General features: G+C 47.2%; 1 protein-coding gene across 1 annotated transcript; it reads left to right on the top strand.

Annotated features, from left to right (window-relative positions):
* Positions 1–12776: 12776 nt before the first annotated feature.
* Positions 12777–48235, top strand: LOC140418089 (uncharacterized). The gene is made up of 3 exons (XM_072501511.1): positions 12777–12882; positions 26218–26818; positions 46975–48235. The coding sequence occupies exons 2-3, from the start codon at positions 26339–26341 to the stop codon at positions 47776–47778; spliced, it is 1284 nt and encodes a 427-aa protein (XP_072357612.1). The 5' UTR covers positions 12777–12882; positions 26218–26338; the 3' UTR covers positions 47779–48235.
* The last annotated feature ends 14994 nt before the right edge of the window (positions 48236–63229 follow it).

Genomic DNA, 63229 nt, shown 5'->3' with positions numbered 1-63229 from the left:
GCAATGCGCCCCAGAAACAGCAGAGAATCCAGCAGACAGGCATCCTAAATAAGAATAGGGCAAAGCCAACTCAGTGTTAGCGCCCGTTCTGATAATGCAGATATGAATGGCACCGACTAACGGTAATCGAACTCCCCAACTTGGGTCTGCGACACCCTTTGGGACAAGTCCAGAAGACCGGTAGTGGCAGGCACAATGCGGGGACACCCTGTAAAATTTCTTTGGGACACAGGAGGGTCCCGCACCATGCTAAACTCCTCCACAATGTTTCAGCGAGACACATGGCCCACCACAGACACCATTCCTCTCAGGTTTTGCAGGGCATTTACAGCAGGGACACATCACAGCCCCAGTAGAGATTCAGATAGGGAACATTAAGACTAAGCACCCCGTAGTTCTAGTTGACCTACCCCAGACAGGCGAACACATTTTAGGTATTGATTTTATGAGCTCCCACAATCTATCATTCGATCCAGTAAACAAATGTGTGTGGAGAATGGCAAAGGCAGCACGACCCCCCGCCACGCTCACAGTTGGAGACGATGAAAATAGAATTAGCACGGTAGGAGACTTCTGTTTCGACCCTCGAGCCATTAGTCAGAATAAAGAAGTTAGGGAAGTCCTGCAGCGACACAAAGCAGCATTTGCACAGCACAAGCACAACTGTGGCAAGATCGCTGGCTAGGTGAACATTACAGGTCCCGACCCCAGACCCCAAAAGCAGTACGGTTTTCCCCAAGAAGCAGAGGGAGAAATCTCAAAAGTTATTCAGAGTCTGCTTGACCAAGGCACATGTAGCCTCAACAAACAATGCCCCAATTTGGCCCGTCAGGAAACCTGATGGATCATGGCGACTGACCATTGATTATCAGGAACTAAACAAAGTAACCCCAGTAGCAGCCCCCACCGTAGCCACGTGTCCCGAGACAATGCTCAAACAGGGACTCCAGTCAAAAGTTTTTTTCGGTTTTGGACATTAGCATTGGCTTTTGGTCCATTCCATTGGATAAAGCGTGCCAATATAAATTTGCTTTCACCTTCCAGGGACAGCAATATACATGGACGTGCCTTCCACAAGGCTTCCACAATTCCCCCTCCATTTTCCACCGACAGCTGGCAAATGGTTTAGCAAAATTTTCCCGACCCGATTGTCTGGTCCAATTTGTAGATGATTTGCTTTTACAGACGGACACAAAGGGAGAGCACATTTTGCTTCTCGCCGAACTATTAGGACTCCTTCAACAAATTGGCTGTAAAGTGAACCCCAAAAAGGCCCAGATTTTACAGGAAAAAGTGATTTACTTAGGAACAGTGATCACACATGGCAAACGCGAGATTGAGCAGAATCGAATCGACTCGATCGTCAAATTACCCCTGCCCCATAATGTCACAGCCCTCCAGTCATTCCTAGGACTGGTTGGCTACTGTAGAAACCACATTGACGGTTTTATCTAAACTTCTCAAGAAGCAGGCACCTTGGGAATGGGTTCCACAGCACAGGGATGCCGTGGATGCATTAAAACGAGCCCTCAGCACAGCCCCCGCATTACCGGTCCCAGATCCACTCTCCCCGTACGCAATTGAAGTTGCAACCACCGACCGAACACTTTCGGCCATTCTCCTCCAAACGCCATGGTCGATTAGGCCCTGTGGCATACGCCTCACGAGTATTAGATCCAGTTGAGCAAGGATTTTCTGCCTGCGAAAAGCACCTGCTCGCAGTTTTCTGGGCAGTACAATACTTCGCCTACATTACAGGACTCAACTTCATCACCATTTTAACTGAGCACACCCCAACACAACTCCTACTTGATGTAGACTTAAGGATGGCACAGTCAGCCAGATTTGCGCAGCCCATTGGACCCTTCTCTTACAGGGATGGGACATTACAGTAAAGAGCACAAAGACACACACTTTCCTCGCCGATAATTTACACTATGCAGGTACCCCACGTGAGTGTGAAATAATAACCACAAAACACAATACAGGACCCTTTGTACCAAAGTCAGCTCCCCCGAAACCAGGTACTACACCCCAGAGACGACACCCCACAGACACAGGCGCACACCTTAGAATCTATGTGGATGGCTCCTCCACAGTGTTAAACGGAAAAAGGATTACCGGTTGTGGTATTTATGTAGGGGACGCGCCCTAGAAGAAATATCGTTGAAATTGCCAGGACATTTGGGCTCACAGGCAGCAGAACTAGCAGCTGTAGCTTATATTGTAGAGCACCCCAACTCATTCCCGACCGCAGCCGACATATATTCTGACAGTTTATATGTCTGCAACAGTTTGACCGAATTCCTCCACCTGTGAGAATCTAGAGGATTTGTTTCCGCAGACGGAAAACCCCTACCCTCAGCCCCATTACTCCGGCATATCCTAAAGACAGCCAAAGATAGGAAATATGGCATTATTAAAGTCCGTAGCCACCGTCGGTCTCCCCCCCCCCCCGTAGCGTTAAGGCAGACGCCCTAGCAAAGGCAGGTTCCAAACACGGTCACTTTTGGAACCCCCCCGAAAGCGGCCCAGTACACGCGGTTCAGGTCTCACCGACCAACATTCAAGATTTAGCAAAGGCCCAAAAAGAAGACGTACAACTCAGGGAAGTTTTAAAAGGCAACTTCCCAGCCCCCTATGATAAATACAAAAACGTGTTGACAACACATGACGGTGTTATTTTAAAAGATGGAATTTATGTAATCCCCAGCCAAGACAGGAATCAAATTATTTGCCAATTCCATGACAACCATGGACATCAAGGCATTGAAGCAACACTCGCCCACCTCAGACCTCTCTGCTGATGGCCTGATTTAAAAACGAATGTGATAGAACCCTCAAGAGTATTGAAAGTCAAAGAGATCTAGGAGTACAGGTCCACAGGTCATTGAAAGGGGCAACACAGGTGGAGAAGGTAGTCAAGAAGGCATACGGCATGCTTGCCTTCATTGGCCGGGGCATTGAGTATAAGAATTGGCAAGTCATGTTGCAGCTGTATAGAACCTTAGTTAGGCCACACTTGGAGTATAGTGTTCAATTCTGGTCGCCACACTACCAGAAGGATGTGGAGGCTTTAGAGAGGGTGCAGAAGAGATTTACCAGAATGTTGCCTGGTATGGAGGGCATAAGCTATGAGGAGCGATTGAATAAACTCGGTTTGTTCTCACTGGAACAAAGGAGGTTGAGGGGAGACCTGATAGAGGTCTACAAAATTATGAGGGGCATAGACAGAGTGGATAGTCAGAGGCTTTTCCCCAGGGTAGAGGGGTCAATTACTAGGGGGCATAGGTTTAAGGTGAGAGGGGCAAGGTTTAGAGTAGATGTACGAGGCAAGTTTTTTACGCAGAGGGTAGTGGGTGCCTGGAACTCTCTACCGGAGGAGGTAGTGGAAGCAGGGACGATAGGGACATTTAAGGGGCATCTTGACAAATATATGAATAGGATGGGAATAGAAGGATACCGACCCAGGAAGTGTAGAAGATTGTAGTTTAGTCGGGCAGCATGGTCGGCACGGGCTTGGAGGGCCGAAGGGCCTGTTCCTGTGCTGTACATTTCTTTGTTCTTTGTTTCTTTGACACACTACATTGAGAACTGCTTAATCTGTGCCCAGAACAATCCGGACAGATATGCAAGGAAAGGTCAGCTTAGCCACACCCGCCCCATTAATGGCCCCTGGACGAATTTGCAAATTGATTATATAGAATTTACAGTGCAGAAGGAGGCTATTCAGCCCATCGAGCCGGCTCTTGGAAAGAGCACTCCACCTTATTCCCATAACCCAGTAACCCCACCCAACACTAAGGGCAATTTTGGACACTAAGGGCAATTTATCATGGCCAATGCACCTAACCTGCACATCTTTGGACTGTGGGAGGAAACCGGAGCACCCGGAGGAAACCCACGCACACACAGGGAGGATGTGCAGACTCCGCACAGACAATGACCCAAGCCGGAATCGAACTTGGGACCTTGGAGCTGTGAAGCAATTGTGCTATCCACAATGCTACCGTGCTGCCCTAAAGGACCCCTGCCCCCCTGCAGGAATGGTTTTAAATATGTGTTGGTGGTCATCGACGCCTTCACAAAATGGGTGGAAGCCTTTCCATCCAGAACAAACACAGCTAAAACGACAGCCAAAATCCTCACTCAGCACATCTTTACAAGATGGTGACTTCCACGCAGCATAGAGTCTGACCAAGGCTCCCATTTTACAGGACGAGTGATGAAAAAGGTCCTTACAATTTTCGGAATCAAACAAAAATTCCAAATTGCATACCACCCCCAATCAAGCGGCATAGTAGAAGGAATGAACAGGACTTTAAAAGTGAACCTCAGAAAAATGGTGCAAAACACAACAGCACCTGGGACACAGTTCTCCCCTTTGTACTGATGTTCATAAGAAACACGGTATCCACGTCAACAGGATACACCCCCCACACCCTCATGACCGGACACCCCATGAAAGGGACTGGATTTGGCCAGCCCCGCAGTCACCACCCTCACCCATGAGAAAGCAGTTCAACAGATTTCAGAGAATGTGAAAGCAGCCCAGCTTGCAGCAGCTGTTAGACTTGGGACACGCAAGAAACAAAGCAAAGTTTGCTTTGATAAAACAGTACACGCCACAGAGTTTGTAGTAGGGCAGCAAGTCATGCTATCCCTATACAACCCCAGTGCATTCCTTTCCCCCAAATTTGCCGGACCGTACTCCATCTCTGATAAAGTCAGCCCCTCTGTATATAAAATCACATATCCTAGTGGCAAGTCTGCGTGGTTCCACGTAATCCAGCTTAAGGTTTATGGCTCGCAGAACAACCATTCACACCACATCTCACTTGCAGCAGAAGATGAACATGCCCCGCCCACGAACGACCTCTTCCTATCCTCTCCCAACCAGTCCAGCCCATCCTCAGACACGACTACAACTCCATCCCCAGAGGCACGGCTCCACCTCTCCCTTCCTCCAACCAGCAGCGACAGCGATAGCGACAGCCCCAGCACACCACGCTACGATTACACCCCTGCACCAGGCCCCACTCCCAGCGACTCCGAACAAGATTCCAGCGACCCCTTTGAGATCACGTACATTAAAGCCCCTGATCTGGACCCACCGCCCGCCGATTACAGATTGCCCCCTGGCAGCTCCAAACTCGACACAAAACACTGGCACCGAGACAATTCGTTCAGGCTCATCCGGAACGATGGGATGGACCCCAATTTGCCCCAAGCAGCTTTGGCACAACTACTCCAGTCACGAGTATGGCAACCGGGAGAAGATGATGACTTAGAGTCTGACTCCCACCAAACGAGCCCATTTGCGACTCTGTTCGCTATAGAGCAATGAGGTGTCCAGATGATGGTAAAAAGGAACCAATGGAGAGTTACGGTGTCCTTTCTGATGGAACCTGCAAGATTTTTGTCATGTTTGTGTGTTACGTTAAATGTTTGTTATTGTGAATGTTGAATGTTCATTGAAAGTTTTCATGGCCCCACGACACATCTTGATGCAGTCACAACGACCCTTTTGATGCCAAATGACTGTTAGAGGAACAGGTTTGTCCGCAGACAACCAATCATAGCTACTCTTCTGCTTTGAAGGTAGAAGATAGCCACAAAAGGCAACCCCCACGCCGACCACAAATTCTTACCATTCTTGCCAGGTAACTCAGGCAGTGGAGAAACGGCACTGGTCCCCGCCCTGCCTGAGGACCCCCATCTGGTCAGCTACGCTCGGGTAGAGCACATACGGCACTGGTCACCGTCCTACCCAGGGATTCCACCCATTCTTACCCGCCGTGGCCCATACGCACCCCATTTGGGGCAGCACGGTAGCCTTGTGGATAGCACAATTGCTTCACAGCTCCAGGGTCCCAGGTTCGATTCCAGCTTGGGTCACTGTCTGTGCGGAGTCTGCACATCCTCCCCATGTGTGCGTGGGTTTCCTCCCACAGTCCAAAGATGTGCAGGTTAGGTGGATTGGCCATGATAAATTGCCCTTAGTGTCCAAAATTGCCCTTAGTGTTGGGTGGGGTTACTGGGTTATGGGGATAGGGTGGCGGTGTTGACCTTGGGTAGGGTGCTCTTTCCAAGAGCCGGTGCAGACTCGATGGGCCGAATGGCCTCCTTCTGCACTGTAAATTCTATGATAATCTATGATTTTGAACTTTAATTCAAGACTCTTTTGTTTGTTTTATGGCGACCCTTAGGTTGCTTTCCATATGCTATTTACATCCTCAAACACTGGGATAGTACATTCACCGCATTGATCGCACAGGCTGCGAGACTGCTCGCGCTGTGTCAGTATTTTTTTCTCAGATGTCTTGTCCCAAATATGTGGTTTAAAAAAAAAATGAGGGAGTCACAGATGGTGGCCAATTTAATTGGCATTAAAAGGACAGACAGACAGACATACGAGATCTTAAGCAAGATAATAACAAATATTATGCTTGTATCCACAGAAATCTGGAACCACAGAAGCCTCAAGAAAATAGAAGAAAGAAAAAAAACATGAAGACAAGCATCATGGTCTACATTTGGATATTTGCGGGATCCCTACAGTTGCGCGCGGACGCGCCCCCCCTGACCCCGACCACACAGGCCGTGACTGTTTCCCATCCCTGCCATACACTGTACCCAGAGATAGCAACTGAGACACCAACCTGGTGAGACAAATTCATTACCTGGTATTCCCTGTTCTACGTTGTAGCAGCACTATTAGGACTTGCAATACCCTGCAGTGTCGCTCAGACACTAAGACTTAGGAAATGGCAGAGGAAAGCCTCCCGCACTCCGGTATACACATTCAGTTCCCCTATTTTCGGACTTCAACAAACCCCCCACTCCCTTTAAGTGAATTAAAGTGCATCAACCGTTTTTTTTTGTGTTTATTTGTTCTAATAAAAATGTAAAACTCTGTGCTTGACTGCCAAGCCACAGAAACATGTGTTGCTGCTACTGTATAGTTTAAAATGTTGTACATGCTTTTCATTGATTAAGGATAGTTCCGTTAAGGACAGTTAGAGGTTCTGTGTTTTTATTTTGTAATGCATGCCTGAATGTCATAGCGCCCCATAGAATTTTATAATGTTGTGTGTACATAAAGTAATTTAGGTAAAAGTTCCAATCCATAGGACAGAGTAGTGTAGAGCCTGTCCTTGCTTATGGGTGCCCGACTTAGGAGGAGAACAAAGAAGATGCAGTAATATGATCCTTCACGCTTCGCATTGAGGATCACAAGGAGGGAGTGTAGCCATCTGGGATGGCCACTTCCAGAATACAAAATGGACGTTCGCAAAGACTGTAGGGAACTGTGGACAATGTTAGGAAAGCAAGCAGGCACGCAGCCTGTATGCATATTGGAAAGACAGCTCCCAGACAGAGCTGAAACTATAGGTCAATTAACATATTGATGGCCCATCTCCGGGAACAATGGAAAGACACTCAAGCAACCGATACTGCTCCAGACATCCCGGCGCCAGTTCCCCAAACCGAAAGCGCAAACAAAGCCAGGCCAACGGCCACCAAAGACACGCCCAGCCATCAGGGCACCCACCCCTTTATTGGTCAAGATCAATACCAGTGATCAAGAAGCTGCCCAATTAATTAGGGCCAGGTTTAAGGCCCGCCTAAAAGCGCGCGAAGCCCCTCCGGGTATAAGAAGAAACCCCCAAGAGAGAATCGCTCAAAGCGGAGAGACCAGTCCAACAGCTGCACCAGAAGCAGGTAAGTCCAAGGTCAACGCTCACTACCAGACGGACGACCTGAGCTGTTCTCCTGTATACCTTCGAACCCAACAGCCTCAGATCCGAACAACGGCCACTGTTCCTCTGAGTGGGCACCCAAAGCTAAGTATAGGCGTTCGCGTTAGAGATAGTTTAGTTTGTAGTACTTTGTGCATGAGTAGATATTACTGTGTGTGTAAATAAATAGTATTGACTTTGAACTAACTAACTGGTATAAGGTGTTAGTGAGGCCACACCTGGAGTATTGTGTTCAATTTTGGTCTCCTTACCTGAGAAAGGACGTAGTGGCGCTGGAGGGTGTGCAGAGGAGATTCACTAGGTTAATCCCAGAGCTGAACGGGTTGCATTTTGAGGAGAGGTTGAGTAGACTGGGACTGCACTTGTTGGAATTTAGAAGGATGAGGGGGGATCTTATAGAAACATATAAAATTATGAAGGGAATAGATAGGATAGATGTGGGCAGATGTTTCCACTGGTGGGTGAAAGCAGAACGAGGGGGCATAGCCTCAAAATAAGGGGAAGTAGACTTAGGACTGAGATTAGAAGGAACTTCTTCACCCAAAAGGTTGTGAATCTCTGGAATTCCTTGCCCAGTGAAACAGTTGAGGCTCCTTCATGAAATGTTTTTAAGATAAAGATAGATAGTTTTTTGAAGAATAAAGGGATTGAGGGTTATGGTGTTTGGGCCGGAAAGTGGAGCTGAGTCCACAAAAGATCAGCCATGATCTCATTGAATGGCGGAGCAGGCTCGAGGGGCCAGATGGCCTACTCTTGCTCCTAGTTCTTATGTTCTTATGGTGTATTGGCTCTTTGATCAGTATTCGGGTTTGAACCTTGTGGCGGTACCGAAATATACCTGGCGACTCTAAAGCAACCATAACTAGGATTAAGGAAGGCAACCATATTGACCGCCATATTCATACCTAAAGAAACAGAGCAACAATCTCCGCCTCCTGGGAGGAGCCAGCAGGCAGGGGCCTAACCGTAATACCCATATATACAATATAATACAACAGTGGTGACTACCACGTTAAGAAAATGACTCAAAGCAAATTCTATGTCGCATTTCTTAATGATTCTGTCCCTGCCACCCCTCCAACTCCCCTGGCCCTCCAGATCCCAGGGTCGATTGGTGCTTGAAGCAAACACAGACAGTTGGTGAACATGAGCTTACCTGGAAAGCAGGAACAGAGAGCGTAGGAGAGAAGGTATTGAGAAGAGATGGGGTTTACAGATGACAGGGTAAAGAAACACTAGGATCTTATCTTCCTGATTCCCCCAGATAATGCTTACTGGAATGTGCACACTGCAAAGTATTCACAGTCACAATCTCCTGCCAGTCTTACATTGTTAAGCTTTGGAGTTGTTCACATTTTCACACTGGCTTCCAGTGAGACTAAAGCAGAGCCGTGATAAGCATATGTTCAGCAGATGTACCACAAGACGGTTCATAACAGGCCGATGCTAACTGTGTTCTATGAATGTATTGAACTATAATGAAGGACTGACATTAATGTGTCATTCAGCTAATTTCATTTGCAAATCTCCTGCGAGAAACACTGGAGTTTGGAAAAATGAGAAGGAATCTCATTGAAACGTACAACATTCTGCCAGGGCTGGATGCAGGCATGTTGTTTCCTCTGGCTGAGGGGAGCGGGGGGAGAGCTAAAGCAAGGGGTCTCAGTCTCCGGAAATGGGGGAAGGTCATTTAGGACTGAGATGAAAAATGTGTTCGCTCGGAGGGTGATAATATCCTTCCTCACTAATTTTTAATAATCTTTATTGTCTCAAGTAGGCTAACATTGCAATGAAGCTACTATGGCATTGGTTTCCTCAATGCGGTTTTGTGAAGGGTAGGTCGTGCCTCACAAACCTTATTGAGTTCTTTGAGAAGGTGACCAAACAGGTGGATGAGGGTAAAGCAGTTGATGTGGTGTATATGGATTTCAGTAAAGCGTTTGATAAGGTTCCCCACGGTAGGCTACTTCAGAAAATACGTAAGCATGGGATTCAGGGAGATTTAGCAGTTTGGATCAGAAATTGGCTAGCTGGAAGAAGACAAAGGGTGGTGGTTGATGGGAAGTGTTCAGACTGGAGTCCAGTTCTTGTGGTGCACCACAAGGATCTGTTTTGGGGTCACTGCTGTTTGTCATTTTTATAAATGACCTGGAGCGGGGCGTAGAAGGATGGGTGAGTAAATTTGATGATGACACTAAAGTCGGTGGAGTTGTGGACAGTGCGAAAGGATGTTACAAGTTACAGAGGGACATAGATAAGCTGCAGCGCTGGGCTGAGAGGTGGCAAATGGAGTTTAATGCAGAAAAGTGTGAGGTGATGCATTTTGGAAGGAATAACAGGAAGACAGAGTACTGGGCTAATGGTAAGATTCTTGGCAGTGTGGATGAGCAGAGAGATCTCGGTGTCCATGTACATAGATCCCTGAAAGTTGCCACTCAGGTTGAGAGGGTTGTTAAGAAGGCGTACGGTGTGTTAGCTTTTATTGGTAGAGGGATTGAGTTTCGGAGCCATGAGGTCATGTTGCAGCTGTACAAAACTCTGGTGCGGCCGCATTTGGAGTATTGCGTGCAATTCTGGTTGCCGCATTATAGGAAGGACGTGGAAGCATTGGAAAGGGTGCAGAGGAGATTTACCAGAATGTTGCCTGGTATGGAGAGAAGATCGTATGAGGAAAGGCTGAGGGATTTGAGGCTGTTTTCGTTAGAGAGAAGAAGGTTAAGAGGTGACTTAATTGAGGCATGCAAGATGATCAGAGGATTGGATAGGGTGGACAGTGAGAGCCTTTTTCCTCAGATGGTGATGTCTAGCACGAGGGGACATAGCTTTAAATTGAGGGGAGATAGATATAGGACTGATGTCAGAGGTAGGTTCTTTACTCAGAGAGTAGTAAGGGCGTGGAATGCCCTGCCTGCAACAGTAGTGGACTCACCAACACTAAGGGCATTCAAATGGTCATTGGATAGACATATGGACGATAAGGGAATAGTGTAGATGGGCTTTAGAGTGGTTTCACAGGTCGGTGCAACATCGAGGGCCGAAGGGCCTGTACTGCGCTGTAATGTTCTATGTTCTATGTTTAACCAGCAATGCAACCCCACTGCCTTTTCATTTTTGTCTGTTCTTCCTAAACACTGAGTATCTCTGGATGTTCAATTCCCATCCACTTTATTGTGAATGCTCCGTGCAATAAGGCACAAAGACTTCAGGCTTGGCTTTTTCACATTCCTTGTCCTATTCCCACTATTTTTCACTGTGGCTGTGTTTGATTTTGGTACTTGTTTTCTCTGCCTTTCACATTTCTTATTCCCCTTTGTGTCTTTTGTTCTTTTCCGTATTTCCCCTCTCTGACTCCATGCATTGGTTCCCATCCCCCCTACCTAAACCCTCCGCAACCACTCTAGCAAATACTCAGTCTAGGACATCAGTCCCAGTCGTACCCAGAAGTATTCCGTTCTGTTTGCACTGGTCAAACCTTCCCAGAATTGGTCCCAATGTCCCAACAACCCTCTCCCTCATACCATCTCTGCAGCCATGTATTAATCTGATATATCGTGCTCTTTCTACTCTGACTAGTATGTGACACTGGTAATAATCCTGAGATCACTCCCTGTGAGGTCCTACTTATCAACTTACTTCCGAACTCCCTATTTCTGCTTTTAGGAACTCATCCCATTTTAGATCTATTTTTTGTACCAATGTGTACCATGACCACCGGCTGTTCACCCTCCCCCTTCAGAGTTTCCTGTAGCCACTCTGAGATACCCTTGATCTGAGAACCAGGGAGGCAACATACCAACCTGGAGTCCTGTTTGTGACCACCGAAATGCCTATCTATTCCCCTTACAATTCAATACCCTATAACAGTGCTCCCTCTCGTGGTGGATGTTTTGGATCTTTTCCCCAATTAACAGCGGAGCTGAGTGATGGTATAAGGTGTTGGTGAGGTGGAAGTAGAGAGTATCCCACCGGTTTATGGATTTGTGGACCAGAAGTGGTCGAAAAAGGAGGGTACATTCGCTGAAAGCTGGTTTGGAGCCTGCGACACAGGGGAAGATGGTGGAGGGTCAGGGTCTGCGTTTGCCGGCCCAGTGGTCGACGGAGCAGCTTGTGGCCTTTCTGCATAAGAAGTTTGCCCAGCGGAGAAAGAGGTACTTAGAGGACCTGGCCAGGGTGATGGATCCTATATATGTCACACTACATTCGCCCCCCTACCATCTAGCCTGGCCTTGCAAAATCCTACCAACTGTCCTGGTTTGAAACAATTCACACCTCCTTAAACTGATTATTCCTCTCTCCTGCTGCACCGTCTGGACCTGGAAAGACTTAATTACCTGCAAAGACTCACATTCAAATATCATCTTGCATCATTGATTTTATCTGTATATGTGCTTGTGGAACCCACCTCTCCACTCATCTGATGAAAGAGCTGTGCTCTGAAAGCTTGTGATTCCAAACAAACCTGTTGTTATTTAACCTGGTATTGTAAGACTTCGTACTTTGCCCACCCCAGTACAATGCCGGCATCTCGACATTCTGAATACCAATTAGTGGAAACAGCATATTCTTGTTTACCCTGTCAAAATTGTTCATAATTTTTAAAGGTGAAGAATTAGCTTTTAAAGAATGAGACAATAACTCTCCACCTGTTCAATATGAAATTAAACTCACTGTTAATTCCTCCTCAAATACAATTTGAAACATTTCCAGGCAGGATTGAAGAGGGGGCTTTCTGATGTAAAGGTGATAATCAGTGCACTAGGAAAATGAATGTGAATCCCCCCACTCCGCACCGAGAGGAACTGACCATCCATCTCTAGCTCCAATTCCCAAACAGAGAATGCTGCCAATAATCAGCAAGTCAGGCTCACTTTGTGGCAGCTCTTGTCGTTTGAACCCGTCACAATGCCGGGGTGATTGACGGTCGCTTTGGACCATTAGAAAGAGAGGGACGGGACGGGAGGACCAAGCGGGCGCGGCTGGTCCTCCAAGCAATCGGAGTGAATGAGGGGCGTAGTGGAGCATGCGCAGTGTGATTAATGGCGATTGAGAGAGGCTTCTTTGTTGAATCTGGAATCGGTAAATAGAGAAAAAAAAAAGCGGAGCGGAGGGGGTAATGCAGGTGGGTGGGAAGGCTTCTGTAAACATGTTGTCACGTTCGCGCGAACTCTGAAATAAATAAATTCCAAGTCCTCCGTTTCAATTGAGCAGGGCCACAGGTTTTTCTCAACGACAGATCCGAGGTTACGGCCGCCATGTTTCCAGCGGGCAAACTGCGGCCGGGCCGAACTCTTTGTCTCCTCATTGCTCGCTATCCAAAGGCCTAAACACTTTTCAGGTGAGGCAGCGCTTCAGGCGTACCTCCTTCAATCTGGTCTGTTGCAGTTGCTGCTCCCAATGTGGTCTCCTCTCCATTGGAGAGATTAAACGCACACTGGCTGATCGCTTTACAGAGCACCGTTGCTCTGTCCGCAAGCAGGACCCCAGACCTATCGTCTGCTATTTCAACTCGGTCCTGCTCTCATATCTGACCTTGGCATGTTACAATGTTCCAGTGAAGCCCAGCACAAACTGGAGGAACAGCACCTCACCTTCTGATTAGGCATGTTATTGCCTTTCTGACTTATCATTGAGTTCAACAACATCTGACTGTGAACTCTCCACCCCAATTTTAATTCTATCTATTTCTTCCAACGATCTGTTTCCCCCTCCTCATTGTCACTCCATCTCACTTGGGCCATCTGTTCCCTATTCCTAGTTGCCCATTGACAAGCTGCTTACCGTTGTTCTGCCATGAACACATACTAATCTCTTTTTAAAAATATTTTATTGTAGATATTTTCAAATATATGCCGAACAGAAACAGACAAAAAGCAACAAATAACCATGCACTGTTGAAATTAAATGAAAACCGCTTATTGTCACAAGTAGGCTTCAAATGAAGTTACTGTGAAAAGCTCCTAGTTCCGTTGCTTGTTTGGGGAGGCTGGTATGGGAATTGAACCATGCTGCTGGCCCGCCTTGGTCTGCTTTCAAAGCCAGCGATTTAGCCCTGTGCTAAATCGGCTGCCCCTATTCCTGGGTATAACTCCCTCCTTTCACACCCAGCCCCCCCCCCCCACAAATGCCACCCCACTGACTGCTACTGTCCCTTAAAGATGTCAATGAACAGTCTCCACCTTGTGGAGAACAAGATCAATCCAATAAAGGAATGGACATAAACATTTTAGATATCCCAAACTCCAATCAATTATATTGAATTCAAATTATCTCATTCTTACATGTGTGAATTTGTATCTGGATTAAAATTCCCATATGTTGATCAAAAATATCCTGGAATCATAGAATTTACAGTGCAGAAGGAGACCATTCGGCCCATCTAGTCTGCACTGGCTCTTGGAAAGAGCACCCTACAGGCCCTTCGGCCCTCGATGTTGTGCCGAGCATTGTCCGAAACCAAGATCAAGCTATCCCACTCCCTGTCATTCTGGCGTGCTCCATGTGCCTATCCAAGGTCAACACCTCCACCCTATCCCCATAACCCAGCAACTCCACCCAACACTAAGGGCAATTTTGGACACTAAGGGCAATTTATCATGGCTAATCCACCTAACCTGCGCATCTTTGGACTGAGAGGAAACCCACGCACACACGGGTGGAAGTGCAGACTCCGCACAGACAGTGACCCAAGCCGGAATCGAACCTGGGACCTTGGAGCTGTGAAGCAATTGTGCTATCCACAATGCTATCGTGCTGCCCATAGGCGTCATGGTGGGGCAGTGGTTAGCAGTGCTGCCTCATGGTGCCAATCCCAGCCCTGGGTCACTGTCTGTGTGAAGTTTGCACATTCTCCCTGTGTTTGTGCGGGTCTCACCCCACATCCCAAAGATGTGCATGGTAAGTGGATTGGCCACGCTTATTTGCCCCTTAATTGGAAAAAAAATAATTGGGTACTGTAATTTTTATTAAATGTATCCCAGAATCATGCCTCTGGCCAGAAAAACATGACTCCAGTTTTTGTCAACTGTTTGACTTAAATCCCTTAAACAATGATCTCAAAGATTACAATTTCAGGCAGAAAACATCAATGCTCGAATCAGACACACAAAAGATGTTCAAAGACTAACAGTGAAACATATCAAGTGCTTGAAAACAATGATAAGCAAAACGAATTACGTAAACGTCCTTGAGGTTCTGTTGTCAACTTTCAGAGTGTCTGTAATTAAAAACTCCAGACAAAGTTAATTCCCCAGAAAGATAAAACTTAACGATAATATGACTCTACGGACCTCCACATAAACAAGTGAAACACAGCTGATAAAACTCAAACAGTTAATCCCCAGCTTTCTCTCACAGCAACAGGTGCTTAAAGGGACAAAACACTTGCAAGTTCACACTCATGGTTAAAATAATAAATAAGATCCGCCATTATAGAACAGCACAGAACAGGCCCTTCGGCCCTCGATGTTGTGCCGAGCATTGTCCGAAACCAAGATCAAGCTATCCCACTCCCTGTCATTCTGGCGTGCTCCATGTGCCTATCCAATAACCGCTTGAAAGTTCCTGAAGTGTCCGACTCCATTATCACAGCAGGCAGTCCATTCCACACCCTAACCACTCTCTCAGTAAAGAACCTACCTCGTACATCCCTCCTATATCTCCCACACTGAACCTTATAGTTACGCCCCCTTGTAACAGCTACATCCACCCGAGGAAATAGTCTCTGAACGTCCACTCTATCCCCCTCATCATCTTATAAACCTCTATTAAGTCGCCTCTCATCCTCCTCCGCTCCAAAGAGAAAAGCCCTAGCTCCCTGAACCTTTCCTCAAAAGACCTATCCTGCAAACCAGGCAGCATCCTGGTAAATCACCTTTGCACCCTTTCCAATGCTTCCACATCCTTCCTATAGTGCGGTGACCAGAACTGCACACAATACTCGAAATGTGGCCTCACCAGGGTTATGTATAGTTGCAGCATAACCCCGCAGCTCTTAAACTCAAGCCCTCTGTTAATAAACGGTAACACACTATAAGCCTTCTTCAAGGCTCTACCCACTTGAGTGGCAACCTTCAGAGATCTGTGGACATGAACCCCAAGATCTCTCTGTTCCTCCATTCCTCAGAACCCTGCCGTTGACCCTGTAATCCGCATTCAAATTTTTTCTCCTAAAATGAATCACCTAGTGGGCAGCACGGTAGCATTGTGGATAGCACAATTGCTTCACAGCTCCAGGGTTGCAGGTTCGATTCCAGCTTGAGTCACTGTCTGTGCGGAGTCTGCACGTCCTCCCCGTGTCTGCGTGGGTTTCCTCCGGGTGCTCCGGTTTCCTCCCACAGTCCAAAGATGTGCAGGTTAGGTGGATTGGCCATGATAAATTGCCCTTAGTGTCCAAAATTGCCCTTAGTGTTGGGTGGGGTTACTGGGTTATGGGGATAGGGTGGAGGTGTTGACCTTGGGTCGGGTGCTCTCTCCAGGAGCCGGTGTGGACTCGATGGGCCGAATGGCCTCCTTCTGCACTGTAAATTCTATGATAATCTATGACCTCGCACTTATAATGACTAGAGCGAGGGTAGGTCCGATCAAGGACAGTAGCGGGAGATTGTGTATTGAGTCTGAAGAGATAGGAGAGGTCTTGAATGAGTATTTTTCTTCTGTATTTACAAATGAGAGGGGCGATATTGTTGGAGAGGACTGTGTGAAACGATTGGTAAGCTCAAGGAAATACTTGTCAGGAAGGAAGATGTGTTGGGCATTTTGAAAAACTTGAGGATAGACAAGTCCCCCGGGCCTGACGGGATATATCCAAGGATTCTATGGGAAGCAAGAGATGAAATTGCAGAGCCGTTGGCAATGATCTTTTCATCCTCACTGTCAACAGGGGTGGTACCAGGGGATTGGAGAGTGGCGAATGTCGTGCCCCTGTTCAAAAAAGGAACTAGGGATAACCCTGGGAATTACAGGCCAGTTAGTCTTACTTCGGTGGTAGGCAAAGTAATGGAAAGGGTACTGAAGGATAGGATTTCTGAGCATCTGGAAAGACACTGCTTGATTAGGGATAGTCAGCACGGATTTGTGAGGGGTAGGTCTTGCCTTACAAATCTTATTGAATTCTTTGAGGAGGTGACCAAGCATGTGGATGAAGGTAAAGCAGTGGATGTAGTGTACATGGATTTTAGTAAGGCATTTGATAAAGTTCCCCATGGTAGGCTTATGCAGAAAGTAAGGAGGCATGGGATAGTGGGAAATTTGGCCAGTTGGATAAGGAACTGGCTAACCGATAGAAGTCAGAGAGTGGTGGTGGATGGCAAATATTCAGCCTGGATCCCAGTTACCAGTGGCGTACCGCAGGGATCAGTTCTGGGTCCTCTGCTGTTTGTGATTTTCATTAATGACTTGGATGAGGGAGTTGAAGGGTGGGTCAGTAAATTTGCAGACGATACGAAGATTGGTGGAGTTGTGGATAGTAAGAAGGGCTGTTGTCGGCTGCAAAGAGACATAGATAGGATGCAGAGCTGGGCTGAGAAGTGGCAGATGGAGTTTAACCCTGAAAAGTGTGAGGTTGTCCATTTTGGAAGGACAAATATGAATGCGGAATATAGGGTTAACGGTAGAGTTCTTGGCAATGTGGAGGAGCAGAGAGATCTTGGGGTCTATGTTCATACATCTTTGAAAGTTGCCACTCAAGTGGATAGAGCTGTGAAGAAGGCCTATGGTGTGCTCGCGTTCATTAACAGAGGGATTGAATTTAAGAGCCGTGAGGTGATGATGCAGCTGTACAAAACTTTGGTAAGGCCACATTTGGAGTACTGTGTACAGTTCTGGTCGCCTCATTTTAGGAAGGATGTGGAAGCTCTGGAAAAGGTGCAAAGAAGATTTACCAGGATGTTGCCTGGAATGGAGAGTAGGTCTTACGAGGAAAGGTTGAGGGTGCTAGGCCTTTTCTCATTAGAGCAGAGAAGGATGAGGGGCGACTTGATAAAGGTTTATAAGATGATCAGTGGAATAGATAAAGTAGACAGAGACTTTTTCCCCGGGTGGAACACACCATTACAAGGGGACATAAATTTAAGGTGAAAGGTGGAAGATATAGGAGGGATATCAGAGGTAGGTTCTTTACCCAGAGCGTAGTGGGGGCATGGAATGCACTGCCTGTGGAAGTAGTTGAGTCGGAAACATTAGGGACCTTCAAGCAGCTATTGGATAGGTACATGGATGACGGTAAAATGATATAGTGTAGATTTATTTGTTCTTAAGGGCAGCACGGTAGCATTGTGGATAGCGCAATTGCTTCACAGCTCCATGGTCCCAGGTTCAATTCCGGCTTGGGTCATTGTGCGGAGTCTGCACGTCCTCCCCGTGTCTGCGTGGGTTTCCTCCGGGTGCTCCGGTTTCCTCCCACAGTCCAAAGATGTGCGGGTTAGGTGAATTGGCCAATGATAAATTGCCCTTAATGTCCAAATTGCCCTTGGTGTTGGGTGGAGGTGTTGAATTTGGGTATGGTGCTCTTTCCAAGAGCCGGTGCAGACTCAAAGGGCCGAATGGCCTCCTTCTGCACTGTAAATTCAATGATAATCTATGATTAATCTAGGACAAAGGTTTGGCACAACATCGTGGGCCGAAGGGCCTGTTCTGTGCTGTATTTTCTATGTTCTATGTTCTATGTTATAAGGGTTAAACTCCATCTGCCATTTTCAGGTCCAGCTCTGCATCCTATCAATGTCTCTTTGCAGCCCTCCACCTCATCCACTACTCCACCAATCTTGGTGTCATCAGCAAATTTACTGACCCACCCTTCAGCCCCCTCCTCCAAGTCATTGATAAAAATCACAAATAGGAGAGGACCCAGCACTGATCCCTGTGGTAAACCGCTGATAACTGGTCTCCAGTCTGAACATTTTCCATCCACCACCACCCTCTGTCTTCTATGTGATAGCCAGTGACTTTTCCAATTGGCCAAATTTCCCTCTATCCCACACCTCCTTACTTTCTTCCTGAGCCGATCATGGGGAACCTTATCAAACGCCTTACTAAAATCCATGTATACGACATCAACTGCTCTACCTTCATCTATACACTTAGTTATCTCCTCAAAGAATTCAATCAAATTTGTGAGGCAAGACTTACCTTTCACGAATCCATGTTGACTATCCTAAGCTGCATCTTTCCAAATGGTCATAAATCCTATCCTTCAGGACCTTTTCCGACCACCGGAGTAAGACTAACCGGCCTATAATTACTAGGGTCATTCCTATTCCCTTTCTTGAACAGAGGAACAACATTTGCCACTCTCCAATCCTCTGGCACTATCCCCGTGGACAGTGAGGACCCAAAGATCAAAACCAAAGGCTCTGCAATCTCATCCCTTGCCTCCCAAAGAATCCTTGGATATATCCCATCTGGCCATGGGGACTTGTCGACCCTAAGGTTTTTCAAAATTGCTAGTACATCCTTCCTCAGAACATCTACCTCCTCCAGCCTACCCGCCTGTATCAGACTTTCATCCTCAAAACATGGCCCCTCTCCTTGGTGAACAATGAAGAAAAGTATTCATTCAACGCCACTCCTATTTCTTCTGATTCCATGCACAAGTTCCCAGTACTGTCCTTGACCGGCCCTAACCACATCCTGGTCATTCTTTTATTTCTCACATAAGAGTAAAAAGCCTTGGGGTTTTCCTTGATCCGACCCGCCAAGGACTTCTCATGCCCCCTCCTAGCTCTCCTTAGCCCTTTTTTTAGCTCAATCCTTGCTACCTTGTAACCCTCAAGCGACCCAACTGAACCTTGTTTTCTCATCCTTACATACGCTTCCTTTTTCCTCTTGACAAGACATTCAACCTCTTTTGTGAACCATGGTTCCCTCACACGGCCATTTCCTCCCTGCCTGACAGGGACATACCTATCAAGGACATGCAGTATTTGTTCCTTGAACAAGCTCCACTTTTCATTTGTGCCTTTCCCTGACAGTTTCTGTTGCCATCTTATGCTCCCTAATTCTTGCCTAATCGCATCCTAATTACCCCTCCCCCAATTATAAACCTTGCCCTGCCGCATGGCCCTATCCCTCTCCATTGCAATAGTGAAAGCCACCGAATTGTGGTCACTATCTCCAAAGTGCTCTCTTACAAACAAATCTAACACTGGCCAGGTTCATTACCCAGTACCAAATCCAATGTGGCCCCCCCTTGTCGGCCTATCCACATATTGTGTCAGGAAATCCTCCTGCACACATTGTACAAAAACTGCCCCATCCGAACTGTTTGACCTATAGAGGTTCCAATCACTATTTGGAAAGTTAAAGTCACCCATGACAGCTACCCTGAGACCTCCACACCTATCCATAATCTGTTCTGCTATTTCTTCCTCCACATCTCTATTACTATTTGGGAGCCTCTAGAAAACTCCTAACAACGTGACCGCTCCTTTCCTATTTCTAACGTCAGCCCATATTACCTCAGTAGGCAGATCCCCTTTGAACTGCCTTTCTGCAGCCGTTAAACTATCCTTGATTAACAATGCTACTCCTCCGCCTCTTTTACCACCTTCCCTACACTTACTGAAACATTTATACTCCGGAACTTCTAACAACCATTCCTGTCCCTGTTCTAACCATGTCTCCGTAATGGCCACAACATCGTAGTCCCAAGTACCAATCCACGCTCCCAGTTCACCTACCTTATTCCGGATGCTCCTTGCATTGAAGTAGACACACTTCAACCCACCTTCCTGCCTGCCGGTACACTCCTGCGACCTTGATACCCTCCTCAGTACTCACTACTCTCAACACTGGCTTCTGGACTGCAGCTCGTTATCCCACCCCCCTGAGAAATTAGTTTAAACCCCCCCCCCGAAGAGCCGTAGCAAATTTCCCTCCCAGGATATTGGTGCCCCTTTGGTTCAGGTGCAAACCGTCCTGTCTGTACAGGTCCCACCTTCCCCAGAATGAGCTCCTACTGTCCACATAACTGAAACCCTCCTACACCATCCCTGCAGCCACGTGTTTCATAGATTATCATAGAATTTACAGTGCAGAAGGAGGCCATTTAGCCCATCGAGTCTGCACCGGCTCTTGGAAAGAGCACCCTACCCAAGGTCAACACCTCCACCCTATCCCCATAACCCAGTAACCCCACCCAACACTAAGCGCAATTTTGGACACTAAGGGCAATTTATCATGGCCAATCCACCTAACCTGCACATCTTTGGACTGTGGGAGGAAACCGGAGCACCCGGAGGAAACCCACGCACACACGGGGAGGATGTGCCGACTCCGCACAGACAGTGACCCAAGCCAGAATCGAACCTGGGACCCTGGAGCTGTGAAGGAATTGTGCTATCCACCATGCTACCGTGCTGCCCCAGTTTATCTGCACTCTCTCCCTGTTCCTCCCCTCGCGAGCACGTAGCACCGGCAACAAATCAGAGATGACAACATGGTTTGTCCTGGCTCTCAGCTTCCACCCTAGCTCCCTAAATTCCTTTTTAAAATCCCCGTCCCTTCTCTTACCTATGTCGTTGGTACCGATGTGTACCACAACTTGTGACTGTTCTCCCTCCCCCTGAAGGATTCTGAAAACACGGTCTGAGACGTCACGGACCCTGGCACCCGGGAGGCAACATACCATCCGTGAGTCTCTTTCGTTGCCACAGAACCGTCTATCTGTCCCTATAACTATCGAGTCCCCAATAACTATTGCTCTCCTGCTCCCCCTCCTTCCCTTCTGAGCCACAGGGACGGACTCAGTGCTGGAGATCCGTTCACCGTGGCTTACCCCTGGTAGGTCGTCCCCCTCAACAGTATCCAAAGCAGTATACTTGTTACTGAGGGGAACGACCACAGCCATTCTTCTTCATTATAAGATTTAACAACTGATTTCATAGGCATCACCTATCTTTTGTTAAATTCAAATCTCAAAAGACATTTTCACCCAAACACATTATGACCCACAAAACCTTTGTTCCTAATGGGGGTGATGTGATAGCACAATAAAATTCTCGCATTTGTTCCAAATTCCTCTAGAGCGTGCTTAAACTTTTACTTTTAATTTCTACTTTTAACTGGTGCCATTGAGTCCCCATAAATCAACAGATAAACCTTATAGTGAGTCATTCAGACATATGAATTTCTGGGCAATTTAAAAACAAATAAATTGTCTGCTGAAGTAGTTAATCTTTCTGCTCCAATTTCTTTTCCTGTATCCTTTATTTTTCCTTTAAACCGATTCAATTTCCATTACTTAACCAAGTTTGAAAGAAATCTTATCAGTTCACTTTTAACTTGTTTTGAAGAATTCAAATTAGATCGTTGCCGAACTGCAAGTTTATAATCTGACCTTGACTCAGAACAACACAAACTTGTATTTCATCTATAATCCAACTAATTTTTAAAAATCTAAATTTAGAGTACCCCATTATTATTTTCCCAATTAAGGGGCAATTTAGACCAAGGAACAAAGAAAAGTACAGCACAGGAACAGGCCCTTCGGCCCTCCAAGCCCGTGCCGACCATGCTGCCCAACTAACCTACAATCTTCTACACTTCCTGGGTCCATATCCCTCTATTCCCATCCTATTCATGTATTTGTCAAGATGCCCCTTAAATGTCACTATCGTCCCTGCTTCCACCACCTCCTCCGGTCGCGAGTTCCACCAACCTCTGTTTAAAAAACTTGCCTCGTACATCTACTCTAAACCTTGCCCTCGCACCTTAAACCTATACCCCCCAGTAATTGACCCCTCTACCCTGGGGAAAAGCCTCTGACTATCCACTTTTCTATGCCCCTCATAATTTTGTAGACCTCTATCAGGTCGCCCCTCAACCTTCGTTGTTCCAGTGAGAACAAACCGAGTTTATTCAACCGCTCCTCATAGCTAATGCCCTCCATACTAGGCAACATTCTGGTAAATCTCTTCTGCACCCTCTCTAAAGCCTCCACATCCTGGTAGTGTTGCAACCAGAATTGAACACTATACTCCAAGTGTGGCCTAACTAAGGTTCTATACAGCTGCAACATGACTTGCCAATTCTTATACTCAATGCCCAGGCCAATGAAGGCAAGCATGCCGTATGCCTTCTTGACTACCTTCTCCACCTGTGTTGCCCCTTTCAGTGACCTGTGGACCTGTACACCTAGATCTCTCTGACTTTCAATTTAGCGTGGCCAATCCACTTAAACTGCACATCTTTGGGTTGTGGGGGTGAAGCCCACGCAGACATGGGGAGAATGTGTAAACTCCACACGGACAGTGACCCAGAGCTGGGATCAAACCTGAGACCTTGCGCCGTGAGGCAGCAATGCTAACCACTGTCCCACCGTGCAAAAACCCAACTAATTCTTTATTTGATCAGTTTTGTTGTGATGCAAAAGGCAAAAGCAAAAAACCTTCCTTGTCTTTGCACTTTCACCACCATTTGAAAAGGGGCTATATGCCTCTCCCTCTAAATCATAAACAGTGATGTTTCACCGCGGCTGCCCCTGGAACGACAGTCATGGGATTTAAATCTTGTTGATGCATCAACTTTGCTTGTTGTTCGTGCAGGCTCAGAATGATGACAACAGCTTTGTCTGTCTTGTCACTGGTCTGAGCCTCCCACCATTTCTTACAGTGCAGTGGAGGGTCGGTAGGAATCCATCCTATTTTTGTTGGGCCGTCCTGCCTGCCGCAGTTATCCAATTCCGATTTTGTAGGGCTGTGGGCAACTGGACCTGCCAGTTTTCCCTTTACGAATGATCTTATGTTGTCTAGGGTTATGAATTTCCCTTAATTCGTCCATAATTTCCCAGAAGGCTGAGTTTGTATGGTCTCGGCGCAATGGCGCGACTTTGACCATAAACATTTGTTTCTCTGTTGCAGTCAGGGCATTTCTTGAGTGACCGTTGTGGCCGCTCCTCCCATGGTGTTTTTTTTTTTAACTTTGGTTTGAATTGGTGCTATGGGAGCGGATGGGGCCTTTGTATTTTAGGGGGAGTGGATTGTCATTATATTGGGCTGCTTAGTCTGCTAGGTTTCCCCAGTCTACCTTTCCCTGGGCCCATCCTCTTCTATTTCGCAGAGTTTGGGATATAGTCCCGCACCATCCTTTCTGTTGGTTCTTTAAGTGTTTCCTCCTGTGCTGCTTTAACAGTGGCTACCTGTTTATACTACGCCTTGCTTCAGAGATGTTTTTTCATCATAGCAGCAAGTATGACAGCTGCCATTTCTGGTTTATTTTTAGTCTGTCCTAACCACCAAGCTTTTTGCTTTTTGCGACTCTGAATAATATTCTCTCTACACCATTTTTCTTAGTAATTTTTATGTTCAGTCACTACAGTTTGTATTATGCTGCCTTGGGATCCCCATCCAGGATCTCCAAGTTTGGCCGTCATCAATTAGTGGCACGTCTCTAACCTCTCTACGTCTTTCCCAAGCGCAAGGTTACTTGCTCTGCTAATCAGCGGGGTACTAAAGTCCATTTTTGTTCACCCGACCCTTAGAATGTACTCAGCGTTGTGCGCGTCTGCCACTTACTACTTCTCAATTTTGTTTGGGTCTTTCAACTTATGGGTCCGGCTGTCTGATGCGCGGTAAATAATAATGTACTCACCCGCTTAGGTGGCTCATCATATGCCTCTGGAGACCGGTGGCCAACCCTGCTCGTAGCACCAATTTCTGTGGGAGCGATTTTAGAAACTGATTGGATTTCCCATCCTTTTTAAAAATAAATTTAGAGTACCCAAAGACTCACGGATACAGCAACTCTGGTTAAAGACAATCTGTATTCTCCACAGTGTGCATGGGAGAGCAACCTGGGGCAGTTCCAGGTCGACTCTAAATTTACATAATTCTTCAGTAATTACACAAGTTTCAAAAGGCTAGTAGCCCATCTCAAATGACATGATCCAATCATTGTAGCTATAGACTACACACACTGATCAGTGAAATTTGTTTTTAGGCAACATATGCCTCACTCATGGTCTCCTGATGTTTTCCAGACCCCCTTAGCACTGTCATAGAATCATAAAATTTACAGTGCAGAAGAAGGCCATTTGGCCCATCGAGTCTGCACTGGTCCTTGTAAAGAGCACCCTACGTCTCCACCCTATTCCCGTAACGCCACCTAACCTTTTTTGTTTTGGACACTAAGGGCAATTTAGCATGGCCAAGCTGCCTAACCTGCACATCTTTGGAATGTGGGAGGAAACCGGAGCACCGCGAGGAAACCAGATACGAGGAGAAAGTGCAGACTCCGCGCAGACAGGGACCCAAGCCGGGAATCGAACCTGGGACCTTGGAGCTGTGATGCAACAGTGCCGCTAGTGCTACTGTGCCACCTTGGTTCTTGAAAAAAAATTTTTTTTAGAGTACTTAATTATTTTTTTTCTCATTAAGGGGCAATTTAGCATGGTCAATCCACCTAATCTGTACCTCTTTGGGTTATGGGGGTGAAACCCACGCCGGCAAGGGGAGAACGTGCAAACTCCACACGGACAGTGACCCGGGGCCAGGATCAAAACCAGGTCCTTGACACCGTGAGGCAGCAGTGCTAACCATTACGCTACCGTGCCGCCCTTGGTTCTTGGTATATACAATCTCCTCATAACCTTATTTCTGACTGGAACCAGTCTGTATTCATAACGTCTTCAGGGGACTGCTGATAAATGGATTTGCTGAACAGGCTGTTTCTGTGTGTTTCTTTGTGAATCTGCCTTCCTGAAAAATGTGGCCAAGTTAGCTGGCTAAGTCGCATTATGCCCTGGAGGCATAATATATTCTTTATTACTATTATGTCTTAAGAATACACATTTAACTATTAATAATTGTTTCAGGTGCGTCTGCCCAGGGAATACATTTTATATTGTTTGTTTCAAAGCACATGTCGAGTAAATTAACCTAAGTATGTACCAAATTACTTAATGTTGTCATATTCATCCATACTTTTATGTCAAATTCTTTGTCCTAGCCACTTTCATTCTTTGGCCCTTAGCCCCCTTTCACACACTCTCTGTCTGACTTACTCTGTCCCTCTCTCTATATCACTATCGCTCTCTGTCTCTGTGTCTCTCTCGCTCTGTCTCTCTCGCTCTGTCTCTCGCTCTCTGTCTCTCGCTCTCTATCTCTCGCTTTCTCTGTCTCTCGCTCTCTGTCTCTTGCTTTCTCTGTCTCCCGCTCCGTCTCTCGCTCTGCCTCTCTTGCTCTGCCTCTCTCGCTCTGTCTCTCTCGCTCTGTCTCTCCTACTCTCTCTGCCTCTCTCTTGTTATGAACATTAGAGTCTTGTGCAGGTTCAGACTGGGTGTCAGGTTCCCTTCCTTGAAGGCCACTCGTGAACCAGTTGGATTTTTGCAACATACCAGCAGCTTTCATGGTCAATGTTTCTTGCTGCCGACCACACAAATTACCAGATTCATTCAGCTCAATTTCACAACCTGCCTTTGTGTTTTTGTGAGTACTGTCTCACTCCTTTTTTTCTGTTTTAGATCTATTTCACAAGATATTAAAAGGGGAGGATTTGTGGTGGAAAACTGAAAGCAAACATCACATCAGGATCTGACAGAGTCACCTAATTTATCGTAACCTGAATATCATTGGATATTAAACATGGAAGGAAAAAGCATCGTTCACAGTGGGGAGAAACCGTACACGTGCCCTGTGTGTGGAAGGGGCTTCAGCCAATCATCTGGCCTGTCAAGACACAAGCGTAGTCACAGTGGGGGGATGCCATGGAAATGTGGGGACTGTGGAAAGGGTTTCAGATATCCATCTGAACTGAAAACTCATCAACGCAGTCACACTGGAGAGACACCGTTCACCTGCTCCGAGTGTGGGAAAGGATTTGCTGACTCATCCAAGCTCCTGAGACACCAGCGCGTTCACACTGGGGAGAGATCTTTTAAATGCCCGGTCTGTGGGCAGTGCTATAAAAGCTCCTGGGATCTGATGTCTCATCAACGTGTTCACACTGATGAGAAACCGTACAGGTGCTCTGACTGTGGGACTGAGTTCAGGTGGTCATCTCAACTCAGTGCACACCAACGAGTTCACACTGGGGAGGATGAGTCACCTACTCAGAGTGTGGGATGATATTCACTGATTCATCCACCCTCCTGACACACCAGAAAGTTCACAAGAATTTTGCTGCCAATCATATCCAGGACTAAACCATGTTCATTTGGGTTTTTTTCTGCTGATGTGGATAACATCCAGCCCTGGTTATATGTGTTAATATTCTGCCTCAAAATCAAATAAATCAACAATGTTGAGCCCACACTGCTGAACCTTTTTAATATCTCTTGCACAAGTTAGTTCCTTTTGAAGGGCTCTCCCTCCTCCTTGTCTGCTCATCTCCAACAATTGTTAGGATCTCATGGAGCTTCCATGTAACTAAGGTTGAGACATCCAATCATCTGCCTCCAGTGCTTTCACCCCGCTAACCCACCGGGTTACTCTGTATCTTAAGTCACTCTTGCCGGAGCTTTGAACCCACATCGGCCTTTAATTTCTCTCTCATCTCCCTTTCATGCCCTCTCAGTGCTCATCTTGTCCATGAGATCCACCTCCTGCTCCATTGACCCTAAACCACTGACGACCCAACTTGCCCAAGGTCATGGACATTGTTAACTCTCAATGTTGAGGTACTGTCCCTCAAAATCTACCATCATCACCCCTTAATAAATCCAATCATTGACCCCATTGTCCTTGCAAGCCCATTTGCCCCATCTCCAATCTCTATTCTCTCTCCAAAGTCCTGGTCACCTCCCAAATCCATGCCCATCTTTCCTGAAACTCCATATTTGAATTTTCCAATAGGATTTCTGTCCCTGTCATAGTATTGAACCAATTCTTAAAGCCACTAATTTCATCCGATGTGAATGTGACAAAGATCAGCATTCCCTCATTGTCCTTGGTCTGTTCGCTACCGTTGACACCATTGACCTGCACTGTAAATTCTATGATTCTATGATACCCATCCTCCAGTGCCTCTCCAGTGTTGCCCAGCTGGGTGGGATGTACACTTCTGGTTCCTTTCTTATCCATCTTGTAGCCAGAGAATCATCTGCAGTGGATGTGATTATTCGAGTTACATTTTCACAGACTGACTCACTCATGAAGTGATCAGGTGGTCACTGAACATTGACACAATATTTTTTCATTATCACTCTCATAGTGACTTTATTTTACTGACTAAATCCTTCTTCTCACACCAGCTGTCTAGGAAAAGGTCAGCAGAGAAAACTGAAAGAACTCTAGCATACCACCGAAGCTCAGATTGATAAAAATATGTGCCCCTGTTACAGATTTCATGAAAAATGTTCACTGCCATCTGCTGCTTCCAATATTCAGGCCACACACATTTCCAGGTGACGCAGAGATATACTTGTACTTCTTGCTATTCATTATTCATAATGGGATCACCTCTGCACTGAAGAGACTAAATCCAGATTGGCGGATGTTCACCATTAAATCATAATAATCTTTATTGTTACAAGTAGGCATACATTAACACTGCAATGAAGTTACTGTGAAAAGCCCCTAGTCGCCACATTCCGGCGCCTGTTCAGGTACACAAATGGAGAATTCAGAATGTCCAATTCACCTAACAGCATGTCTTTCGGGACTTATGTGAGGAAACCGGAGCACCCGGAGGAAACCCATGCAGATACGGGGAGAACGTGCAGACTCCGCGCAGTGACCCAAGCCAGGAATCAAACCTGGGACCCTCAAGCTGTGAAGCAAAAGTGCTACCCACAATTCATGTGATCTTGAGCTTCAATATTTATTTCAACAATTCCAGATCATGTACTCATTTGACCCTCTTTTGTTTCTTCACTTGTCCCTTTAGTTTATTTACTTGTCTCTTTGTCACTCAATGTTGCCTTGCACCATCATTCCCTTTGTCATTTAATCACTCCAACCTTCCATCTTGTCACAAGACCGTTTGTTCTTTCCTCCTCTCTTTACCCTGACTCTGTTCTTGTTTGGAAAGTATGAAAATATGTAAATTCTTACAGTCTGGATAAAAGGGCAGCTGCCTGAAACATTGTGTCTTAATGCCTGGCTGATTGACAGCAGCTCCGGACCAATAGGGAGAGAAGGGCGGGACTGGAGGACAGCGGGAGAGTCTGGTCCTCCAAAATCGGAGTGAATGAGGGGCCAGGCTGGGCACGAGGCATGGCAATGAGTGATGGCGACAACACAGTCAATTATTTGATGCATGATAAGTAAATGGGTAAATTGACGGAATGAAGGAAGCGATGGATCCGGTGGAGAGGCTTCGTAAACGTGTACACCGCAAACCACGAAAAAGAACTTCCCGCTCCCTCATTTATACGGAGCGGGTCCGCAACTTCTTCCCAGTTACACGCCCGAGATAACGGCCGCCATCTTCCCAGTGGGCAAAGTGCAGCAGGGGGCATGTGTGGCCGCCATCTTTGTGACGGGAGGAATGTGCAATATATAGCACCTGTGCATTCTCCAACAAACTGCTTTACACTTTGAGTTACAATGTATTATTGCTGAGACTGATCAACAATATATATTCAAGTCAGTGACAATAATTTGTATTTATACATTCTCGCGTCTGCGTGGGTTTCACCTCCACAACCCAAAGATATGCAGGTTTGAACAAAGAAAAATACAGCACAGGAACAGCCCTTCGACCCTCCAAGCCTGCGCCGAAGATGCTGCCCGTGTAAACTAAAATCTTCTACACTTCCAGGGTCCATATCCCTCTATTCCCATCGTATTCATGTATTTGTTAAGATCCCCCTTAAACGTCACTATCGTCCCTGCTTCCACCACCTCCTCCAGCAGCGAATTCCAGGCACCCATTACCCTCTGTGTAAAAACTTACCTCGTACATCTCGAAACCTTGCCCCTCGCACCTTAAACCTATGCCCCCTAGTAATTGACCCCTCTACCCTGGGAAAAAGTCTAGGTGGATTATGTGGATTGGTGCTGCTAAACCTAAATGGTTAGGTGATTTGGCAATGCTAAATTGCCCCTTCAGTGGAAAAAAATAATTGGGTACTTGTAAATTTAATAAAAAAGTTTATTAAAAAAATAATTTGTATTTATATTGTACCTTGAACACAATGAAACGTGACAAAGGAACATTTGACACAGCCACGTGAGATATAAGGGCAGGCGACCAGAAGCTTGGTCAAAGAGTGAGGTTTTAAGGAGGAAAGTGAGGTGGAGAGTTTTACGGTGGAAATTCCAGAGCTTGTAGCCCAGGCAAGTGAAAGAAAAATCACGAATGGTGGAGCGATTAAAATCAGGATTGTTCCACAGGCCGGAATGAGATGATTGTAAAGATCTGGGAGGGTATGTGTCTGGAGGAGATTACAGAGATAGGGATGGTCGCAACCTTGGAGGAAAACAAGCGTGAGATTTTTAAAAAATTTGTGCTTCTTAATAAGGAACCTTTAGCAGGTCAGTGAGCACAGGGGTGATGGGTGAACAAGACTTGATGTGAGTAAACACACAAGTGCAGGAAGGGCTTCAATTACTTGTCCGTCTGCTGACAGGGCAGCGCATTCACAAGTAATCACTGATTGATTTTAGTTTCATTGTATCCAGGACTGAACTATTTTCATTGGGGTCTGTTGATTATGTTAATGGCCTCCAATCACGTTATTGGAGTCATTTTGAAGGTAAAAGTATAATGAATTAGCTTTCTGTTAAACACATGGCCTTTTTAATATCTCAATGCAAGTTACATATGAACATACAAATGAGCAGGAGAAAGCCCTTCGAGCCTGCTCGATCATTAGGTAAGATCAAGGTTGATCTGATTTCATCTTTAACTACACATTCCTGCCGACACATGATATCCTTTCACCCCCTGCCCTACCAAGAATCTGTCTACCTGTGCCTTAAAAATATTCATAGACTCTGCTTCCAGTGCCTTTTGATGAAGAAAGTTCATGACCCTCCGAGAGGAAGAAATCTCTTCATCTGTCTTCACCTTTACTTGTAAACAGTGACCGCTAGTTTGAGTTGTTCCCACAAGATGTTTCCACAGCCTCCCGTTTTCATCCTAAATAGAAACATCCCTGTCTCTACAATCTCTCCACAAAACTATTTCTTCATCCCTGGACATGATGCAAGGCAGAGGATTGAGACAAGGGGATGGATTCTCCATTCCTGGGACTAAGTGTTGTCACTGGGGCAGAATTTGTGGACTTTCACGACAGCAAAGCTGGCGCCAAACCTGAATTGATTCAGCAACTGTTGAGGGGCTAGCACCAGCACCAAGTGGAACACAATTGATTCCAATAAAAATGGTGTGAGATTCACCAGGTCCATGATTGACATTCAGGAGGCTGACAAGCTGCAGCCACATATATACATTGCAATCCCCACACACACTCATCCCAGACAATAAGATGGCACTGGAGCACGCCCATACAGCTGATGGGTCGGCTGGGGCCAGAGGGCACCTAGGGCGGTAGCCTGGGGGGGGACCTATATGAACCACAGCCCTAAATTCACAGTGAGCTGTTAACAATGTGCACAGCTGCATGGCTGCCTTGCGGCTGTGGCAATGGTGTAAGGTGCCCGTCCACCCCGACCCCACAGGCAACCTCCTGGCCATCCCTTGCTATTCCCACTGTCACTGGCAGAAGCCCCTGGCCAGCGGCACAGCTGTCAGCAAACTGCCGATTTTGGGCACTTTCCATGCCCCCTCTCCCTCAGCAGCCACGATACTGGTTTCACAATTTTTAAAAGTAAAAGTGAACGACGCCATCGGCAACTCAGACCATCGGAGGCAGAGCATCACGGAAGCCCCGGAAAATACCGGGTTGGGCCTGCTAATGACATGCGAACAGTGTTTACTGTACATGTGTTACGGACCTCATTGACGCCGTTGTTGAGGTGACGGAGAATTGCGATTTGGTGTCAAATCGGCACCCGCCGCAATTTTGGCGTTGGAACCTATTCTCCGCCCAATTACGTTTCGTGATTTTGCTGTGAGCCAATGGAGATTTCCACCCAAGATTTTGAAAAATGTTGTCAGTTGCCAGGTGGAAAGAATGGAGAAGGAACCAAACCAGAAAACCCAGTCTCCAGCTTTGTGAATCTTTGGAAACTCTTTGGGAACCAGAATCAGAGGAAAAATAAAGGTGAACTGTTTGACTGAGCAGAGACTGTTAAGAGAAATTTCCCTTCTTTGAACTCTCGAACATTGACTCTGAAGTTAACAGTAAAATAAACTGATTTGAGACATTGAAAGGATTCACGTTACTGCACATCAGGAATTCAAACGTTTTTTTTCAAATTGAACGTGCCCTCCTCTTTTTTTCCCAATTAAGGGGTAATTTAGCATGGCCAATCTACCTACCCTGCACATCTTTGGGATGTGAGGGTGACACCCACACAAACATGGGGAGAAGGTGTAAACTCCATAGAGAAAGTGGTCCGGAGCCGGGAACAAATCGGGGTCCTCAGCGCCATGAGACAGCAAGTGCTAACCACTGTGCCGCCCCAGGAAATTAAGCCTAATATCAGCCTCAGGACAATCAGAATATTTGGTAACAGACAAGTCACCGAAAGGCTCGAACTGAAACGGCACGGGTTGTAGGAGAGACAGTTCCTGGTGACTGCAGTGGGTGGGATCAGACTGTTGCCATAAATCCACAATGAATGTCCCACCTTTTATTTTGGAAGAGTAAAACTGATAACGATTGTCATTCCGGTGGCAGCAATCTGAAGCTTTAACTCACAGACACTCTGGTTTTGGTTAACCTGTACAGCACAATTGGTCAGTGTGTTTGGCTGTTAACTGAAAGGTTGGTGGTTCGAGACTTCATTGTTTCCCTCCATGAACATTCATTGTAACATAGTTCCAGGTTGGTATTGGGAAACAATAAAAATATTTCTCGAGCGCTACTGGCTCTGCTGTTATCCGGTGTTACCTGCATTACCAATTTAATGAAAATTTATTCTGAACATTTAAAATATGTTTCAGGTTAACATATATCTACATATAACACATTAGAAATCAATGAAATGATTACATTCGATTACAACCATCTATTTTAATCCTGGCCTCGGGTCACTGTCCATGTGGGGTTTTCACATTCTCTCTGTGTCTGCATGTGTCTCACCCCCACAACACAAAAAGATGTGCAGGCTTGGTGAATTGGCCATGCTAAATTGCCCCTTAATTGGAAAGAAAAGAATTGGGCACGCTAAATTGGTTTTTAAATAAGGGAAAAGCAGCAATATTCCTGTCCCGCACTCTCCAAATACTTGCTGCCAACCGAAAGCACAGGCGATTTTATGAAATGTGTTTTATGAGAAAGGGTACAGAACACATATTCAATATTTTGCTTGATGTTTTATTCAGTTCACATTCAACAATAAACTTGTATGGAATTCTTAAGAACAATAAATTTTGGTAATGTTCCTGACCATGGAACCTTGGGTGTGATAAACCGAATTTGATTTTAGTTCCTTTCATATGTGAAGAAACATTCATGAGGAGCAAGTTTTCACAAGTTGTATGAGCCGAAGTTTCCCGATTGAAGCTCAAAGAAAGTTTCACTCACTCGGGTATTGTGTAAATACCGCTCATAGGTTTAGATAATCTACTTGTGTTTTCGTGGGTGGCACGGTAGCACAGTGGTTAGCATTGTCGCTTCACAGCTCCAGGGTCCCAGGTTCGATTTCCGGCTTGGGTCACTGTCTGTATGGAGTCTGCACGTTCTCCCTGTTGAATAAACTTGGTTTGTTCTCACTGGTACGATGGAGGTTGAGGGGTGACCTGATAGAGATCTACAAAATTATGAGGGGCATAGACAGAGTGGATAGTCAGAGCCTTTTCCCCAGGGTAGAGGGGTCAATTACTAACGGCATAGGTTTAAGGGGCAAGGTTTAGAGTCGATGTATGAGGCAAGTTTTTTTACACAGAGGGTAGTGGGTGCCTGGAACTCGCTACCGGAGGAGGTGGTGGAAGCAGGGACGATAGTGACATTTAAGGGGCATCTTGACAAATACATGAATAGGATGGGAATAGAGGGATACTGACCCAGGGAGTGTAGAAGATTGTAGTTTAGTCAAGCAGCATGGTCGGCACGGGCTTGGAGGGCCGAAGGGCCTGTTCCTGTGCTGTACTTTTCTTTGTTCTTTGTCTGCGTGGGGTTCCTCCAGGTGCCCTGGTTTCCTCCCACAGTACAAAGACTTGCAGGTTAGGTGGATTGGCCATGCTAAATTGCCTAGTGTCCAGTGGGGTTGCTGGGTTATGGGTATGGGGCGGAGTTGTGGCTTAAATGGGGTGCTCTTTCCAAGGGCCTGTGCAGGCTCGATGGGCCGAATGGCCTCCTTCTGCACTGTAAATTCTATGTTGTATGAGCCTCTGCTCGGTGTATTGGGAGGTTTGACCCAGGGTTGGAGTATCTTGTGCGCCAGGGATGGGCAGTAACATGCTGACTGAAGCTGCCGTTGCCTCATCCTGCTGCCAGGGGTGATTGGTGAGTGTGGGTTAAAATCCTGCTGGTTGTCCCTGTCTCACTCAATGTGGAGCCGGGTAAGAGAGAATTATTGGAGCTTTATCAGATATGACAAAGAGTCATTCAGACTCGTTGGCTTCCTTTCTCTCCGCAGATGCTGTCAGACCGGCTGAGATTATTCCAGCATCGGTGGTAATCCGCCGGCGTGGATTAAACAACCTACCTTACCGGCGGGACAAGGCGGCGGGGCGGGCTCCGGGGTCCTGTGGGGGGGACACGCAGGGCGATCTGGTCCCGGGGGGTGCCCCCACGGTGGCCTGGCCACGGTCTCCACCATGGTGGAGGTGGAAGAGGCTCCCTCCACAGCGCATGCGCAGGGATGCCGTGAGCGGCCGCTAACGCTCCCGCGCATGTGCCGCCCGGCAATGTCATTTCCGCGCCAGCTGGCGGGGCACTTCCGCCAGCTGGCGGGGCGGAAATCAGTCCGGCGCGGACCTAGCCCCTCAAGGTTGGGGCTCGGCCCCCCCAAGGTGCGGAGGATTCCGCACCTTTGGGGTGGCGCGATGCCCGACTGATTTGCGCCGTTTTTGGTGCCGGTCGGCGGACATTTGGCCTATACTGGAGAATTTCGCCCATTATGTGTTAGAGTGTGTACAGAACTGTAGAGAGGAAGGGGAAATGTAACACAGTGTAATATATTGGAGTCAGTTAACATTCTACAATAAAGCTGAAATACTGTTATTTTCCTCACTCTGAGATTAAAAACCTGTGCAAATATTTCGACCCGGTTTCGAATCAAGGACCTTACGCATATTAGGCAAATATGATAACCACTACACTACAGAAACACTGGGTACAGAACAAAAAATAATATTGTGTAAAATTTCACACTGCATTCTATTGCTGCACTTATTCAGCAGAAATAGAATTTTAAAAAAATAAAAATTTAGAGTACCCAATTTTTTTTCCAATTAAGGGGCAATTTAGCATGATCAATCCACCTACCCTGCACATCTTCTTTTGGGTTGTGGGGGTGTGATCCATGCAGACATGGGGAGAATGTGCAAGCTCCACATGGACAGTGACCCTGAGCCAGAATGGAACCCTGGTCCTCGGGGGTCCGTGAGGCAGCAGCGCTAACCACTGTGCCACCATGGCGCCCTTAGCAGAAATAAAATTATGCTGTGATATTTCAGAATGCCGTACAGAAATTGAATGGTAACATGGCACAGTTCATTAGGAGGCTATTTGGTCCATTGTGCCAATGCTTCTCAGAACCGTGACCAATTTAATATAATTCCTTAAATAAGGGGAGTAAAACTGCTCCCCGTGCTCCAGATGTGGTCTCACCAGTACTTTGTACAGTTGCAGCAAGACTTCCCCACTCTTATATTCCAACCCCCTTGCAATAAGGGCCAACGTTAGCCTTCCCAATTACCTGCTGTACCTGTGGACTAGCTCACTGTATTTCGTGCACAAGTACCTGCACGTCCCTTTGTGTTGCAGCTTTCTACAGTTTTTTGCCATTTAAATGATAGTCTGTTCTTTTGTTCTCCCTTCCAAAATGATCAACTTCACATTTTTGCATATTATATCTCTTTTGCCAACTTTTTACTGACTTACTTAATCAATCAGTATCTCTTTGCAAACAGTTTGTATCCCTCTCCCAGCTTACCTTTTGACCTATTTTTATGCGTCTGTAAATTTGGCTACACTACATTCACTTCCTTCCTCCAAATCATTCGCATACATTGTAAGCAGTCGCGGTCATAAAATAGAATCATAGAATCCTACAGTGCAGAAGGGGATTCTGCCCATCAAATCCACACCGACCCTCCGAAAGAGCACCAGACCTCGGTCCAAACCCTGCACTATCCCCGCAACTCCACCTCGGGCCAATGTAGCATAGCCAATCCACCTAATCTGCACATCTTTGGACTGTTGGAGGAAACCAGAGCACCCATAGGAAACTCACGCAGACATTCACCCAAGGTCGGAATTGAACCCGGGTCCCTGGCACTGTGATGCCCAAAATGTCATTTCCCTTGCTAATTGTTTGCTGCACATTAACTTTTAACATTCCTTGTACAAACATATCTCATTGTACAAATTGCTTTCTGATATTCCATCTGATCTGTCAAGAAAGCCCAATAGTGTCTACTTCTTATGCAAGCTGAAGAAATAACTTCTACAGATGTGCGATAGAGAGCATCCTATCTGGCTGCATCACAGCCTGGTATTGCAACTGCTCCAAGATCGCAAGAAACTGCAGAGTGTGGTGAACTCAGCCCAAGCTTGCCACCCCGACATTGATTCTGTATACACCTCCCGCTGCCTCAGGAAGGCAGACAGCATTATCAGAGACCCCTCCCACCCAGGCATTGCCTTCTGCCAGACCCTTCCATGAAGCAGAAGGTACAGAAGTCTGAAGACCCGCACATCCAGAAATAGGAACAACCACAATTACAAGACTCCTCAATGACTCTCCCTCGGACTGATATGTTCCCTGTAAGAACACTATTGACGATGCCCTATTCTGCTCTTGCTCATGTATTTGCTTTGTTTGGCCCCTTGTACTGCACTGTAACCAATCATTGTTTGTCCACGTACCATTTGTCAATGTTCTCTGTTGATTATTCTTTTTGTCTACTATGTACGTACTGTGTACGTTCCCTCGGCCACAGAAAAATACTTTTCACTGTACTTCGGTACGTGACAATAAATCAAATCAAATCAAACTCATCTTAATGCCCATTCATGTAATCTGTCCACATCACTTTCTGGTTACTCTGGGTCTTTACCACAGCTCACCTTACCATCAAGCTTGCAACCTGTAGCCATCTGTGATGGCCACCTGCAAAGGACCATGGGAATTATGGCCAACGCAGATACAGAGAGTCTGTGTATTTGAAACGCAGGTAGCTAGACCTGATCGAAACCCCTGCTCGTTTGCATTCTAATGGCCCATTTCCTCAGAACAATAGGACTGTGCTCCACCCCACCACCTGGAGAAGATGGGGGGGGTAAATGTATATAAAGAAAGGCAAGAGAGAAATAAACGGTAAAAGACAGTTAATATGAAATGGGATGAAAACAAATGGATCAACATCGAATTCAGCAACTTCAGATGAGTGGCTCTACCCCACCTTGACCCATTTGTTTTCATCCCATTTCATTTTAACTGTCTTTTACCATTTATTTCTCTCTTGCCTTTCTTTATATATATTTACCCCCCCATCTTATCCATGTTTCCTTACCCTTTCTTCCCTTTGCTTCCCCCTTTCCCTCCTCCCCACATCTACATCGTCACAGTTCACCCTCTGATGTTAGTAGATACCAGAAGATGGCGCCGGAGTGAGGCAACTCTCTGCAAACTCTCCCCAACAGATCCACTTTTAACTTAACTTGTACTCGTTCTCATCTTTTAAAATTTAATTCTAAAACTAACATTATTACTAACCTCTCTCTATTATCTTTTCTTGCAGGCTTGAACATCCTCCGAAGACTGTGGAGACCATTTGACCTGACCTCCACGACCTGGATCGGGCCCAGCCCAGAAGTGAAGTCCCGACCTCAATTTGGAGCCGACCCGGACCTCGGAACTCCCAACCCGGACTAACAACCAACACCAGCCCCCGGATTGCCCGGCCCAGTCACCGGAGCTCCCAACCCGACCACCGACGACGAGACTCGGCCCAACTCGACCCCAAGAGACCCGCCCAGCGACCCGACCTGGAGAGGCCCGCCCAGCAATCCGACCTACCTGGAGATGGAAAAATCCACGTGGAGGCCCGACCTGGCCTACTTCAAGACCCGACCCCAGGAGCGCCCAGGGAGGGAACAGACCACGGGACTCAGACCAACCTGCCTCAGGCCCATCCATTGAGTCCATCTACACCTTCCACTGCCTGGGAAAAGCGGGCAGCATAATCAAAGATCCCTCCCACCCAGCTTACTCACTCTTACAACTTCTTCCATCGGGCGGGCGATACAAAAGTCTGAGAACACGCAAGAACAGACTCAAAATCAGCTTCTTCCCCGCTGTTACCAGACTCCTAAATGACCCTCTTATGGACTGACCTCATTAACACTACACCTGTATGCTTCATCCGATGCCGGTGCTTATGTAGTTACATTGTGTACCTTGTGTCGCCCGATTATGTATTTTCTTTTATTCCCTTTTCTTCCCATGTACTTAATGATCTGTTGAGCTGCTCGCAGAAAATACTTTTCACTGTACCTCGGTACAAGTGACAATAAACAAATCCAATCCAATCCAAGTTTCTCTGCGGTTTGGGCTTTCACACCTTTTGTTCTCTCTGGGGACTGCCATTAGTACTCTTTCCCCATGCTTTCTGTGGCTATTAGCACCCGTTTCCCTGGGTTTCTGTGGCTATGATTCATCTTTCATTCTCACTCCACAGTATAAATATTTCCCACTTTCTCCTGTCTTTCGCTATGACAAAGGGTCATCTGGACTGGAAACATCAGCTATTTTCTCTCCCTACAGATGCTGCCAGACCTGCTGCGATTTTCCCGCATTTTCTCTCAAATGTTCTGTATATGGGGGAAATCACTTGTCCAATCTCCCTGTTGAGCCTCACATAAATTCGCAACAAACTGTTGGGGTTTGTTCTGCCTTTAATTGTAGCCAGGGCATAACAATGGCCCCAGGGCTCAGATTATGATAGGCTCACATAAAATGATTTTCTGCTGAACATCTCTTTAAATGGCGAGACTCTTATCCAGCGTTGGCCACAGGAGGCGCTTGCACAGTCACAGGAGTGAGTTGCGAATGGAGCATGCGCAGTATGGGCGCTCCAGATGCACAGTGGTGTTCATTCGGCTCTGCCATTGGTGAGGAACTGCGCATTGTCAGAAGGTAACAGAGGCAACGCAGCGGGTGGAGAGGCTTCATAATCGCCGAGCGGAGGGCGATAAATTATTCTAAGCATCTCTCCTTCCCGCGATAGCGTCAAACGAGGCAGTGCCTGCGGGGTGGCTTCAGGCCCAAATTAACTGCTGCCATCTTTATAGTCTTCCCAGTGTGCAACAGGGCGCACGCGCAGTCATCCTGCTCAAGGCAGCAGGAGGAGACAATGTTTTGAATTTGTCCATCCCTCTATATCTCCATTCCCCACCAGGATGGTCTGAGGGCTCTCTGCTTCTTCCTCAAACAGAGGCCTGAACAATCCCCATTCGCCAACACTCTCATCATCTGGATGAACTTTTCCTCTCAAATTTCACCTTCAACATGTCTCTTTATCTAGTAAGAAGTCTTACAACACCAGGTTAAAGTCCTTTGAATGCGAGCATTGTCTGGCATCTTTGACTTTGTCTATATATATGTTTCTGGAACATACCTCTTCATTCACCTGAGGAAGGAACAGTGCTATGAAAGCTAGTGTTTGAAACAAACCTGTTGGACTTTAACCTGGTGTTGTAAGACTTCATACTGTGCTCACCCCAGTCCAACGCCGGCAACTCCACATCATTTTATCCAAACCACAGGTGTGACTATGGGTACTCGCTTGGGTCCCAGTTTTGATTGTCTCTTTTTGGGGTATAGAACATAGAACAGTACAGGCCCTTCAGCCCACGATGTTGTGCCGACCACTTATCCTAATCTAAGATCAACCTAACCTACACCCCTTCAATTTACTGCTGTCCATGTGCCTGTCCAAAAGCTGCTTAAATGTCCCTAATGATTCTGACTCCACCACCTCCACTGGCAGTGCATTCCACACACCCACCACTCTCTGTGTCAAGAACCTACTTCTGACATCTCCCCTATACCTTCCTCCAATCACCTTAAAATTATATCCCCTCGTGACAGCCATTTCCGCCCTGGGTAAAAGTCTCTGGCTATCCACTCTATATATGCCTCTCATCACCTTGCACGCCTCCATCAAGATACCTCTCTTCTCTCCAGTGAGAAATGCCCTAGCTCCCTCAAACTTTCTTCATAAGACATGCCCTCCAGTCCAAGCAGCATCCTGGTAAATCTCCTCTGCACCCTCTCCAAAGCATCCACATCCTTCCCATAATGAGGTGACCAGAACTGGACACACTATTCCAAGTATGGCCTAACCAAGGTTTTATAAAGTTGTAACAAAACCTCGCGCCTCTTAAACTCAATCCCCCTGTTAATGAAAGCCAACACACCATAGGCCTTCTTAACAACCCTATCAACCTGGGTGGCAACTTTGAGGGATCTAGGGACGGTACGTGGCGCAGTGGTTAGCACTGGGTCTGCGGCGCTGAGGACCCGGGTTCGAACCCTGGCCCTGGGTCACTGTCCATGTGGAGTTTGGACATTCTCCCCGTGTCTGTGTGGGTTTCACCCCCACAATCCAAAGATGTGCAGGATTGGCCACACTAAATTGCCCCTTAATTGGAAAAAAACAATTGTTGTGACTCCAGGCACAAGTTACCTCCACTATCCCTGATCGGCCCTAGTCTCACTTTGATCATCCTCTTGTTTCTCACAAGTGTTGAACGCCTTGGGGTTTCCCTAATCCTTTCCACCAGGGCTTTTTCATGCCCCCTTCTAGCTCTCCTAAATCAATTTTTGAGTTCCTTCCTGGCTACCTTGTAACCCTCTAGAGCCGGGCCAGATCCTTGCTTCCACAACCTTATGTAAGCTCCCTTCTTCCTCATGTGAAACATCCCTTGTTCCAGTCCTACTCCAGCCCACGCCACAACTCTTTTATCGGTATATCGATGACTGTTTCAGTGCTGTTTCATGTGCCCATCTGAACTTGGAAAAATGTATTAATTTTCACCCCTATTTCACATGGCGCATGTCTGACACTTGTCTTCCCTTCCTTTTTTTAAAATAAAATAAATTTAGAGTACCCAATTCATTTTTTCCAATTAAGGGGCAATTTAGCATGGCCAATCCATCTACCCTGCACATCTTTTGGGCTTGTGGGGGCGAAACCCACACAAACCCTCCCCATTCCCGGGGAGAATGTGCAAACTCCACATGGACAGTGACCCAGAGCTGGGATTGAACCTGGGACCTCGGCAAAGTGAGGCAGCTGTGCTAACCACTGCGCCACCGTGCTGCCCTCCCCTTCCTTGACCTTTCTATTTCAATTTCTCGGGATAGGCTGTCCACTACTATCCATTACAAACTCAACTCGCTGACACCCACAGCTACCTCGACTGCAGCTCTTCACACCTCACATCCTGTAAGGACTCCATTGCATTCTCCCAGTTCCTTTGCATCGGTCGCATCTGTTCTGGTGATGCCACTTTCCGAAACGGTGCTGCTGACATGTCGTCATTCTTAATTAATCATGGTTTCCCACCCACTGTTGCTCTCAACTGTGTCCAGCCCATCTCACGCACCCTGCCCTCACCCCCTCTTCTCCCTCCCAGATCCAGGTTAGGGTTCCCCTTGTCCTCACTTTTCAGCCCACCAGCTTCTGCATTCAGAATCATCCTCCACCAGTTCCAGCATCATTCCACCACTCGAAACATCTTCCCTCCGTGATACCCTGGTCCACTCCTCCATCAGCCCCCAACCTCACCCTCTTCCGAAGGTGTAACACTTGCTCTTTTAACTCCTCCCTGCTCACCATCTCAGGCCCAAAACACTCTTTTCAAGTGAGGCAGCGCTTCATGTGCACCTCCTTTAACCTGGTCTATTGCATTTGCTGCTCCCAATGCGGTCTACTCTACATTGGAGAGACTAAACGCAGACTGGGTGACCGCTTTGCAGAACATCTCCGATCCGTCCACAGCCAGGACCCAGACCTTCCTGTCGCTTGTCATTTCAACTCACCGATCTGCACTCACCTGTCCGTCCTTGGCCTGCTCCAATGTTCCAGTGAAGCCCAGCACAAACTGGAGGAACCACATCTCATCCGATTGGGCACATTACAGCCTTCCGGATTATTAAATTCAAGAACTTCCAACTGTGAACTCTCTCCTGTACCTTCATCCCATTTTTATTTTTATTTCTTCCATTGATCTCATTTCCCCTCACTATTGTTCCTCCACTTCACTTGGCCATCTGTCCTAGTTGCCCTTTGACACACTGGTCAACTTTGTTCTGCCATTCACACATTCTAATCTCTTTATGTGCAGCTATCGCCACCCTTCTTAGCCTTAATCAGCTCCATTTATATTATTTTTGTCTTCTGTGCTCGGCATCTTTGTCAATCTCCACTTCTAGCTGGCCCCTTATCCAGCCCCACTGCTCCACGCCCCAGAACAATATACATCTGACCCCATTTCCAGTTTTCTCTAGCTTTGACAAAGAGTCATCCAGATTTGAAATGTCAGCTCCCTTTTCTCTCCACAGATGCTATTAGACCTACTGAGATTGTCCAGTATTTTCTGTTTTTGTTGTGAAAGTCTATCCTGTGATTGATGGAGGGGAGGTGGATTTGCATGATGGACTAGGCTGTATTCATAACTCTCTGTAGTTTTTTACGGTCTTGGGTTGAGGTGTTGCCTTACCAAACTGTGATGCAAACAGATATGCTTTCTATGGTGCATCTGTAAAAATTGATAAGGGTCAATGTGGACATGCCAAATTTCTTTAGTTTCCTGAGGAAGTATAGTCGTTGTGTTTTCTTGGTCATAGCATTGATGTGAGTGGACCAGGACAGATTGTTGGTGATGAACTAGGAACTTGAAGCTGTCAACCATTTCCATCTTTTTAAAACATTTTAGAGTGCCCAATTATTTTTTTCCAATTAAGGGGCAATTTAGTGTGGCCAATCCACCTCCTCTGCACATCTTTGGGTTGTGGGGGTGAAACCCACGCAGACACGGGGAGAATGTGACAACTCCACACGGAAAGTGACCCAGGGCCAGGATTCGAACCCGGGTCCTCAGCGCCGTAGGCACCACTGTGCTACCATGCTGCCCCTACCATCTCCATCTTGACACCATTGATTCAGACATGGGTGTGTACGACACTTGGCTTCCTGAAGTGAATGGTCAGCTCCTTAGTTGCACTGACATTGAGGGAGAGATTGTTTTGTTTTTAAAAAAATATATTTATTGAGAATTTTAACACAGTTTTTCACCCTTGCAAACAAACCCCCCCCCCCCCCCCCCCCCCCCGTAACAAAAAGAAAGAACATGGTAAATCGATATGATACAGAGCTTGTACAATGGATTCCTCCCGTACATTTCAGTTTTCCAGATTCTTCATGTATTTTATTGCTCGAAAACCCCCTAAACAAGCCTCCCTTCCCCCCCCCCCCCCCCCCCCCCCCACTGGGTTGCTGCTGCTGACCGACCTTCATCTAACGCTCCGCGAGATAGTCTAGGAACGGTTGCCACCGCCTGTAGAACCCCTGCGCAGACCCTCTCATGGCAAACTTTATCCACTCCAATTTGATAAACCCAGCCATATCATTTATCCAGGCCTCCACGCTGGGGGGGCTTCCCCTCTTTCCACATTAGCAAGATCCTTCGCCAGGCTACTAGGGACGCAAAGGCCAGTATGCCGGCCTCTTTCGCCTCCTGCACTCCCGGTTCGTCCACTACTCCAAATAGTGCTAGCCCCCAGCTTGGCTTGACCCGGACTTTCACCACCTTAGATACTGTTCCCGCCACTCCCCTCCAGAACCCCTCCAGTGCCGGGCATGACCAAAACATATGGACATGGTTTGCCGGATTTCCTGAGCACCTCCCACATCTGTCCTCTACCCCGAAAAACCTACTCAGCCTCGCCCCCGTCATGTGCGCTCTATGAACCACCTTAAATTGTATCAGGCTAAGCCTGGCACACAAAGAAGAGGAATTAACCCTACTTAGGGCATCAGCCCATAGCCCCTCCTCAATCTCCTCCCCCAGCTCCTCCTCCCATTTACCCTTCAGCTCCTCTACCAACGACTCCCCCTCTTTCATCTCCTGGTATATCGCCGACACCTCGCCCTCTCCGACCCATACACCCGAGATCACCCTGTCTTGAATCTCCTGTGCCGGGAGCAACGGGAATTGAGGGAGAGATTGTTGTCATTGCACCATGCCATTAGATTCTCCATCTCCCTCCTGTACACTGACTCATCGTTGTTTGAGATCCGACCCACTACGGTTGTGTCATCAGCAAACTTGCCGATGGAGTTGGAGCTGAATTTTGCTGCTCAGTCGTATGTGTATAAGGAGTATAGTAGAGGGCTACGTATGCAGCCTTGCGGGGCCCGGAATTGAGGGTTATCGTGGAGGAGGTGTTTATCCTTATTGTGGTCTGTGGATCAGGAAGTCAAGGATCCAGTTGCAGAGGGAGGAACCAAGTCCTAGGTTTCGGAGTTTTGATATGAGCTTGGCTGGAATTATAGTGTTGAAGGCAGAGCTGTAGTCAATAAATAGGAGTCTGATGTAGGAGTCTGTATTTGAGGTGCTCCAGCGATGAATCTAGGACCAGGGAGAGAGCGTCTCCTGTGGACCGTTTGTGGTGGTATGCAAATTGCAGTGGATCAAGGCATTCTGGGAGTATGGAGTTGATGTGTCTCATGACGAACCTCTCAGCACTGCATAAAGATAGATGTCAAGGCCACCGGACGGTAGTTGTTAAGGCACGTTGCCTGGTTCTTCTTTGGCACCGATATGATGTTGGTCTTCTTGAAGCGGGAACCACGGAACGGAGTCGGGAGAGGTTGAAGATGTCCGCGAACACATCCGCCAGCTGGTCCGCACTATAATGTTTTGCAAGCAACCAATGGGAACAGCTTTTCTTTATCTGCCTTACCAAAGGGAGGAAATTCCAAAACCTAGAATCTTTGCACTTGATGGCGAGGCCGCCAAAATTGTAGCAATTAAAATCGGAATTTTTAGGAGGTTGGAATTAGAGCAGTTTAGCTATGTCGGAGAGTTGTGTAGTTGGAGGAGATTACCGGAATAGGGCGGGGCGAGAGTATAAAGCGATTTTAAAAGAAGGATGAGAATTTTAACATTTAGGAGATTCTTAACCCAGAGCCTTTGTAGGTCAATGAGCACCGGGTGATGGGTGAACTAGCACATGAGCAGCAGAGTTTTTGATCCTCTCCAGATTCCAGGGAAGTTGAATGTGGGAGACCGTCAGGGAGTGCATTAGCATAGTTAAGTCTAGAGGCAACAAAGGAATGAATGAGAGTTTCAGCAGTAGATAAGCTGAGACTGGGGTGGAGTCAGGGGATGTTACTGAGGTAGAAATAAGCGGTCTTGGTGATGATGTGGATATGTGGTTGGAAGACAATCTTGGAATGAAACATTTCTCTCTGGTTGTGAACAGTACTTCGGCCTCAGACTGATGTCAGGGAGAGGGATGGAGTCACTGACCAAGGAGTGCAGTTTATAGCGGTGACTAAAGACATTGGCTTCAGTCTTCAAAATATTTAAATGGTGGAAATTTCTGTTCATCCAGTACTAATAATAATAATCTTTTATTGTCACAAGTATGAAGTTACTGTGAAAAGCTCCAGAAAAGACAGTGGGTGACTTAGAGCAGCGTTGTTCAAACTATTTTGCCCGGGACCCATTTTTACCAACCAGCCATCCTGCGAGACCCACGCCGGCGGACCTTCACGATCCACGCCGGCCAACCTTCGCAACCCATGTGGGCACCACGGTAGCATTGTGGTTAGCACAATTGCTTCACAGTTCCAGGGTCCCAGGTTCGATTCTGGCTTGGGTCACTGTCTGCGCCGTGTCTGCACATCCTCCCCGTGTGTGCGTGGGTTTCCTCCGGGTGCTCCGGTTTCCTCCTACAGTCCAAAGATGTGCAGGTTAGGTGGATTCGCCAAGATAAATTGCCCTTCGTGTCCAAAATTGCCCTTCGTGTTGGGTGGGGTTACTGGGTTATGGGGATAGGGTGGAGGTGTTGACCTTGGGTAGGGTGCTCTTTCCAAGAGCTGGTGCAGACTCGATGGGCCGAATGGCCTCCTTCTGCACTATAAATTCTATGATCTGATACTCTATGACCCACGCCGGCCGACCTTCGCGACCCACGCCGGCCGACCTTCGCGACCCACGCCGGCCGACCTTCGCGACCCATGCTGGACAAGAATGACAACTGACCTCATTGAAACAGGCATTATTCTCTCAGGACTCTATAGAGCAAATGCAGAATATAAGTTTTCCTCAGAAGGGTGGTTTATAGTCTGGGGATGTAATCTGCAAATTACAATGTGATGATTTTAGACATAGATGAGGAGGAATTACTTAACTCAAAGTATTGTGAATCCTTTTAATCTCCTAAATTCACTATCAAAGAGAATTCTGCAGGCTCATACATTGAGCACATTCAAGTCAGATGCAGGAAGACTGAATTGAATTTTTAAAAAAATCTTCTCCTGGGTCAGCACTCTCATGTCAGGAGGAGGCTGTATTTCTCTGGGCTCTGGGCATGTGCACTGATGAGCTGGCATGCATGCGCAACACGGCCGCAATTTTAAAGCGGGCCGCTGCAGTCATATTTAAAGCCGGCTGCTATGGCCGTTGCGCCTGGATTCCCGTTATCGTGAAGGCCGCGAAGGATGGCTCCACGACCCTCCCAACACTCGCCCGCGACCTGCCCGCCCGCCGGTCGGGACCCCCCACGATGCAAATGCCTGACTTAAAGAGTAACTTGGAGATGATAATATTTCAGTTGGTCTCCCAAATTACCGGATTCATTCAGCTCAATTTCACAATCTGTCTTTGTGTTTTTGTGGGTTCTCTCTCATTCTCTCTTTTTTCTGTTTTAAATAATTTCACAGAAAATTAGAAGGGGAGAATTTTCAGTCGGGAAACTGAAACCAAAAATCACAACAGGGTCTGACCAAATTATTGTAACTTGAGTGGATTTTGAACATGGAAGGAAAGAGCACCGTTCACAGTGGAGAGAAACCGTACAAGTGTTCTGTGTGTGGACAACGATTCAGCCGATCATCTGGCCTGTGGAAACACAAGCGCAGACACACTGGGAAGAAACTGTGGAACTGTGGGGATTGTGGGAAAAGGTTCTATGACAAGTTCAGGTTGGTAAATCATCGTCACACTCACACCGGGGATAAACCGTTCACCTGCTCCGTGTGTAAAAAGGGATTCATTACTTCATCCCACCTGCTGGAACACCAGCGAATTCACGCTGGGGAGAGACCGTTCATCTGCTCCGAGTGTGGGAAGGGATTTACTCAGTCAGCCCGTCTGCTGCAACACCAGCGAGTTCACAGCGAGGAGAAACCTTTTAAATGTACAAACTGTGGGAAGTGTTTTAAAAGTTCCGGGGAACTAACACGCCATCAGCATGTTCACTCTGATGAGAGACCGTTCAAGTGCTCTCACTGCGGGGTTGGTTTGAAGTCGTCATACGATCTCACTGTTCATCAGCGTAGTCACACTGGGGAGAGGCCGTTCACCTGCTCCGAGTGTGGGAAGGGATTCACTACCTCATCCCAACTCCGGGGGCACCGGCGCACTCATACTGGGGAGAGGCCATTCACCTGCTCAGAGTGTGGGAAAAAATTTGCTCATTCATCCACCCTGCTGAGACACAAGCGAGTTCACACTGGGGAGAGGCCATTCACCTGCTCTCAGTGTGGGAAGAGATTCATTACTTCATCCAATTTGCTGAAACACCAGCAACTTCATAAGTAATTAGATTAGATTTTTCAGTTGATCACATCCAGAACTGTAGGGCAGCACAGTGGTTAGCATTGTTGTTTCACAGTGCCAGGGAGCCGGGTTAGATTCTTGGCTTGAGTCACTGTCTGTGCGGAGTCTGCACGTCCTCCCCGTGTGCGCGTGGGTTTCCTCCAGGTGCTCTGGTTTCCTCCCACAGCCCAAAGATGTGCAGCTTAGGTGGGTTTGTCACGCTGAATTGCCCTTTAGTGTCCAATGGTTAGGTTGGGTTGCTGGGTTACGGGGATAGGGTGGAGGTGTGGGCTTGGGTAGGATGCTCTTTCAAGGCCGGTGTAGACTTGATGGGCCGAATGGCCTCCTTCTGCACTGTAAATTCTATGTTTCTATGCTCATTGGTGTCTGTTTCTGCTAATGTTAATAAAATGCTGCACATTTATATGTATTGATATTATGGATCAATCAAACAAATTAACTTTGTGTGTCGAGTCTTCTTAACATCTCACACAAGTTAGTTCCTTTTAAATGGCTTTTCCCTCCGACAACAAGTGTGAGGAGCTCATGTGCTTCTTTGTCATGAAGATTGAGACAATCCGATCAGCTGCCTCTGCTGCTTCCCTCCCTTTCACTAGTCCAAGGGACAAACTGTCTCAAGCTCCCTGTTTGTCTGAGGTCCGAACCCACATCTTTCTCTAGTTTATCTGTGATCTCTCCTTATACCCTCTCTGCTCATCTTTGTCCACATGTGCCATATTCTGCTCCATTCACCCACTTCCCACTAAACTGCTGACCAGCAACTTTCTTATGTTCACTGATATTATTAATTATTCTCTCTTCTGGCACTGTCACTCTCTCCTTCAAACCATCTCTCATCGAACACTTGGTCCAATTGTAGTTACAAACTACTGCCCCATCTCCAATCTCCCATTTCTCTCCAAAGGTTTTGTACTTGGTGCCCCCAAGAATCTATCCTTGGCCCCTCCTATTTCTTATCTACATGCTGCCCCTAGGTGACATCATCCAAAAGCACTGTATTAGTTTTCACATGTACACTAACAACACCCAGTTGTCACCCTCTCCATTCCTTCACTATTACTAAATTATCACACGACTTATCCCACATCCACTACTGGATGAGCAGAAATATTTTCCCATAAATATTTGGGAAGACCAAAGCCGCTGTCTTCAGTCACCACTACAAACTGCATTCCCTAACTGCCTAGCCCATCCCTCTCCCTGGGAACTGTCGGAGTCTGAACCACACTCTACACAATCTCCGTGTCATATTTGACCCCAGGGTGAGTTTCTAACCACATATCCACATCACCACTAATACCAGATGTTTCAATCTCCATAATGTCGCCTATCTCCACCCGAGCCCAGCTCATCTGCTGCTCAAACACTCATCCAAGTCCACGGTACCTTTAGATTTGACGATTCCAATATATTCCTGGCTAGCCTCTCACATTCACCCCCACATAGAAACGTGAGATTAACGCAAAACTCTACTGCCCGTGTGCTTTCTCACATCAAGTCCCATTCAGTGGGCAGTACGGTAGCACAAGTGATTAGCACTGTGGCTTCACAGCACCAGGGTCCCAGGTTCGATTCCCCGCTGGGTAACTGTCTGTGCGGAGTCTGCACGTTCTCCCTGTGTCTGCCTGGGTTTCCACCGGGTGCTCCGGTTTCCTCCCACAGTCCAAAGACGTGCAGGTTAGGAGGATTGGCCATGATAAATTGTCCTTAGTGTCCAAAAAAAAAGGTTAGGAGGGGTTATTGGGTTACGGGGATAGGGTGGAAGTGAGGGCTTAAGTGGGTCGGTGCAGACTCGATGGGCCGAATGGCCTTCTTCTGCACTGTGTGTTCTATGTTCTCTGTTCAATATGTTCACCCATCATCTCTGTGCTCTCTGACCTACATTGGCTCCTGGTAAAGCAATGCCATGACTTAAAAATTCATATTGTTGTTTTCAAATCTCTCCATGGCCTCATCGCTCCTCATTTCTGTAATCGCCAGGGTGGCACGGTGGTGCAGTGGTTAGCTCTGTTGCCTCAGGGCAGCTTCGATCCTGGCCCCGGGTTGGGGGGGTGGTTGGTTAGAGAGTTAGGTTTGGGAGGGGGCGGGTTTGGTGTTAGATTTATTTAGTACTGATGTGTGCATTAAATGTTCGAAGTTTTGAATAATATTACTTTTTAAAAAAATCTCAGAGGTGTGTGACTGGAGATTAGAGATTTTTAAACAATAATTTTTAAAAGTTTTTTTTCCAATTAAGGGGCAATTTAGCGTGACCAATCCACCTACCCTGCACATTTTTGGGTTGTGAGGGTGAAATCCATGCAGACATGGGGAGAATGTGCAAACTCCACACAGACAGTGACCTGGGGCCGGGATAGAACCCGGGTCCTCTGCGCCATGAGGCAGCAGTGCTAACCACTGCACCACCGTGTTGCCCAACAAATCCCCTCCCTGATGGAACCCCTCACTTTCCCCCTGAGAACAAATTTCACCTTTTCCAAATACAAGGGGCTGGATTCTCCGTCGGCGTGATTCTCCGTTTTGCTGGCGCCCGGGGGTTTCCAATGGTGTGGGGCTGCCCCACAATGAGAAACGCCATTGAGTGGCCAGCGTAACGGAGAACCCTGTCGGTGGGTTGGGGCAAAAATGTGGTGCGGCAGGGCAGAGAATCCAGCCCAAGAACTCCATTAAATTCCCGAGGCACAGGGTTGGGAAACTGACCTCCACCCCAACAGGACCCGCCTGCGAGCAGTCAACATGGTAAAGGCTGAAACATCTGCAAGTCTGACACCCTTAATATGGCCCCCAGGGAACTGGGCTCTAAACCCACAAGATCACTGACGTGACGCTGAAAATTTCTCCAACTTTGGGCAGGACCAGGACATTTTGGCCAGGCCCGTCCCACACTGCTCACAGGTATCTTCCACCTGTGAGGTATATACCGCAGGGCAAGAGTTATATCTGGGGGAAAGGCAATTATGATGCGATGAGGCAGGACTTAGGATGCATCGGATGGGGAGGGAAACTGCAGGGGATGGGCACAATTGAAATGTGGAGCTTGTTCAAGAAACAGCTACTGCGTGTCCTTGATAAGTATGTACCTGTCAGGCAGGGAGTAAGTGGTCGAGCGAGGGAACCGCGGTTTACTAAAGTAGTTGAATCACTTGTTAAGAGGAAGAAGGAGGCTGATGTAAAGATGAGACGCGAAGGTTCAGTTAGGGTGCTCGAGAGTTACAAGCTAGCTAGGAAGGACCTAAAGAGAAAGCTAAGAAGAGCCAGGAGGGGACATGAGAAGTCTTTGGCAGGTAGGATCAAAGATAACCCTCAAGCTTTCTATCGATATGTCAGGAATAAAAGAATGACTAGGGTAAGAGTAGGGCCAGTCAAAGACAGTAGTGGGAAGTTGTGCATGGAGTCCGAGGAGATAGGAGAGGTGCTAAATGAATATTTTTCGCCAGTATTCACACAGGAAAAAGACAATGTTGTCGAGGAGAATACTGAGATTCAGGCTACTAGACTAAAAGGGCTTGAGGTTCATAAGGAGGGGGTGTTAGCAATTCTGGAAAGTGTGAAAATAAATAAATCCCCTGGGCCGGATGGGATTTATCCTAGGATTCTCTGGGAAGCTAGGGAGGAGAGTGCTGAGCCTTTGGCTTTGATCTTTATGTCATCATGGTCTACAGGAATAGTGCCAGAGGACTGGAGGATAGCAAATGTTGTCCCTTTGTTCAAGAAGGAGCGTAGAGACAACCCCGGTAACTATAGACCAGTGAGCATTACTTCTGTTGTGGGCAGAGTCTTGGAAAGGTTTATAAGAGATAGGATGTATAATCATCTGGAAAGGAATAATTTGATTAGAGATAGTCAGCACAGTTTTGTGAAGGGTAGGTCGTGCCTCACAAACCTGATTGAGTTCTTTGAGAAGGTGACCAAACAGGTGGAGGAGGGTAAAGCAGTTGATGTGGTGTATATGGATTTCAGTAAAGCGTTTGATAAGGTTCCCCACGGTAGGCTACTGCAGAAAATACGGAGGCATGGGAATCAGGGTGATTTAGCACTTTGGATCAGAAATTGGCTAGCTGGAAGGAGCTGGTGGTTGATGGGAAATGTTCAGACTGGAGTCCAGTTACTAGTGGTGTACCACAAGGATCTGTTTTGGGGCCACTGCTGTTTGTCATTTTTATAAATGACCTGGAGGTCATTTATAAAATGGAGGTAAAAGGATGGGTGAGTAAATTTGCAGATGACACTAAAGTCGGTGGAGTTCTGGACAGTGCGGAAGGATGTTACAAGTTACAGAGGGCCATAAATAAGCTGCAGCGCTGGGCTGAGAGGTGGCAAATGGAGTTTAATGCAGAAAAGTGTGAGGTGATTCATTTTGGAAGGAATAACAGGAAGACAGAATACTGGGCTAATGGTAAGATTCCTGGCAGTGTGGATGAGCAGAGAGATCTCGGTGTCCATGTACATAGATCCCTGAAAGTTGCCACCCAGGTTGAGGGGGTTGGTAAGAAGACGTACGGAGTATTAGCTTTTATTGGTAGAGGGATTGAGTTTCGGAGTCATGAGGTCATGTTGCAGCTGTACAAAACTCTGGTGCGGCCGCATTTGGAGTATTGCGTGTAATTCTGGTCGCCGCATTATAGGAAGGATGTGGAAGCATTGCAAAGGGTGTAGAGGAGATTTACCAGAATGTTGCCTGGTATGGACGGGCAGCACGGTAGCATAGTGGATAGCACAATTGCTTCACAGCTCCAGGGTCCCAGGTTCGATTCCTGGCTTGGGTCACTGTCTGTGCGGAGTCTGCACGTCCTCCCCGTGTGTGCGTGGGTTTCCTCCGGGTGCTCCGGTTTCCTCCCACAGTCCAAAGATGTGTAGGTTAGGTGGATTGGCCATGTTAAATTGTCCTTAGTGTCCAAAATTGCCCTTAGTGTTGGGTGTGGTTACTGGGTTAAGGGGTTTTGGGGATAGGGTGGAGGTGTGGGCCTCGTTAGGGTGCTCTTTCCAAGAGCTGGTGCAGACTCGATGGGCCGAATGGCCTCCTTCTGCACTGTAAATTCTATGGAGGGAAGAGCTTATGAGGAAAGGCTGAGGAACTTGAGGCTGTTTTTGGTAGAGAGAAGAAGGTTAAGAGATGACTTAATTGAGGCATACAAGATGATCAGAGGATTGGACCGGGTGGACAGTGAGAGCCTTTTTCCTCGGATGGTGATGTCTAGCACGAGGGGACATAGCTTTAAATTGAGGGGTGATATAGGACAGATGTCAGAGGTAGGTTCTTTGCTCAGAGAGTAGTAAGGGCGTGGAATGCCTTGCCTGCAACAGTAGTGGACTCGCCAACACTAAGGCCATTCAAATGGTCATTGGATTGACATATGGATGATAAGGGAATTGTGTAGATGGGCTTTAGAGTGGTTTCACAGGTCGGCGCAACATCGAGGCCGAAGGGCCTGTACTGCTCTATGTTCTATGTTCTCACATCCACCTGTCCTTGACCTGCTGCAATGTTCCAGTGTAACCCAGCGTAAAGAACATAGAACATACAGTGCAGAAGGAGGCCATTCGGCCCATCGAGTCTGCACCCACCTACTTCAGCCTTCACTTCCACCCTATCCCCGTAACCCAATAACCCCCACTTAACATTTTTTGTACACTGAGGGCAATTTAGCATGGCCAATCCTCCTAACCCACACATCTTTGGACTGTGGGAGGAAACTGGAGCACCTGGAAGAAACCCACACAGTCACGAGGAGAACGTGCAGCCTCCGCACAGTGACCCAGCCTGGAATCGAACCTGGGACCCTGGAGATGTAAAGCAACTGTGGTAACCACTGAGCTGACGTGCTGCCCTGAGTCATTGAGATGGAGGCTCAGCTGTGGACACTGACACATTGTGTGTGTGTGCGGGGGGGGGGGTGGATGGAGAGTTAACTGCGTAGTTTGTACCAGGGGCCAGTCGCACCACTGTGGCACCTTCTGGTTTGGTCAATGGTAAAGGATAAGAGGGTGTGACTGCAACAAAGGCAGGTAAAACGCACCAAAAGACATGAGTGCAGGGCTGCCAGACTCTGCAAGTGTCCAATTGCTCTGGGGCTTTTTCAGCTTGTTTGGGTGAGAACAGGAGCTGCATGGTGCATAAAGAAACTGACCATGAGATCAAGATAATGGAAGTTATTCAAGTAGGGGGGAGGGGGTGCGAAGGAGCGCAGTGGTAATGGGGGCAGTATAGTGAGGGGTATTGACACTGTTCCCTGCAGAAAGTGCCAGAGTACAGACAGCTGTGTTGCCTGACCACGCCAAGGTTCAGGACATCTGCTCTGGCGGGGAGGAACTTGCAGTGGAAAGGTGGTAACGGCTGTCTAGTTATTTATCCTGGTGCATGTACGTACCAAGAACAGAGGCCAAACTAGGGAAGAGGTTCTGCATAGAGAGTCTGAGGCACGGCACACTAATGTAAAGAAAAACACAGCACCTCAAAGGTTATAATCTCTGGATTGTTGACTCAACAAAGGTAGAGTACATAAAATGAGAGAGGTGAATTTCCAGCTCAAAGACTGGTGTGAGGAAACTTTGCACTCTAATTTTGCCATTTCTTCATGCCTGACCACCAGTGACAACACAACTGCTGTGAGCTTGAACATGAAATCGACAGTGAGGTGAAATAGTCGCACAAGCTGCTCATGTGTAGCTTTCAATTTCCAAAACACACCAACCTAATCACTGCGACTCCTGTGAAACTTACAGGGCGGCACGGTAGCACAGCGGATAGCACTGTTGCTTCACAGCTCCAGGGTCCCAGGTTCAATCCCTGGCTTGGGTCACTGTCGGTGCGGAGTCTGCATGTTCGCCCTGTGTCTGCGTGGGTTTCCTCCGGATGCTCCGGTTTCCTCCCACGAGTTCTGAAAGACTTGCTTTTCGGTGAATTTGACATTCTGAATTCTCCCTCTGTGTACCCGAACAGACACCGGAATGTGGTGACGAGGGGCTTTTCGCAGTAGCTTCATTGCAGTGTCAATGTATGCCTACTTGTGACAATAAAGATTATTATTATTACAAGGCAACACACAGCAGATATTAATCACTAAATCATTTCATTTCAAATGTAACTGACACATGCCATATTCTGCCGCTTTCAAGTTGCATCTTTTAACTCCCTGCTCCCCATTGTAGACATTTCACAATCCATCAAATATCACCCACCTGAAAATTCAGCCTGTTCCTCTCTCCACACGTTAGAAATACCATGATCTTCATGGAGCAATTGGATACCGAGCTCAGTGGTTACTGCAATTGCGATGCTCATGTAATGCCATTATTCAAAAAAGGAGGAATGCAGAAAGTAAGAACCTATAGGCCAGTGAAACATCGGTCATTCAAAATAGAAACATGTCCTTTAGAAAGTCAAAATGAAATCCATCAGAGTTGACATGATTTTCTGAAGGGTAAATCAGGTTTGACTAATTTTCTAGAGTTCTTTGAAGATGTAACAAGTCAAGTTGGAAATGGTGATATTGTAGATGTAATATATCTGTACTCCCAGATTTGATAAGGTGCAAAAAAAGCTATTACACAAGGTACGATCACTTTGGATTAGGCGTAATTGATCAGCTTGAATAGAAGACTGGGGGCGGAATTCTCCATTTATGAGATGAAGTGCTGATGCCAACAGAGAATCCGTGGACTTTTACGAAAGAAAGATCGGCGCCACACCTGGACCGATTCGTTACCGATGAGGGGCGAGCACCGACAACACGTGGAACACAGTCAAATCCATCGAAAAACGGTGCGGAATTGGTCGGGTCCATGATTGACATTCAGGAGGCTGACAAGCTGCAGCCGCATACTCCACACACACACTTATTGAAGTCAAAATGATGACACTGATTGTGCTGCAGCATTCCCATACAGCTGATCAGTCGGCTGGGGTCAGAGGGCACCCAGGCGGGTGCTGCGGGGGCATCTAAACGACCACTGGCACTAGGTTTAAAGTGGGCTGTTAGCGGTGCCTTGCTTTTGTGGCAATGGTGCTCTGTGTCCATCCACCCCGACCTCACAGCCAACCTCCTGGCCACCCCCACTACTCCCCCAGCCCAGGCAGGAGCCTCCCGGCCAGTGGCACGACTGTCGGCAAACTATGGCGATGTTGGACACTGTCCACACACCCTCACTCTCTCTCAGAAGCCACCATGCCAGAACAAAGAACAAAGAAAAATACAGCACAGGAACAGGCCCTTCGGCCCTCCAAGCCTGCACCGTCCATGTTGTCCGTGTAAACTAAAATCTTCTACACTTCCGGGGTCCATATCCCTCTATTCCCATCCTATTCATGTATTTGTCAAGATACCCCTTAAACGTCACTATCGTCCCTGCTTCTACCACCTTCTCCGGCAGCGAGTTCCAGGCACCCACTACCCTCTGTGTAAAAAACCTGCCTCGTACATCTCCTCTAAACCTTTCCCCTTGCACCTTAAACCTATGCCTCTAGTAATTGACCCCTCTACCCTGGGGAAAAGCCTCTGACTATCCAATTTGTCTTTGCCCCTCAGAATTTTGTAGACCTCTATCAGGTCGCCTCTCAACCTTCGTCATTCCAATGAGAACAAACTGAGTTTATTGAACCGCTCTTCATAGCTAATGCGCTCCATACCAAGCAACATCCTGGTAAATCTCTTCTGCACCCTCTCTAAAGCCTCCACATCCTTCTGGTAGTGTGGCGACCATAATTGAACACTATACTCCAAGTATGGCCTAACTAAGCTGCAACATGACTTGCCAATTTTTATACTCAATCACCCGGCCAATCAAGGCAAGTATGCCTTCTTGACTACCTTCTCCACCTGTGTTGCCCCTTTCAGTGACCTGTGGCCCTGTACACCTAGATCTTCATGACTGTCAATTCTTTTGAGTGGTCTACCATTCACTGTATATTCCCGACCTGCATTAGACCTTCCAAAATGCATAACCTCACATTTGTCCGGATTAAACTCCATCTGCCATCTCACCGCCCAAGTCTCCAAACGATCTAAATCCTGCTGTATCCTCCGACAGTCCTCATCGCTATCCGCAATTCCACCCACCTTTGTGTCGTCCGCAAACTTATTAATCAGACCAGTTACGTTTTCCTCCAAAACATTTATATATACTATGAACAGCAAAGGTCACAGCACTGATCCCTGCAAAACACCATTAGTTACAGCCCTCTAATAAGAAAAGCATCCTTCCATTGCTACTCTCTGCCTTCTATGACCGAGCCAGTTCTGTATCCATCTTGCCAGCTCACGTCCCGTGTGACTTCACCTTTTGTACTAGTCTACCATGAGGGACCTTGTCAAAGGCCTTACTGAAGTCCATATAGACAACATCCACTGCCCTACCTGCATCAATCATCTTAGTGACCTCCTCGAAAAACTCTATCAAGTTAGTGAGACACGACCTCCCCTTCACAAAACCGTGCTGCCTCTCGCTAATAGTCCATTTGCTTCCAAATGGGAGTAGATCCTGTCTCGAAGAATTCTCTCCAGTAATTTCCCTACCACTGATGTAAGGCTCACCAGCCTGCAGTTCCCTGGATTATCCTTGCTACCCTTCTTAAACAAAGGAACAACATTGGCTATTCTCCAATCCTCCGGGACATCACCTGAAGACAGTGAGGATCCAAAGATTTCTGTCAAGGCCTCAGCAATTTCCTCTCTTGCCTTCTTCAATATTCTGGGGTAGATCCCATCAGGCCCTGGGGAATTATCTACCTTAATATTTTTAAGACGCCGAACACCTCGTCTGTTTGGATCTCAATGTGACCCAGGCTATCTACACACCCTTCTCCAGGCTCAACATCCACCAATTCCTTCTCTTTGGTGAATACTGATGCAAAGTATTAATTTAGTACCTCGCCCATTTTCTCCGGCTCCACACATAGATTCCCTCCCCGTCCTTCAGTGGGCCAAACCTTTCCCTGGCTACCCTCTTGCTTTTTATGTACGTGTAAAAAGCCTTGGGATTTTCTTAACCCTATTTGCCAATTACTTTTCGTGACCCCTTTTAGCCCTCCTGGCCCCTTGCTTAAGATCGTTCCTACTTTCCTTATATTCCACACAGGCTTCGTCTGTTCCCAGCCTTCTAGCCCCTCCTTTTTCTTTTTGACGAGGCCGACAATATCACTCGTTACCCAAGGTTGCCGAAATTTGCATTATTTATCGTTCTTCCTCACAGGAACCTGCCGATCCTGAATTCCTTTCAACTGACATTTGAAAGCCTCCCACATGTCAGATGTTGATTTACCCTCAAACATCACCCCCCCCCCCCCCCCAATCTAGGTTCTTCAGTTCCTGCCTAATATTGTTATAATTAGCCTTCCCCCAACTGAGCACATTCACCCTAGGACCACTCTTATCCTTGTCCACCAGCACTTAAATACTTACTGAATTGTGGTCACTGTTCCCAAAATGCTCCCCTACTGAAACTTCTACCAGCTGTCCGGGCTCATTCCCCAATATCAGGTCTAGTACAGCCCCTTCCCTAGTTTGACTATCTACATATTGTTTTAAGAAGCCCTCCTGGATGCTCCTTACAAACTCTGCCCCATCCAAGCCCCTAGCACTAAGTGAGTCCCAGTCAACATTGGGGAAGTTGAAGTCCCCCATCACAACAACTCTGTTGCTTTTCCTCTTTTCCAAAATTTGTCTACCTATCTGCTCCTGTATCTCCTGCTGGCTGTTGGGTGGCCTGTAGTAAACCTCCAACATTGTGACTGCAACCTTCTTATTCCTGATCTCTACCCAAATAGCCTCGCTGCCCTCTGAGGTGCCCTCCCGCAGTACAGCTGTGATATTCTCCCTAACCAGTAGCGCAACTCCTCCAACCCTTTTACATCCCCCTCTATCCCGGCTGAAACATCTAAATCCTGGAATGTCTAGCTGTCAATCCTGTCCTTCCCTCAACCAGGTCTCTGTAATGGTAACAACATCATAGTTCCAAGTATTAATCCAAGCTCTAAGTTCATCTGCCTTCCCTGTTATACTTCTTGCATTAAAACATATGCACTTCAGGCCACCAGTCCCGCTGTTTTCAGCAACATCTCCCTGTCTGCTCTTCCTCAGAGCCATACTGGCCCTATTCCCTAGTTCTCCCTCAATTTTTTCACCTTTTGACCTGTTGCTCCAGTACCCACCCTCCTGCCATACAAGTTTAAACCCTCCCATGTGACACAAACAAATCATGCGGCCAGTATATTTATGCCCCTCCAATTTAGATGCAACCCATCCTTCTTATACAGGTCACGCCTGCCCGGAAGAGCTCCCAGAGTTCCACATAACTGAAACCCTCCCTCCTACACCAGCAGTTTAGCCACGTGTTTAGCTGCTCTATCTTCCTATTTCTAGCTTCACTGGCACATGGCACAGGGAGTAATAAGACCATAAGACATAGGAGCGGAAGTAAGGCCATTCGGCCCATCGAGTCCACTCCACCATTCAATCCTGGCTGATTTCAACTCCATTTACCCGCTTTCTCTCCATAGCACTTAATTCCTCGAAAAATCAAGAATTTATCAACTTCTGTCTTAAAGACACTCAACTTCCCGGCCTCCACCGCCCTCTGTGGCAATGAATTCCACAGACCCACCACTTTCTGGCTGAAGGAATTTCTCCTCATCTCTGTTCTAAAGTGACTCCCTTTTATTCTAAGACTGTGCCCCCGGGTCCTAGTCTCCCCTGCTAATGGAAACAACTTCCCTACATCCACCCTATCTAAGCCATTCATTATCTTGTAAGTTTCTATTAGATCTCTCCTCAACCTCCTAAACTCCAATGAATATAATCCCAGGATCCTCAGACGTTCATCGTATGTTAGGCCTACCATTCCTGGGATCATCCGTGTGAATCTCTGCTGGACCCACTCCAGTGCCAGTATGTCCTTCCTGAGGTGTGGGGCCCAAAATTGCTCACAGTATTCTAAATGGGGCCTAACTAATGCTTTATAAAGCTTCAGAAGTACATCCCCTGCTTTAATATTCCAAGCCTCTTGAGATGAATGACAACATTCCATTTGATTTCTTAATTACGGACTCAACCTGCAAGTTTACCTTTAGAGAATCCTGGACTAGGACTTCCAAGTCCCTTTGCACTTCAGCATTATGAATTTTGTCACCGTTTAGAAAATAGTCCATGCCTCTATTCTTTTTTCCAAAGTGCAAGACCTCGCACTTGCCCACGTTGAATTTCATCAGCCATTTCTTGGACCACTCTCCTCAACTGTCTAAATCTTTCTGCAGCCTCCCCACCTCCTCCATACTACCTGCCCCTCCACCTATCTTTGTACCATCGGCAAACTTAGCCAGAATGCCCCCAGTCCCATCATCTAGATTGTTAATATATAAAGAGAACAGCTGTGGCCCCAACACTGAACCCTGCGGGCCACAACTCGTCACCGGTTGCCATTCCGAAAAAAAAACTTTTATCCCAACTCTCTGCCTTCTGCCTGACAGCCAATCGTCAATCCATGTTAGTACCTTGCCTCGAATACCATGGGCCCTTATTTTACTCAGCAGTCTCCCGTGAGGCACCTTATCAAAGGCCTTTTGGAAGTCAAGATAGATAACATCCATTGGCTCTCCTTGGTCTAACCTATTTGTTATCTCTTCAAAGAACTCTAACAGGTTTGTCAGGCACGACCTCCCCTTACTAAATCCATGCTGACTTGTCCTAATCCGACCCTGCACTTCCAAGAATTTAGAAATCTCATCCTTAACAATGGATTCTAGAATCTTGCCAACAACCGAGGTTAGGTTAATTGGCCTATAATTTTCCATCTTTTTCCTTGTTCCCTTCTTGAACAGAGGGGTTACAACAGCGATTTTTCAATCCTCTGGGACTTTCCCTGACTCCAGTGACATTTGAAAGATCATAACTAACGCCTCCATATTTCTTCAGGATAAGCGAAATCATGGCCTGTGACATCGTCTGGGGCAGAACCCCTCTTTCCCTTGCCTCATTAAACACTTTCATCAGCACAGGTCCCAATATCCCGGAGAACCTTTTGTAGAACTCCACTGGGTACCCGTCCAGTCCTGGGGCATTACCCGACTGCATTGCCTTCAAGCCCTCCACTAGCTCTTCCAACCTGATTGGGGTCCCCAGTCCTTCTACCAGCTCCCCGTCCACCTTCGGGAAAGTCAGCCCCTCCAGGAAGTGCCTCATCCCCTCCGGCCCCGCAGAGGGTTCCGACCTGTACAACCTGCTGTAGAAATCCCTGAATGCCTTGCTCACCCCTGCCGAGTCCCCAACTAAGTTCCCATCCCCATCAATATCTTTCCCTATTTCTCTAGCTGCCTCCCTCTTTCTGAGCTGCTGTGCAAGCTTCCTGCTGGCCTTCTCACCATGCTCGTAGATCACCCCCTCGCCTTTCTGAGCTGTTCCACTGCCCTCCCAGTGGTGAACAAGCTGAACTCCACCTGTAGCCTCTGCCATTACCTTAAAGCCCTATCTCTGGAGTCTCTGCGTACCTCCTGTCGACTTGTAGAATCTCTTTTAGCAGTTGGTCCGTCTCTTTCTGTCCGTCCTGTCCCTGTGAGCCCGGATCAAGATCAGCTCTCCTCTCACCACTGCCTTCAGTGCTTCTCAGACCACCGCTGAAGAGACCTCCCCCATATCATTTACCTGCAGGTAATTTTGTATGCATTTCCTAAGCCTCTCGCACACCGCTTCGTCCGCCAATAGCCCTACATCTAACCTCCATTGCGGGCGCTAATTGCTATCTTTACTAACCTGCAGGTCAACCCAGTGTGGAGCATGGTCCGAGACTGTGATCGCCGAGTACCCGTGTCCACCACCCCTGCCAGCAAGGCCCTACCCAAAACAAAGAAATCGATCCATGAGTATACCTTTTGCACGTGGGAGTAGAAGGAGAACTCCTTCACCCTCGACTGTCTAAATCTCCATGGATCTGTCGTGTTGGGTGTTCCGATACACAAACAAACCAACACGGTTGTAGATGGTACAACTCTGTTTTATTATTCTGTACAATAATAACTATTAACTTCTGGCTGTGGTTCGTACTTCACCAGCTAACCTGTGGACCCAGCCCTAGCACTATCTTAGTGAGGCACTCAGCACATGGTGTATGTCTGAGTGGCACGCTGTGAGCTCTGTGCTCTGAGCTATCTCCTGGTAGAATGAGCGGGAACTGTGGTGTTCCCTGTTTTATAGTGCGTGTGCCTCACTGGTGATTGGCTGCGATGTTGTGCGTGTGTTGGTTGGTCCAACTACCTGTCCATCAGTGTATGTGTGTGATTGCACCATGATATGTTAATGTAGATATCATGACAGGATCCACCCCGCCCCCCCTCCCCCATCTGCTCCATGAACTCTTTCAGTTCCTTTGCCATTGCTGGCACCCTGCCCGCTTTCGAGCATGACCGATCCAGGCCAGGATCAATAACTGTCCCCTCCCATGATCAGCTTGTGCAAGTCCAGGTCCGGTATCTTCCCCAACATCCTCTTTATAAATTCCACGTCATCCTAATTTGGTGCATATACATTAACCAGCACTACATTCATCTTTTCCAGCTTAACACTAACCATAATATATCGACCCCCCCCATATCCGAAACTATTCTACCCACCTCAAACATCACCCGCTTATTAATCAAGATCGCAACCCCTCTAGTCTTTGTATTCAGCCCCGAGTGGAAGACCTGACTGACACAGCCTTTCCTCAATCTAACCTGGTCCACTACTCTAAGGTGCATCTCCTGCAGCATTACCACGTCCGCCTTCAGTCCCCTCAGGTGCTCGAACACACGTGTCCTCTTAACTGGCCCAGTCAACACTCGAACATTCCAGGTGATCAGCCTAGTTGCGGGGCAAAGTGCCCCCCCCCCTCAGCCGATCAGCCATCCCCATTCTTGGACCCGCCTCCAGCCCATGCACCGCGCCCCCTCCGGCCCGGCCGCCCCCGCCACCGACCTCCTCTCTGTCCCTCAACCAAAGTCCCTCCCTCGTCAGCAGAACAACTACCCCCACCTCCCCCTGCCTCCCCTAACAACACCACTCTGAAACCTAACTCATACAATAAACTAAACATATGCACACCCCCTACTGCGCGTCCGTGAGCTACCTCACCCAGCTAGTTTGATGGCCCCGCCCCCGGCTCCAAAAAGTCTCCCACCTCACTCCCCTCCTCCCCCCCCCCGCTCATACAAACAAATTCCCTCATCTAACAATCCCCACACAATCACCCAGCTGAAAAAAACAAATAGCCAAACCCAAGCAAGCACGTTTCCATCCCACAAAAGTGCACATCAAAGGAAAAGACATTGACAACGTCCACCAAAAAGAAAACCCGAAAACGAAAAAACTTTCCCCCCCCCCCCTTCTTAAACAGACCTCAAAAACAGAAGAGAAATTTTTTTTAAAAAGAGACCCAATATAAGCCAACAAGTTGCATCAAAGTTTGAGAG

Source organism: Scyliorhinus torazame, chromosome 5 (genome assembly GCF_047496885.1).
Source record: "Scyliorhinus torazame isolate Kashiwa2021f chromosome 5, sScyTor2.1, whole genome shotgun sequence".
Taxonomy (NCBI): Eukaryota; Metazoa; Chordata; class Chondrichthyes; order Carcharhiniformes; family Scyliorhinidae; genus Scyliorhinus; species Scyliorhinus torazame.
The sequence above is the reverse complement of the archived record's forward strand: the minus strand, read 5'-3'. Positions and strand labels throughout refer to the sequence as shown.

Coding starts and splice junctions, on each gene's coding strand:
- LOC140418089 (XM_072501511.1), top strand. CDS start 26,339: ATGGAAGGAAAAAGCATCGTTCACAGTGGGGAGAAACCGTACACGTGC. Junction 26,819..46,974: donor CACCTACTCAGAGTGTGGGA/TGATATTCACTG, acceptor AAATTATTGTAA/CTTGAGTGGATTTTGAACAT.